Genomic DNA, 72,089 nt, shown 5'->3' with positions numbered 1-72,089 from the left:
AGCAAGTCTATTCCAAGCAAAGGGCATCAGGGCTGGAAAGGAGGACAAAGCCTAGTTCTAGGGGCTGCTCTTATGTGTGATTTTGCATAACAATGAGGGTCTCCTACCATCTTCCGTGGTGCAATTCCCCTTCTCTCTCCCATTCCCATGCACCTCTCCTCCCTATTTAATGGTAATCTTCTTCTCATGCTCTTCCTCCCTGCTCTGTTTTGAGTCACCCCCCTTATATCAGAGAAGACATTCGGCATTTGCTTTTTAGGGACTGGCTAGCTTCACTTAGCCTAATCTGCTCTAATGCCATCCATTTCCCTGCAAATGCCATGATTTCGTTGTTTTTTAGTGCTGAGTAATATTCCATTGTGTATAAATGCCACTTTTTTTTTATCCATTCATCTATTGAAGGGCATCTGGGTTGGTTCCACAGTCTAGCTATTGTGAATTGTGCTGCTAAGAACATTGATGTAGCTGTGTCCCTGTTGTATGCTCTTTTTAGGTCTTTTGGGTATAGTCCTAGAAGGGAAATAGCTGGGTCAAATGGTGGTTCCATTCCCAGCTTTCCAAGGAATCTCCTACTGCTTTCCAAATCGGCTGAACCAATTTGCAGTCCCACCAGCAATGTAGAAGTGTACCCTTTTCCCCACATCCTCACCAGCACTTGTTATTGTTTGACTTCATAATGGCTGTCATTTTTACTGGCGTGAGATGGTATCTCAGAGTGCTTTAATTTGCATTTCTCTGCTTGCTAGAGATGGTGAGCATTTTTTCGTGTATTTGTTGATTGATTGCCATTTTTTTTTAACAGTAATATGAGGAACAGTGCTTGGAAGCCTTAATAGCAAATAAATACTTTAAAAATATCTCTTAAATATGAGCTATGTGCCCTAGCAATGTACTAGGCAGTGAGAGTTGAGATGAAGGAAATGAGGGCAAATAAACAAACATAAGACTATTTGTTATCTTTAGGAAGTTTACTGAAATTGCTTGAAAATGTTAAAATTCTTTCTTCTGATCCTCCTCCTAAGATTCTCAGTGCTAATCTATATGACAATCTCTTTGATTAGAGCAATGCTTTTGTTGGTGTTTCCAGTAGGAATCTGGGACATTGTTCTTCCCATGTGACATGATCCTTCCAGGAGCATGTTTAATGCCATATGAACCCATTCTTCTAGCTTGGACTGATACTAGCTGGAGTGGATACCTTAAATGAGGGCTGACAATTGACAAGTCAGCACTAAGATAAGTCTCTTATATCTGGGCCTTCCTGAAAAGTGAATTCAAACTAATGATATTTTTTACTATAGTGAATATGAACCCGGAAGCTTAACACAATGAGTAAAAATCAAAGCTTAAAAGTCCTGAAAGGATGTCAAGGAGCAGTAGGCATAATGTAATGTGTAATGTGAAGCTGTGAGAAAAAGATGGTGAAACTTATTAGAAAAGACAACAAACTTTCAATGAGATGTCACTAGAGAAAGACCAAATAGATAAGAGGACAAGAGAGAAAAAAGTCCTATTATTTACATTTAGCTCAAATCACAATAACTCCAGGTAGTGTCAATGTGAATTTTTATAGTAATTATTATTCTATCCATCATTTAAGGTACCTTGAAAAAAAATCCCTGTTCCTGTTAACATAAACACAATTAAATTGGTACTGTGAATTTTATAGACCTTTTATCACATATGGAATCTCATCATTATTTCCAGCTTTCATAATGAGAAAACAGGCAAATGGAGTCTAGATGAGTATGTAAAATATGTTGACCAATAGAGCAATGATTAAAACATATGTCTCTTGAATTCTTGCCAATTCTTTTTAGGGATGGGCATGTAATTGAAATATATACCTGTGACAATTTTAATGTATGAATAAAACTCATTCACTTCCCTCTTCTCTCTTTGTAGTTATATAGGTAATGCTAAACAAATTTATAATGGAATAAAAGTATAACTTGTTCTCTAAGATAATGCATGATTTTATTCTAAATGATTAATAACCCTGCATTAGCAATGTGGGTAGATCTTAGGAAAAAAAAAAACAACAGGAATTCAACTGCATTAAGAAACAATCTATATCTGAGCACCATGATTAATTGAAAAACAGGTAGCTCCTTACAAATGGAGATATTTGTTGTTTATTTGATGAAGATTTTCAGAATCTCCATTCTAACTTTAATCTGCCTGTTCAACTAATGGGACACCCTCCACATTTTTTGACTTTGTATTAAATTGTTTACTGAGCATATATATTCTCTAGTCGTCTAGAATGAACACTGAGCCAGATTTGTTGGTACCCATAACCTCACAGTTTGTTACATGATGCCATGCATAAATATAAATTGAGGGACAAAGTAGTTCCATGAATTATAATGTCTGTATTAGAATAATATAGCATGTTGGATATTATCAGAATTAAAGATCTTTGCTGTTATGTATCAATGTAAAACTTCACCTATAACACTTAGATGTATTCTAGACTTTACATTTTTGAGAATATAAGTTCTATGAAGCCAAGGACCTTTGTCTGTTATGCTTATGTTGTATGCCTAGAACTTAGAGAACATCTAAAGCATGGTAGGCACTCAATACAATTGTTGAGACAGCACTGGGTTTATCTAAAAAATACATTGCCTTTATTTACATGTATATATATTACTCATTCATGCTGTGGTATATACAGATGTACAGATGGGTTCTGTTGGGCTGGCACCTCTTGCTATCTAACATATAGACATGGTCTCCTTCATAAATGAAAGCAGGGCCTGGAATTTAGCTCAGTGGTAGAGTGCCTATGTAGTGAGGCTACATAGGGTTCCATCCCAAGAGCAGCAAAAAAACAAAAACAAAAACCAATGAAACTAAGCATAAAGCTTTCTATGTGTGCCAAGATGCTCTTTCCTAGGCAGATTCCTGGTAGAAGAAGTGATAGAATTATTGTCAATATTAGCAAGGTACCTACATTTAAATCCAGTTAGAAATATGTCATAACATTAATTTATAAATAAAAATAGGAGAGGTAAAGGAAGAGAGGGACACTATGATTTTATCTATAATTATACGTCCATAGCTTTCAGATTGTATAATACTTTATGAGATTATACACCTCAAAATTTTTGCCTAAAATATATATATATATATATATATATATATATATATATATATATATATATATTTATTATCAAGTCTGGATGGTTGGAAGGAAAAATAAGATGCAGGGTAATTATAGGTAAAATGCAAAATTAACATAAAATGTAAGAAAGTTGATTCCCTTTCACTTAAATTCATATTTATGATCACATTAACTAATTTTGTGATCTGATCCTTTCAAATAAAATTTGAGAATTATCAAATGTATCCATTGCTAGTATGTTTCCATTAAAACTAGACAATGACAAAGGTCATTAAAATTTCTTCAGCTACCGATAACCAAACTCAACATATTAGAATTTGGTCTTTCCAGAAAAAATGTCCCTTTCCCCAGGCATCTACCATTTTAGCAATTGATGAGTATTGTAGTATAATCATCTTTAAATGAGCACTCAAAAAATGTTAGGCAAATAAGCTATTAAGGGTAGAAGCTTTCTCAGCCAAAAAAAAAATTCTAGCACTTTAGGATAAAGAAAAAGAAAGGATCTTAAAATCAGTCCAATCTGAGACATATACATTCAAGGTTCACCAAGCTCTATGTTATGCTGTCTAGATTTACAGTAAGCTATTTGACTTGGATTTAAAGTTCCCTCAGAACAGAGTATGGGTAGAATTCCCTGATGATAAAGTTATTGCAACTTGAACTTCACCTGGAAGGACTTTCTATATTGTGTTGCCACTGCTTAATATTACCACCACTGCTCCTTCCACAGAGGAGCTGACAAACAACTACAGAAAAGGAAAAGACTGAATAGCTCCATTTATCTTGTGCTACCAGCACATTGTTGCAATGCAATGATAAATGGACACCAATAAATCTGTTATGGACAAAGAGCCCTGGCATATATGTGTATTTTCTGTTCTTCTTTGAATGATGAGAGGGAGAAGCAATAGAATTGACAACAGCGGAACAGACCCATACACATTCACACACACACACAGAACTCTGACCCAAGCCAGGAAATGATAGCCACAAAACTGTTGTTCTTATAAGGCATATCGATCATTTCTGCCAATCAATCTTTTTGTCACATAAATGTCTTTGTTGCTGAAAAAACCAATGTTCAAAGCTAATCTGCAGGAAGGCAGTTTATGCGCCTGAGCTCTAAAATAACTCTCTAATTTGAAGACACTATTAGGCACTAAAACAAAAATGCAGTTTGCTATTAGAATTCTTTTAAATTTCTGTATATAAGCTTACATGCTATTGGATTAAAAGAGATGAAACAATAAAACCATGATCTACACAAGAAGTTTCTGGTGGCATTATGTAATAACATTATAAAAGAAATTCCATGGTATCATAAATATTAATTCTGATTCCAATCATAAAATTTGTGTTCTTCCCATAAAGGAAGGAAACATGTCACTTTCCCCAATTCAGCAACTAGGCTGAAAATATCGTTTATGACAGCAATAGTGAATATAAGTTCCAGAACTCAGGTTTCGGAAGAAGAGAATAGAATCCACACAAAAAAAAAAAAAAAAATGAACTGAAAGCATTACAGTACAGTACTATTGTCTGGATTTCTGTGAAATCAATTTGAGGCAATCAAAGCTTATGGGAGTTAATCTATGACAACTCTGTACTCATAGTGTCTCTGACTGTGCTGGACTGAATGAAGAGCAAAGATTCTAACATCTGCAGAGACAGCTGACTATTGGCAAGAGCAGTAGACACAAGGTCTTCACCTGGAAATGCACAAATGTTATAGCCCCTACAGAATTTTGCTCAGATGAAACCCATTGTATTCATTCTTCTGTTTTAGCCATCTAGAAAAATCCATAATGCCTCATATATTCACTGTGCTTAGTCAGTAAAAGATGTGCAACATACTTCCAGAAAAATCTATCATTGCATGAATACTTATATCAATATTGTTCTGTACACTCCCTCTTCTAACTTTATTCCTAATCTCCTTTCTTTTTTTTTTTTTTGGCAAAGGCTATGCTATTAGGAACTCTCATAATAACATTAGCAGATTTCCTAAAAAAAAAAAAAAAAGGAAAAAATTAAGTATCTGTCTCTTCATTTTCATGGGGGAACTAGTACTCCATATTTTCCTAATAACATAGACTTTCCCAGATCTCCCTCAATTAAAAAAAATGTATCTATTTTCTAACTAATAATTCAGAAATTAAGCTGATTAAGAATCTCCCTTGTTTCTCATTTCATATTTCTCACTGTGTGCTTCAAACACTGCAAAAGAGGTGTCCCCAGATGGATCACCTTGCAAAGACATACATATTAAATAGATAGCAAAACGCACATGTGCCACAAACACACAAAGAAATGCTCATACATCATTTTAATAAAAGTAGATGCTATGGTCTGAGTATCCGTAGCCTCCCAAAATTCATAGGTTGAAATTTAATCGTCAGTGTGAGAGTATTTGGAGATGGCCTTAGGAAACTATGAGGTCATGAAGAATCCACCAGTGTAATTAGTGTCCTTACAAATGACTTTCATACAGTTTCCAGCATATCAGGTTATGAAGAAACAACAGACCATGAACAAGAAAGAGAGCCCTCCCTGCATAAATAATCTAGCAACAACTTGACATTGAACTTCCCAGGTTCCAGAGCTGTGCAAAATAAATTTCTGTTTTTTATAAGGCATCCAGTCTATGTTAGTTTGTTATTAGAGTTAATCCAAACTACAACACTAGGTAACACGTCACAAATTTAGTATTTCAAATTTTTTTGTAATTCAATAATATGCCATTGGGTATATTTAACTAATTTTCTTTATTCATTCATCAGTTGATGGACACATGCCATTTCCACTTATTTGCTGTTGTGGATAGTGTTGCAGTAAACATGGCCATGCCAATGTCTCTTCAATATATTGATTTCATTTTCTTTAGATAAATATATGGTAGTTGGACGACTGGTTATGATGGTAGATCTATTTCAATTTTTAGAATTTTGGTTACCTTTTTCCATAAGGACTATCCTCTTTTATATCCCACCAACACTGCAAAAGTCTACTCTTTTCCATATCCTGGCCAATACTTGTTACTTTTAATCTTTGTGGTAGTAATCACCTGTACTTAAGTGAGATGAAATTTTATTTGGGTTTGCATTGCCCTAATAATTTGTGCTGTTGAGTATTTTAAAAAATATCTGTTGGCTACTGGTGTGTCTTTTTTTTTTTTTTTGAGAAATGTTTCTTTAGGTCTATTGAACATTTTAAAATTAGATTATTTATTTTTGTTTTGCTTTTGATTATTTGGAGTTACTTATTTATTCCAAATATTAACCTTTTGTCAGACATGTGGTTTGCAAACAATTTCTCCCATTCTGTGGGTTATCTCTTCACTTTGATCATTGTTTCTTTTGCTGTTAAGAAGCTTTAGTTTGATATAATCTGACTCTATGTTTGCTTTTGTTTCCTGTGCTTTGGGATCTTGTCCAAAAAATCCTTACCTATTTCAATAATCTGAAGCATTTCTGCTGTTTTCTTCTCATAGTTTCATACTTTCAGTTCTTACATCCAAGTTTTAATTTATTTTGAGTTTGATTTTTATTTTTTTTTGTAATTGGTGAGATATAGGATATAGTTTCATTCTTCTGCATGTGGATGTCCAACTTTCTGGATACCACATGTTAAAATGTTCTTTCACTAATACATATTCTTAGCACCTTTGTTGGGAATCAGCTCTGTAGCATGAGTTTACTTCTCTATTCTTTTTCTCTCTTCTGTATATCTGTTTTATTTCTGTGACACACTGTTTTAATTACTATATTTTCATAGAATGTTTAAAGTCAGGTAATGCAATACCTCCTGTTCAATTTTTTTTGTGAAGGTTGTTTTGGCTACTTGAGATTTCTTTGTGTGTGTGTGTGTGTGTGTGTGTGTGTGTGTGTGTGTGTGTGAGAGAGAGAGAGAGAGAGAGAGAGAGAGAGAGAGAGATTTCCTACAAATTTTACGATTGCTTTCTCTAATTCTGCAATTCATGTCATTGTTATTTTGATGGATATTACACTGAATCTATGCAACCCTTTGGGTAGGAGATATTTTAATGATACTGACTTTTCCAACCCATGAACATAATATGTCTGGAATATGTTATGTGTGTGTCTTAAATGTATTTCAGCAATATTTTATAGATTTCATTGTAGAGATCTTTAATCTCTTTTGTTAAAAAATTTCCCAGCTATACACTTTTATATCTCTTCCAAAAGAGATTGCCTTCTTGATTTCTAATTCAGATGGTTTGCTATTGGTGTATGGCAGTGCTACCTATTTTTATATGTCGATTTGTTAATATCCTTGATTACTTTTTAAGAATCAGCTCTTTGTTTTATTGATGATTTATTTTTTTTGTTTCTATTTTATTTGTTTCTGTCCTGATCTTTATTCTTTCTTTCCTTTTAATTTTGAGTTTGATTTGTTCTTATTTATCTAATTTATTTTTGTGGTGTAGCAATAGATTATTTATTTGCTATCTTTCTGCTTTTTAACATAGGCAGGATATGTCTTCTATACACTTTTCTCTCTGTACTGTAGGTGTGAGTATGTTGTGTTTTCTTCATGTCAAGAAATTATTTTTCCTCTTTATTTCCCCATGATCCATATTGACATTTTTTGCTATAAATAATTGATAACATTTGAGAAGATACAAATGTTTAATCTGATTTAAAATTCTACAAGTGTATAAAACATCTCAGGTAACCCTACTAATATGTACAATTTTTATGTTTTTATGTATTGGTTAAAATAAATTCAATTTAAATAAAGATTTTAAAAAGTAAATTTTAAAATTTCTATATATTTATAAGATGACCAATTTTTTGTTATTGATTCCTAGTTTATTTTATTGTGGTAAGGAAACATATTCAATGTTTTTAATACTTTTACAAGTGTTGAATTTTCTACTGTGGCCTATTACCTATCCTGGAGAATTTTACAGATATTGTTGAGAAGAATGTGTATCTGAGGTTGATGTGCAAAATTTTCTATAGATATCTGTTAGGCCCATTTGTATTAGAGTGAAATTTTACTATGATATTTCTTTGTTATTTTTCTGACTAGATGATCTATCCATTGCTGACAGTGGAGTGTTAAATTGCCCGTTATTATTGTATTGACATCTATCTATACATTTATGTCTATTAATATTTACTTTATATATTTGGGTACTCCTATATTGGGTGCATATATGTTAAGGATTATTATCTCTTTTGCTGAAGGTAATCTCTTTAGTGTTGAATAATGATTTTAAATTCACTTAAAGTCTATTTTATCTGATATAGATATGGGTATTCCATTCAGATAGATGATATTCCATCCCTGTTTTTTAATTGGTGAATTTAATTAATTTAATTTGTAACTCTTTTTCTTATTTCAATGTAGTTCCTTTCTTCCTTCCTCTCTTACAGTCTTCCTTCCTGGTTAATCAATTTACAATAGGAATCTGTTTTGATTCCTACCTTGTTGTTTTTGTTTTTTCTCTTGTAGATTTTTATTTTGAGATTACCATGAGGCTTATGAAAAACATCTTTTGATTAGAACAAGCTATTTCAAAATAATAACAATTATAAAGTTAAGGGAAAAATGCTCTAAAATATAACTGTACTTGCTTTCTCCATGTTGATTTTTGATAGCCCATTTCAAAGTTTTCTAATTTTTTTTTGCCTATGTCCTTGGCAATTGATTTTTTTAAAATTGTTCATTCTAATTTGTTATATATGATAGCAGAATGCATTACAATTCATATTATACATATAGAGCACAATTTTTCATATCTCTGGTTGTATACAAAGTATATTCACATCATCCTTGTCTTCATACATGTACATAGGTAATGATGTCCATCTCATCCCATGCCCCCTTCCTTCCCCTCCCACCCCTTTTCCCTATTTACAGTTTGTCTAATCCTCCCATGCTCCCCCTCCCAACCCCACTATGAATCAGTCTCCTTATATCAGAGAAAACATTTGGCATTTGGTTATTTGGGATTGTCTAACTTCACTTAGCATTATATTCTCCAACTCCATCCATTTACCGGCAAATGCCATGATTTTATTTTCTGTTTTTGCTGAGTAATGTTCGAGTTTGTATATATACCACATTTTTTTTATCCATTCATCTACTGAAGGGCATCTAGGTTGGTCTCACAATTGAGCTATTGTGAATTGTGCTGCAATAAACATTGATGTGGCTGTGTCCCTGTAGTATGTTGATTTTAAGTCCTTTGGGTATACACCAGGGAGAGGGATAGCTGGGTCAAAATGTGGTTCAATTCCCAGTTGTCCAAGGAATCTCCATAGTGCTTTTCATATTGGTATGCACCATTTTTCAGTCTTACCAGCAGTGTATGAGTGTGCCTTTCTCCCCACATCCTCACCAACACTTATTGTTGTTTGTCTTCATAATAGTTGCCATTCTGACTGGAGTGAGATGAAATCTTAGACTAGTTTTTGGGATCAAATTTCTACCACTTGCACATCAGATAGAGCACTAAACTCTAGGGTATATAAAGAAGTCAAAAAGTTAAACACCATAAAAACAAATTACCCAATCAATAAATGGGCCAAGGAACTGAACAGACCCTTCTCAGAATATATGAAAAAATGTTCAACATCTCTAGCAATTGGGGTAATGCAAATTAATTTTTTTTTCTATTTTGTTCAAATTTTAACATTTATTTTTTAACTGTTTACTTTTAGTCTGCATACTAAAGATATGAATTGTTTACACAGACTGTTTACAGTATTGGAACATTTTGGTTTTTCTGAATAGTGACTCTTACCAAGGAGTTTTATTCCTCCCAATGCTTTCTTTTTACTCATTAATAGGTCTGTCCAATTCTTAAGGTGGTTTAGAGGCTCCTTTCTGTGAGCCTCAGCCTGAGCATAGGGGCCTTTGATTTCTGTCTAACTTAAGACCTAATGCTGTGCTCCAAGGAAAAGTGCTGTTTTAACTTTCCTGTCCCGATGCCCTCTATGCTCCCCTAGATTGGGGGAAAGATGTGGAAGCCAGTCTCTTGGGTGCCGGGTTAAATGGTTTCAGAGAGGTTCAATTCTGTACTGTCCTGAAGACGAGGGATTTGTAGAAATGTCTTTGACACTAGGTTTTACCATGGTAGACCTGGAACAAGTTTTTAAGACTTAGGCTGGGGCTTTATTTCCTCTCTGTCTGCTAAGCATGAAGCATGTTTGTCCTGCCACTGCATTTCTTAGAGTTACAGAAAGGGAGGGGTTTTACCAATGTACCATGACTCATATTCACCTTTATAATATCATAAAACATAGTTTCATTATCCTAAAAATCTCTTTGTTCTACCTATTTACACCTTTCTTCTCTCCATGAGGCTTTATCAATGTCCCTAAAAAGTCATATTAAAGCCATCACATTTAGATTATGCATAGTATTTCTAAACACAAATAGCAGTAAAACATATATGCAAAACCTACCCTAAAATAGCCTCCTTTGTATATTTTGTGGAGAGAGAGAGAAATAATATATATTTGACACTAAAAATATTAAAAATGAAAAGCAAGACACATTTTGATTCTATTTTACTTTCCTTTGTCTCACTATCTTTTACATTGGGTTTATATAAGATATCAAAATGTGCCATTCCTTTGGGAAATGGAATGTCCTTTTGGAAATGGAAAAGTTCTTCCTATATGCTTTTACAGGCAAGAATCAGATGACACTGGAGGAAGACCTCTGTAATCATTTATAGCACCATTTTCTTCAGAATCTTTTGGAAATAGACACCAAGCTGGATGAAATGTGAAATTCTTATTATCACATTCAAAAAAAATTGCTTTTTGTGATCTCACCGTTTTTCTAGGGCTCTCTCATTTGTTAATGCTTACCATTTCATGTAGAGCACAGACAGCTTAAAAGCACTCACTCCTCATTATGTTCTATACTGGAAATGAAATGACACGTTTCAGGAAGTTCTTTGTAATTCAGGCAGGAAAGTTTTCAAATTGCGATCATCTTTTTTAATTATTAGTCTTATATCTTAATTGGGTTATATTGCCAATAAATGAGAATTCTTCATCTACTTATTCAAAGCTGACACTGGGAAATAAAATTTCAGCTAGAGAAATTTCAAGTGGCTTTCTTAGTAGAGATAATAACAGGCTTCCCACTCAGTAATTTCTTTTTCTGACTGCTTAATATAAAAGGTTTTTGAACAGCAATTATTTGAGTGTGCCTTTTTACAGTAAGTAGAGTGGGGCAAACACATGCAGAAAGTTCTAGCAGAGCTACCTTTATTTCACCTATCTTAAGCTTTAGTTGACAACTCAAAGACTCTTGAGAAATAAGGAATGTCATTAATGTTATTGACAAGTACCTTTGATAAGTATGTGGGGGTTAGTGATAAAGTATAATAGCAAATATTTAATATTTCATGGAGAATATTGTGTGCCAAATATTTTACATCTGTTAACTCATTCAGTTCATGGTAACTCTGTAAATAAAAGATCTATTTTCTCTCCTTTTTTTAGCAAAATAAACTGAAGTTTATTAAATACACACAGCAAGTAACTTTCAAAGCATGACATAGCAGAGGACAGTTTCAGTATCTAATATACATATGCTCAAAAAACTAAAATAAACTGTGTTTAAAAAAAATTAATGGAGAGAATGACTACATGACTTACCAAACAGAAAATATCCATATATGTAGCTATTTTTAAAAAAGGGTGAAATAGAAATTCTGCATTGAAAAGGACAACTAATGAAGTAAAATACTCTCTAGCCAGTTTGAAAATAGACCCTCTCTTTTCTTTTATCATTATTTTCCACCCAGTGTCTTCCCCATGCTGTTACTTTCTGACTTGCAATCAATACCTTTGAAGCTAAAGTTCACCCTGTCAAAGTTAGCATGTAGTTGGATCTTGCTTATCATCCAATCTGACAATCTCTACATTTTGACTGGAGTGTCTAGTACGGTCTTGCTGAATGCAATTATTTATGTAGTTGTATTTGTATCTGCTATTTTTATATTTCTCTTGACATTTTAAATTATTTTCAAAATCCCTTCCTGTATTGGATTTTCAGACAACTAAAAAATATTCTTTAACTTCTCATAATCTACTTCATGGTAGTATTGAGATAAATCCTGTACAGGATGGAAATTTTGGACCAATATAAGCCAATTTCTTTTCTCGTATTTTATGCTATTATTGTCATATGCATCATATCTATGCTAAAACTAGATGTTATAATGTTATTTTTTCTTAAAATAGTTGATAATTAATGAATGATTTTTAAATAGTGTTATTATTTGTAAACATTAAATACAACTCACTTATGAGTTGTATAATTAATCCATACCAAAGGTATATTTGTTTTTTTTTTACATTTTATTGGTTCATAATAATTATATATAATATTAGGATTTCTTTTGACATAATTATAAATGCATGGAATATAGTTTGCTGCAATTAAGTCTTCTTACTCTTACCCTCCCCCCATGATCCCCTTTCTTCCAATCTACTGATCTTTCCATTTATTTACATTGTTGCTTTTTACAACTTTAATCTTTTTTAAAAAGTAAGAGAAGAAGAGAGAAAATGTCTTGTTACAAATTTTGTTAATATGAAGGACACCCTCAAGCTTTATTCGAGGAAATGCAAATTCATAGTGGTTACTTTTATTTTATGTTTTTCTGGGAATGTTTTAATTTGGTCTTTAATTTTGAGAGAGAGTTTTGATAAATATAGAACACATGTTATAAGGTTTTCTTCCAGGAGTTTGAACATGCCGTTCTAATATCTCTAGCCATCCTTGCTTCTGTCAAGAAGTCAGTTGTTATTGACACTGTTAAAGTCCTATAATGATTTCCTTTTCTATCACTGCTTTTAAGATTTTTTTCTTTTGTCTTTGGTTGTCTATGCATTGGTCATTACATCATGATGTGCCTTTGTAGTTATGCCCAGAATTAAAGGAAAAATGACTACATTTACAACAACATTATGGTAGAAATATCATTCTAGATTTTTTTTGAGGGGGATGATTCTATTCAAAGTACTGTTTGGTGTGGGGTATTTAATAAACACATTTACTAAATTGTTTCAAATACCTGAAAAGTGATTTTTTTGGTGCTGATTTCATCTTTCTGCATTTTTGTGACATCACATATACATTAATGGGGGATTGAAAGCAAATTAATAGGACCTCAAAAGATATATAAGTGTAAATTTTGTGGGGAAAGGGTATTGGGGATTGAACTCAGGGGCACTCAAACCCAGAGCCACATCTCCAGCCTTATTTTGTATTTTATTTAGAGACAGGCTCTCAATGAGTGGTTTAGTGTCTCATCATTGCTGAGCTGACTTTGAACTTGCAATCCTCCTGTCTCAGCCTCCAGAGTCACTGGGATTGTAGTTGTGAGCTACCATACCTGGCTTTTAAATACAAATTTAATGTTAACAGTTTGAAAAATAAATCTCATAGCTAATTAAAATATTTGTGAAAGGACTCAAAAATGGCTTAAATTCCAGGATAATTTATGATTATTGACTTTAATTGAATAGAATATTATAAGTATATGAATGAATGGGTATATGTCTCTACTGTTGGTATAATTATAGATTGTTCAGTCTTTCTACAGTGAATTTGGAATGTCTCAATTAGTGTCTTTGAGCAATAATTTCTTAAATTTATGATATAAAAGCTGTATGCATTGTTTTCATATGGGTATATGTAATATAGATGTATTTGCATGTATAATAATATCAATAATAATTTAACATTCCAAAAGATGGTGGAATTAAGAACAACAAAAATGCCAATTATTATAAATATGAGCAAATAAATGCTGATCCTCAAATTTCAATGCAGCATAGTTTATAAAAAATAAATCATATTGCCAGGCATGAAGGTACACACATGTAATCCCAGAAACTTGGGAGGGTGAGGCAGGAGGATTGCCAAGTTTAAGGCCAACCTCAACAACTTAGCAAAGCCCTAAGCAGCTGTCTCAAAATAAAACTGGCTTGGGATGTGGTTCAGTGTAAAACACCTCTTAGTTCAATCACTAATACCAGAAAGGGAAAAAAAAATCATATTATGCTGGGATAAATTTAAACATTTGATGGTTTTAGAAATATAGATGTCACATGGTAATTAGAACAATATCACAAAGGAAAATACTGTTCTGCAATAAAAGTGGAAAACAAAAGCTTCAGAATGTTAAAATTCCATAATTCTGATACTTTTACTAATGAAAATATTCTTCTTTATTCAGACTAACAAAATAATCATAGATTGAGTGGCTTATAAACAAAGAAATGTATGTATTACAGTGGAGAAATTCAAGTTCAGTGTGCTGACAGGTTTCATTTCTCATTGTGAGCTGTCTTCTGACTCCTTTCTTGTATTCAAAAAGGGGATGTGTCTGCTGAAATTACCAATAAGGGAAGTCATCCCTCATCCCCTCCATTAGGAGTCTAACCTCAGGACCATGTCACCTCCCAGAGGCCCCACCTCCTAATGCCATCATCTTTGCAGTGAAGATTTCAAGAACTGGGTTTTGGAGGAAAACAATCATTTACATCTTAGCAACATTAATGAGAAATAATAATGATTAATAATAGTTAAAATGGGAACAGTACTTAAAATATGTTGAATACTTGTGTTTCCTAAGTATCAAATCATTCAATTCCTCTAGGGATTCTATAAAGTAGATTCTATAAGGTAGGTACTATTTTTATATCATTGTAGATGAGAGAATAAGCATGGGTAAGTTAGATAATGTCCCCAAATCATATAAACTAGGAAGTGGCAGAGTTGGGGATCAAACTCAGCTAGCATGGCTCAAAGGGCCATGCAATAAATCACTGTCCTTGAATTTATGGATATTTACTTACCCTGGATATCTTTAAAGAAATTATGTAATTTCAGCAATGTATATTGCTGAAAAAGACCCAATTTTCTTAAATTTAGTACATCGAGGTTTAATCATTCCATAGTCACTCGACTTGATTCACTCTATTGTGCTACATTGTCACTGAGACAGAGGCAAAGAGTCAGGTAGGATGAGATTTCTGAATGTCTCTATTTCAAAAGTCAGGCTGCTGTGTCTTCCCAGCTGATCCCTGAGGATAGAATTGCTACAGCATGGAACCTATTGACACTGGTTGAAAATAGAAGCTACCTAATTGTGTTTTTTTCTACCTCATCTTCTGCATCTCTGAATTTCAAATAGTGTTTCCTATCTATTCAAAATTCAAGTATAATTTCAGCCAGTAACTATCTCCCCCCCACATTACCAAACAATATTCACAATTCCTTTACAGGTGAACCCTATACTCTCCCCTGATCATTATCCTTGTATTCTACAATACTCAGAATGCTAAGGGTATATTCATCTCTAACATTTCGCAGGGCTCAAATCATCTCTGTAATCCTTGCCATGGTTAAACCTGAATTTTTGAGAAAATTTGTATTTTTCAAACATTTGAGGTAGATGATGCCAGATTTAGATTTTCTTTTTATATTTTACACTTTGTTGGAAAATAATAATAATGCAGATGATCAGATATGAAGTAAACAAACAATAGCAACAAAAATCCAAGGGTAGTCTACACATTAGATGCCACTAAAATTGGTTAAAATGAGTTTTGTATCTGGTGCAGTTTAATAAGATTGCAAAGGTATCTATGCCTTTCTTGGACAACCCATATGTCAGGATGTGAGATATGACTTTTCTAACCTATTTCAAATTATGGTGTCCACATTTATTCACCCATTAACACATTCAAACACATATATAGAAAATTAATATGAGTGAGAATAAGAATAAGGAAATGGATATATTGTTTCAACAGATATATCAGAACTTATACTGATGTAACATTACTAATATGTTTATTTTCTTTATTAATTTCTACTTTTATTACCAAAGAATAACACAACAATGATGGCCTCAACTCCAAACCTTGCTTTATTGTAGTTTAAATAAAATGACCAAAATGATTAAAGAATTTTTTTTTTAAATTTGAATTCAAATTTAGTGGAGCAAGAAATATGATTAGTTAAATTTTCATCAGAGACCAACTGCTTACTGCTCAAATTATTCCTGGCTAGGAGGGAGATAAAATGTAGGATAATTACAGCTGCCAGTATCAACATGAGGTTGTTATCAGAAGGTAAAGCATAGCTTCTAGGCTAGGTAGAGGCAGAAATATTGTCTATTACATTAATAATGCATGCATTATGAGCACTGTTTCTGTGGCACAATCCTGGGAGATGTCGTATTGCAAATACACATATAAGTTCCATTTCTTGTCCTACAACCAAATCTTCCGAGTTTTTGATGCAATACGGCATAAAATGAATGTGGCTAATGGTGCGTATGGTTACATGGATACATTTACCTTTTGTTTTGTTTTGTTTTGTTTTCTCAAAAATATATTCAACTGATCTGATAAACAGGGTTGTTTCAAGTTGTTAATTCTACCCACTTCATGAATGTCCTTTTCCTCTGCCTTCATTGGTCATTTATAAGAGTCAGAAAAATAAGAAATCTGTTCCTTTTGGCTTCAAGGTTGACATCATGGCTGTTATTATTATGTCTATTTCTTTATCAGTTGACATAAACAACCTATCTCCATCAATGGACAGTTGTTAGAATCCTGAGCAATTGGGAGAAGGCATCTGGAAACTATCTCCAAATGGTGCACTTGAGCTTGATTACCAAACCTCAGAGTGAAATGCTGCTCTGGGTCCTGTGTGCTTTGGGAATTAGGCAAAGATGGGTGACAAGGATGAATGAGGTTACTGTGTAGCTTCCATAAAATTTCACTTATTCCAAGAGTTTAGTCCTCTGAAGGTGTTCCACCTGTTTGTTTAAGTGCACATTGTTTGAAAACATGACATGATTTCATGACTTTCCATTATTGGATTCATAGCTGGGGAAAACCAGTGTTGTATTGTGTATCCTGGTCCTTAAAGAGAACAAATGCAGGCACTAGGGGAAAGGGGGACAGCAGAAAACAAGAAATTGCTCAGAGGCTTAATTGAAGTCCCCTGATTCCTAATCCAGGAGGACCTCCTTGGCTGAATTTGTTTGTCATCTAAATTGACTAGAAGGCTTCATAATCTACATTTACATATTGGTTTACCCTCCTTCTTCCCCCAGAGCAATCCTTGCTATGAATGTTAAGATGGAAACAGAAAATTCTTGGGCAATAAGATTCTTTAGAGATTAAAGACCTTTGTGAAAAGCTGTATTTGACAGTCCAAAGGAACATGATTAAAAGAGAAAGGAAGAGTCAACAATTAGGTGGAAACAAACAAAAATATTGACATTTGTATTTGAGGCCAGACTCTCCCAACCCATATTGCTCACTAATCATTCCCTCTTGACTCTGATACATTCCAGCCTCCTTTCTCTTCTCTGTTGTCCACTTGTTGGAAACCACCAGAAGTCAAGCAAAGGTTTCCCTGTAAGGGGTGAAGAGCAAAGACAAGAGTAGAGGTATTTTAAGCTGCAACACACAGCTTGGAAAGCACATTTCACTAGATACACAAATTCCCAATCAAACAGTCATTTTAAAAGAGAGACATACCAGGACATATCTTCCCCTATAGGATTATCAAAATGTATGCAGCCTTTATTTTTTTTAAAGGAAGCTATATTTAAAAAATACAATGCCCTCAGGAAATGGTTTCTTTCAAAGTAAGAGCAAAAACTAACAATGCAATCCAGATACATAGCTAGAAGTAAAAATGCATTCTTTCCAATCTCCAATGGGTTTAGCTAAGCAGTTAAAGATATGGGTTCAAACTGATATATCTGATTTCTTGGGAGACAATTTAAATTCATCATCCTTTAACTTTATATCCATGCAAACTTCTAGTGGCCAGCTATAAAAATGCTAATGAGAGTCTCTTGCATTTTGGTTGAAGGTGTCCTAAATGAAAGTCATTTTTGGAACTTGCTGCCTTTCAAGTGAAAATGAAAAGTTTTGATTCTGAGAAGTGGTCCAACCTCCCCACCACATACCACAGCTCAGGGCTCCCCTTCTATCCGCTTCTCCACCTTACACATCACTTACTTGGGATCAGAGGACATTGTGCAGAAAAGCATGAAAATAAAATCTAAATGTGGTCTTTCTGATATGTCATGCTCTGTAAAACGTTAGAAATACACATAAGTTCATTTTCCTCTTCTCTGTTTGCATCTTATTTTCTGTTTGAATGACTTGTTATTACACAGTTATGTGAGTACATTTAGAAACTCCAGGAGAGTACATATGCTTCTTCCTGTTCTTCTACAAAAAAAAAAAAAAAAAAAAAAAAGAAAAAAAAGAAAAAAAAGGGAGGGGGATCTTATTTCCAATTCTGGGCAACTAGGAGAAGGATATTAATAAAATGTATTTTGTCTATTTAAGATAGAGACATGTTGATATTCATCCCCTTTTTATTAAAGACAAGGCATTCCAAAGTGAATTTACAGGTTATATTTTTATTACTAGTCAAACAGGACAGAAAGTTAATCATGTTCATCAATTTGAAAGGTTATTCACTGTCCCCAAATCTGTAAGGGAAATTTAAAAAATACCAATCTGGGATTTAAAAAAAATACATGTATAAAAAATAGTCTAATAAGTGTAGTCTGAATAACAGTAAAAAATTTGATATAGACTTAATATCTGTGTCCAAGGAATGGGAAATTATTTCCTCAAACTAGGCTTTATTAAGGAGGGATTTGAACCTTGAAGCTAGGGTAGAATGTTTCATTTGAAGAAAAAAACAGGTAATTTCAGAGGTTTGAGAATAATTAGCACTTTTGAGGATTAACAGTAGTGTTTTTTTTTGTGTGTGTGTGTGTGTGTGTGTGAGAGAGAGAGAGAGAAAGAGTGAGGAGAAATTAATACATGAAATTAATACATCATCATCATCATCATAACAACAAAAACAACAACAACATTTTTTGGAGGGAGAGGTGAAATGAGGAGAAATTATGTATGAAGTGGAATATTAAGAGAAATGCCCTAAAGTTTTGTTTTAGTTTTAATTGTAAAGAGATAATAAAAGGCTAAAGAGCCCCAAATACACAGCTATTCAGAGATAGATTTTTCCATTCGATGAATGAAGTTGTAAACCAAGGGCTCCTCAACTGTCCTGGAACCTTCCAAAGCTTGAGAGAGATGACAAAAATGTGTTCACAAATCAGATTTCCCTGTAAGGGGTGAAGAGCAAAGACAAGAGTAGAGGTATTTTAAGGATTTTTGGTGTTGTTGTTAATTTTACACAGTTTTAAGATATTTAATAGCAATTAGTTTTTTTTTTTTAAAAAAAAAAAAAAAAGAAAGAGTACTGAAAAAACAGCCTCTACCTCAGAGCAAAGCCTGTCCAAGGAAGGGGGCGTGACCCTTGTCCTTGGAGAGACCCACAGAGCACTCCTAGGCATATACCCACCCTGCTGAGTTTTTATCTACAAATAACAGGAGAGATCTGTGGAGCCAGGTGTCCCTGACTCAGTCAGGCTAGGTGGGGACCCATAGCAACCCCCTAGCAACCACCAATCAGCATGAGACAGGGAAAATACCTGGGATGCCAGATGACCCCCAAGTAGTTTATGGTGGTTGATAACATGATGGGAAACCACGCAGTTCAGCATGTACACCCCTCATGGCCTGAACCAATCAGTTCAAAGGAATCCTCCTCTTGTACTAACCAATCACCCTTACCCAACTTGTTCCCGCCAGTGAATGTGCTAATCATGTTTTAGAGTTGTTTTATGATTTTCCCACAGTGTGTGATGATTTGCTAAGAGATGCTATGATGTATGTGAAGTCCCTGCCTTCCCCAAAGAGTGTATAAAACTGCTGCAAACCCTGGGCTCGGGGCCTCTCAGCGTCACCAGTTGCTGTGTGCATGTGGAGGACCGAGCTAGCTCACAATAAACACCTCTTTGCTGCTTACATGGATCTTGGTCTCTGGTGGTCTTTTGGGGGTCCTGAATTTGAGCATAACAGTACACTCTTTCTGCTCTAATTTCCTCGTATCATACTCCCCTGCATGTTTGTGATGATGGAGTTGCTGTGAGCATTTATAAGATCCATCTGCACAAAAATAGTGGTGAAGACACATTCATTAAATTGTGTGTGTAAGGGGCAGAAATGTGTTATCTTGTGCATGATTCTATTATTTACTTACTTACACTGTGGTTCATGGTAAGATTCGTTCACTTTATGACTTCTGACTCTTATCAAATTCTCTTGAAAGTCTATTTGGAAGAAAGATTGAAATATCGTCTTATTCCCTCCACAAATAATAAAATAGTTATCAGATGTCAAAGACACAGTATTTGCTCAATTAATATAGGAAAATAAACATTTTATCTTTGCGTAAGTTAATAAGGATATATGTACATATATTATTTGTTTAGATTTTATGATAGTTGTAAAATTTATAGTTTCTTTTGATTTGTGATTTTTAAATTTATTCTAAAATGCATTGATATTAAAACTTGGCTTTATATTTATATTCTTGGTGTTAGTTTTTTAGCAAGAACTCTGGCAAAGGGCGTAAGATTCAGCCTCCAAATACATGCAGATTTACTCTTGAAGTGACTTCAGGTTTTCTGCTAATTGTTCGTATTATTTTTTCTTTTTAAACAGAGCGTGTAATACACTCAGAATTTTTTCAAAGTATAAAATGAGTGGGATTTCCAGAAAAGCTGTTATTTAAAGAACAGCTAAAAAAATATTGACCTTCCATACAATAAATGTTGGTGACATAAGCCACCAACATTAGAATCATGGTAGGGAATAAATGATGTGGATTTTCTCAGTCACATAGACAAGTCTTAGTGAAACTTTAGGGGAAAAATCTCAGAAAAATACCTTAGACAGAAGGAAACCTATATTTTTATGGATCTAGCAGTCACTCCCATATGTCTTTAAATTTGTTGAACAACTAAAAACTAATAAGTATTAAGAGTCCTAAATGATTTGCTTTTTACACTGGGACTATCTTGAAATTATATTCAAAATAGTTCACATTTTTTATATCTCTTTGGAAAATAAGAATATAACTCGAATGGAGAAGTTATCTGTAAGGATGATATTATAATACAACATGACACACTAAAGAGCCCTTATGATAATTGACATTATGTGCCCACATCTCAGCTGATTAAAAAAAAATAGGGGAAGTCAGTAAGTATAAAACGGAATTTCAGATGAGTGTCATTGATGCAGAAATTTGTACTGGACAGTTAAATTTTCTTAAATAAATTTGTGTTTTAAACCAGAACAATCAATATTTAAGCTTAAGGCATGTGAAATACTGTGATATAGTGGTACTCAAAGTTTAGTGTTTTTTTTCCTTCTCTGAACATTTCAAATAAGATATTAAACAGCAGAAAAGGTTAAGCAATTGACTTATATGATATCCTTATTTTACAGATGAAGAAACAGAGACAAATACGTTTGTCCACAGGTCCACTTAATAGTTATTACTCTATCTCTAGTGTTTGTTTCTGTTCTACTAGAGTTGGCAAATAAATAGCTACCATATCTCTCCTTCCCCTCCCACACCAGATGTAGAAGCTCCTATCTGTCTTTCCTATCAAATTCAGGCCTTCAGGTCCAGAGTTTCAGTGTGACCCACACAATGCTCCTAGCAGTCACTCCCAAGAGAATGTGGTCAGAAAATCCAATGAAACCCATGAAGCGTAGCACAAATGGCAGTATCTACACAGCAAGATTTTGCATTATTGTATATTTAGTGATTCAGCAGACTATCACTGGCAATGTGTGTGAGAACTAATCAGTGATTCCAGTGATTTCAAAGGAGATTCTCTCTCTCTCTCTCTCTCTCTCTCTCTCTCTCTCCATATATATTATATCTCCACATATATATATCTCCATATATATGTATATTTTTGCATGAATATGAAAAGATTTATACAGATTCCCTAATATCTGATTCCAATATCAAATCCAATAGATGTGTATGAATTAGTTCATTTTTAGTTTCAAATAATGAAGAAAGTAGTAACGTGGGGACTCACACATTTTTAGTAACTGATAAAACTAACTTGAACTTAAAAGTAAAAGAGCAGCCATTTATATCACATAAATTTTAGTACTGACCAACTTTAACCTAGAATATCACAAAACTTCCCATTGGACCATACTACCTTGCCACTTGGGCACATTTCTTTCTCCAACTCTGCCTGTGGAAGTTCCTTAAGATGCATCACTGATTTTCAGAGTTTTGTAGTACAAGCAAATTTGCCTTCGAAATAATGGTTGTTCCGGCATTCCACAGAGTAATTTTGAAAGATATTCTGCATTGCCCTTCAGGAGAGCAGAAGGAAAATCAGAATATGGCTAGGTCAGGTTTATGGAATAGTCAGCACTGCTGAAATGAAATATTTGTCTGAGAAATCAAGGAGGCAACCAAGAGTCAGGAGGGCATGATTGGCTGTTCACAGGGAAAATGTCTTCCTGTCTGCAGTGTTCTGCTTCAGTTCACCTGAAGAATCAGAACAAGACATTAAGCAGCATTCTCCATGTGAGTCTATGTGTGAACCACTAAACTGAAAGAAATCTGAATCAAGAATGAAACACATCTGAGAGCTTTTATAGGGATCCCAGGGAAAAGTCATTTCCTTCAACTGTTCTGGCTCACAAAAAAAAAAAAAAAAGAAAATAAGTAATAGAAATCCTCCTTCTTAGAATCTATGTTTTATTTTTTTTTAAATAAAGTACAGTTTTTGCAGTGTCTTGTGATAATAGCTCCTTATAAAGATCTTAAATGCAAATAAATGAGGAATATGGAATGTGAGGGCACATAGTTTGAAGATAAAATCAGCCAAAAATAAGGAGCTGGAGTAAAGATACCAGGGAAAGACAAATGTCTCTATTTCTTTGTTACCTCAAGATCCCATTAATCTCAAAGTTTCATTTAAAGAGTTTATGAAACTTTTAACACTAGACTTTCCTTCATAATAAGATTCAATAAGGATGAGCTAATTAACATGGATGTTATCCCAGGAATCATGTATTGTCATTAACCTAGTGGATCCACTAAAATCTGAGCCTCAGTGTATTTTTTGACTATTTCATTTAATATTCAATATAGACATCCCAAGACTTCAAATCTGGTTATTGACCCATAACATAAAATAACCCTCTTCTAGGTGGGGAATTTGATGATAAAACTACCATATCCAAATTTCTTAGTTTTTGCCTCTTTGTAGCTATGGCTTCCCTGATTTTGCAATAAAGCATCTGTTGATTTTGTGCCAGCGTTTTGATGGACAGCTGGACTTTAGTTTGTAAGAAGAGGTGGATATAGAATGACAAGGAGAATGTAGACTGAGGATGAATAAGGGCAAGGATAAACCTCAACCCATAGCACCTCTGCATTTTTCACTCCAAATTCTGATAGTGAAGTGCTCCCAAATAGAATGGCTGCTATTTTACTTTCAAGTTCCAAATATCACATAAATTTTACTATTGACCAACTCTAACCTAGAATATCACACACACAAAAAAGTTAATTCAAGGAAGTGGAAATCTAACTGAAACAAGGTATGACTTAAAAAAACTACTATAGTAGAATCCTGAAAAAGAGATCTGGACAGTTCAGCTCTATTACAACCCGTTTGAACAGTACAAATCGTAACAGTCTACCCCATATCAACTTGCATCTAGGCCCACCTCCATTATCCATATTTAACTTCCAGATAAAGACAATAGCAAATTTACTTTCTATATCTTTGGTGGCTGATTCACACTCCATCTTTTTATTACATATTTTAAATATTGAAAAATGGGATTAACCCATATTATAACAGGTAAGCTAAATCACAGAATAGGAAAGAGGAAAAAAAGGAAGACAATTCTGGTTGCCTATTGTATTTACAAATACAATCACACAAATCTAAGAAAGAAATGCTGATAATCACAAGTGTGCATATTTTTGTCACTGGTCTTGTGGTCATTGCTGTAACACTACCCCATGTATATTTCGTTTACACCAACAAAGTTTGTCACTTGGTTCACTGACTACAGGGATGACCTGAAACTTTTTTTTTCCAAAGATTTTGGGCCATTAGCTGTCCCATCTCAATTAAATTTTTGGATTTTTCCAGTATGGCAGGAAAGGTGTGGTAACATTATGGGGCACCCCAGAGGATTCCTTTATTCTATAACATTCTATACTTACCCCCATTTTCTGGTAGTCACACAGTTCTTCCTGATAAATGCAATCAAATATTCCAAACCATAGAGTCATGATCCTCTTTTGCCTATTGGGTCACTGGTTAAGAGCCCAAAGGACGAACATAGCATACTCAACTGCTAATTTAATGTTGTGTTGTCTGATGGCAATGTTTCTCCATCGAGAACTAAGGATTCTAGAGAATCAGAACCTAAAGTAGGAAATGGGGGGAAGGAATTCAGTACTGGGTCATAAGGATTAACACAAGAGCTACACACCTTTTTCAATACCATGACTCTTGGACTGATAAACTTCAAGTAATGGAAAAAAAAAAGCAGCATTTATTGCTTCCTGTTTCTGAATATTACTGCATCCTGGTGGATAAAAATAGGAAAGAAAGGAAAGTGAGGAGAATTTGAAACCTACAGCTCAGTCTATGTCTGTTGACTCACTGCTGTGGCTACAGAGACCTTCAGAACATAATGTTTCCTATTTCATTTTTGTCTTTTAGTTCTTTCATTTTTTTTCTCCTATCTTGATGTCACACAGTGAAATGGATTCTGGTTTTAGCAAATTTCTACATAAAGACTCTGCCAAAACTATGACCTTTGTTACTACTAAAAAAAGCCACCAATATATTCTGTTTCCATATTTTGCCTTTTTTTTTCTAAGTTTAATTATTGGTACTATAATGAGCTCACGATATTTTACTCATTATATCTCGGATATACAGAGAAATTATCTTTATTCTTCATTAACAACTATATATATTTTTTTAAAGAGAGAGTGAGAGAGGAGAGAGAGAGAGAGAGAGAGAGAGAGAGAGAGAGAGAGAGAGAGAATTTTTAATATTCATTTTTTAGTTCTCGGCGGACACAACATCTTTGTTGGTATGTGGTGCTGAGGATCGAACCCGGGCCGCACACATGCCAGGCGAGCGCGCTACCGCTTGAGCCACCTCCCCAGCCCAACAACTATATTTTTTATCTAACACCATCTACTCTAGAGAGAAAAAAAAATAATTGTGTATTCAATTTGTTTTCAACTTTATCTCAACATGAAGTTGAAACAGCAGTCTGTGGGAAATAGAATTTCATAGTTTCTCTAATGGAACTAACCTAAGTTTTCATTGCTACATGATTAAATAAAGAAAATGTACACATACACAATGGAAAAAAAATAGAAAAAAAAAGAAAGGAAGGAAGGAAGAAAGAAATCTTTTTATGTCCAGTGAAAATGGGTGGACCTCGAGACCATTTTATTACATAAGATGAGCCTGGTATGGGAAGAAAAATAATACAAGTTCCCAGCATTATGTTGCACAAATTTAACATCATAGGATCAGAGTGTAATATGGTGATTCCCAGGAGCTAAAGACACTGAGTAGGATAGAAGAGATATTAGCAAACTGACACAATCTTTCAGTCAGAATAAGTTTAAAAGATCTATCATACCACATGGTGACTATGGTTAATAAGAACGTACAATATACCCGAAAAGTGCTAGGAGTATAGATTTAAGTGTTCTCACAACAAACCCACAACTATGTCAGGTAAGGCATGCATTAATTAGATTGATTTAGCCATTTCTTAATGTATACATGCTTTCAAAAAGCCTCATGTTGTATGCCATAAAACATAAAATGTTTGCCAATTAAAACGTTAGATTTTTTAAAAAATCATGGTTTCTCATATGTTATTTTCCAATTCCTCACTTATCCACTTTTAGATTAGTATAAAGGAGTATGTATGTGTGCATGAGGTAGGAGTACTTGCGAGTTGTTGTGTATGTATAGATGGTGCTGGGAATAAAGAAAAAAATCAAGTCCACGGTAGCTCCCTCCTCTCCAGGACCTTTATAAATATCTGCCTGCCTAAACTTGGTTTCTATGGCTGTATGATCATTGAGAAGTATTGACCAATCCTTTACTTTTCATCTTTTAAGGCTGTATTCCTCTTCATCCAATCCCAGCCCAGCAGTAACTTTATGCTAGAATTTTGTAAACAGAGCTTTTGCAAGATAAAACAAGTGAATGATTTCATTTCTGAAAATGTAGTTGAATTTCAAAACATTTCTTGAATATGGCAATTTTGAATATCAAAACCAAATATCACTTTTATTCTTATCCATAAAAAATCATCTTACATATCTAAAAAGAATTTTCAGAATGGAATAGTTTCTTCTAAATAGGAGCACTAAAGAAACAGATGGATAAAATTATAATTATTAATTCAATTATAAAAAGTTTTAAATTCACCCATTTAATACAGAAGACTGTGCTCATTTGTTCTAATTCATATGTAAGTTTAAGCAAATCAGTAATGTTTTTTGAACATCATTATGAAACAAATTATATTAGAAATCTCTTCTCATGAATGTGCTGAAGAATCAAAACAAATAATTTATTTGACAGTTTTTGTAAACAAATTGCTGCAGGAATTTAACACATTGGAATGGCATAGTTTGTGTATGTTTAATCCCTGGATTATATTTATATTTACTCCTTGAAACCATGTGCATATAATTATTTCAAAGTGAAAACTAACAACTTTAACAAAAATTGTAGAATTACTAGGAGGAAATGGAGATTTTTTTCTGTTGTTTACTGGAGGGAAATAATATCTCTCCGAAAAAGAAAATAGGCTAACCTAGACCATTTATATAATATCCAAGCATGTTAGCAAGCAGGTTACACTGAACATAATACTCAAGTCATTTTCAATATGATTAATGACCTTATTAGATTCCTGTGAACTGGTTGAAACTGTTTATTCCCAGAGAATTGTGCAGAAATTAAAGATGAGTCAAAAAGGAGGCATGGAAATGAGCACAGAGCTAGAAGTAGAACCTACAAAAAAGGCAAAAATAGTTTATATTTCTTCATGTGAATATGAGAGGATCCATTGTATATGAGAAGTTATTTCAAGGTAGAAATTCAAGAGATCACTTCAATTTCAGTGGCATTTCTAACAAAAGAACACTTTTTAAAATATATTATAGTGAGTGACATTTACTTTAGAAGTCAGAAAATAAGTTTCTAGATGACAGGAAAGTTAATGAAATTCTTTAAATCTAAGAGAGACAATAGAGATTCAGGAGGCAATCCTATTTAAAAGTGAAGAATGAAGCAGATGACCTGGGCCAGCCAAAACTCAGAAAAATTAAAAACAAACAAATAATAAAAAACTCCAATTTCTACTCTGGAGCATGAGAGTTTCCATTCCTGTATTCTTGCATGCCTAGAATTGAGGCCACATAATATTTTTAAGATGCTGCTATACCACTTACACTTTTGTTTTGAAGATAGAATCATTAATTCATTCATTCATTCCTGTATATCAGGAAAATTATTCAAACTTTTCCAGGTGCTAATAAAGCTTAGCAGTTTTCTTTCCTGAGCAAACAATATTTTTGATGGACATTGTGCTTAAAGTTATGCCAAAGTGATCCACTTATCAAATTATACTTGTCACTCAAAACTGAGACATTGTCAGGTACAATGGTGCACACCTGTAATCCCAATGGCTCAGGAGGGTAAGGCAGTAGGAGTACAAGTTCAAAGTCAGCCAAGCAACTTAGCGAAGCCCTAAGCAACTCACCAAGACCCTATCTTTAAATAAAATATAAAAAGGGACTGGGGAAGTGGCTCCAGAGTTAAGTGCCCTTGGATTGGATTCAATCCTTGGTACTTCCTGACAAAATAAACAAACAATCAAACAAACAAAAAACCTGAAATATATTGAAAATTCTGATGAAAGAATAAATTAATTTAAAACAAACAATGAAACACAAAACTGCCACACAAGAAGGACTGTGTTTCAATTAGAAAAAAAGTGATGAAAGTGATAAATGAATAAATAGATAAATGAAATTGTGTTATATGCAGCAAAACACAAATTTTACTAATAATAAGTAATGAATTTTAGATCAAAAGATATTGACATTCAAGGAGAATAATAAGTTCGACTTTACAAAATGAAATTGTGATTTGAAAAGATAAAGTGGTTCCTTTGCAATGCTAGTGGGCAGTATATTTGGGGAGAAAAAACTTTTACACAATTACTATTATGTGGTGTTTCAAAAATAGATTTGCTTCTTGCTGGCTTGTCTTTTTATAGTTCAGAAAATATAAAATAATGGCACCTTGTATCTGCCTTGATTCTTGTTAAGCCATAATATCCACTTGTGAACCTTTCAAATTTCAAGTAGTTGCAGCAGAGTCAGGAAGAGTCCTCCATTTTCTGGGCTCCTCTCAACTGCGAATCAGTGGTGGGTTGTCATGTGGTGCCAATCATAATGCTCCCCTAGAAACCTTACTCTCCACTTTACACCACTCCCATGTTTGTATTGGCTCTTGCCTTTTGTGTAGTTTCTTTCAGGTGGAGATGTTGAAAAAATGATATAGAGACAGTATGTTTTATTGAGAAAATGAAGAAAGGGGCTAAATCTGAGATTCATTTATGTGAAAATTGATTAAGAGAGATTGCATTATAGAAGGAATGATGGTATAGCATGAAATATCAAGAAGCTATTGAGAAAAAATTATAGATAAATAATACATACATGGTTAAAACAAATCAAATAAACAAACAAACAAAAAAACAGGTGTAAATTTCTAAGTAACTCAAATAAATCATGGAGCATGAATTGAGAAAGCAGCAAAAATCCCATTCCACTAAGGTGCATTTAGATTTGTTTAGTTGTTAACATTGATATGAAAGCACATTTATAAAGCTATTGATTAAAAATCCGTAATATCTTGATACTTAAAGCTATAGATTTCTAAGCAAACAATGGTTTGCTGAAATAAGCACTCAGACAATTGATGGGAATTTGACGTATGCACTTAATTCCTTTTGCTTGCTTAAGTGTGGTCCTCATGCTATAAGCATCAGCATCACCTGAGTTGTGTCATAAATGTGAACTCTTGGCTTCACCCCAGACATCCCGAATTAGAAATTCTTGTGTTTGAGTCTAGACTCTCTGTTTCAGCAAATCTCCAGTTCATTCTGCTGGATAATAAAGTTTGAGAGCTACTCATCTCTTAGATTACAACAGATTAAAATCATCTTAGTATGAAATCTTGTTCTGGGAGCTGGGGATGTGGCTCAAGTGGTAGTGCGCTTGCCTGGAATGCATGCAGCCCGGGTTCGATCCTCAGCACCACATACAAACAAAGATGTTGTGTCCGTCGAAAACTAAAACAAACAAATAAATATTTAAATTCTCCCTCTCTCTTAAAAAAATCTTGTTCTGCATCCCACAAATTTTCTTTTAGTCCATCAGTATTTATATAAATTATTTGACAATAGGAGAGTCGAAAGAGACTTTCCTTAATGTACTGTCAAATGATCATAAAAAATACACATAATTTAAATTCGTTAGTTGTACACTGTTGGTTCACTTATTTATTTTACAAATGAAAGGGAGTAGACATAATTGAAGATGCAAGATGTTAGAAAATTATCAAAAACTAGGTTAAATTTAGCCTCTGCCTTATCCCAATTATGTGTCTCTCTGCTAGCTAAGAGACCACTTAATTGATTGATTTTATTATTTTGGAAATATTTGTGATGATTGACAACATTTTGACATTGCTTAGCTGATGCAGCATGATGTTTAAAAGTATGTCAGACAGCTCTCTTACTATGCTTTGTGTCTTCTCACCCATTTATTTGCTCTAGGTATTGCTGTGGCCATCAGCTCCATGCTGATGTTACCTGACAGCATGTCACCTAAGCATGTTGATGAAATGTCACAAAGTGCCTTCCCTGAGGCTCCTGTGGCATATTTTGGGGCTGTGCTCAGTCATTGAAGCTTAGGAACAGACCTAGAAGTATGGGGTGGGGGGTGTTCCTTTGCCCTGATAAAGCTTATCAGTAATAGTGGAAACTGCTGGCGCATAAATCATCTCCTCTCCTGTATTTTAGATGAGCAATTCTGAGGATTTCCCCATGTTATTCTTCAAAGAATACCCAGCAGGACTGAGCCTCAGTTTCCACAGAAGTTAGCATCTCAGTCATTCAACCATTAATTGCTTTCCTTGCATTTGTGTTCCAATTCTGTAGATCCCTTCTCAAAATAAACTAGCTGCTTGTGGGGGAGCTGAAGAGGCAAAGACTGCTCTAGTGGAAATAGAGATCAAAATCTAAATACAAAGAGTGCATCTAGATGAGAAATAGAAAGTTAAACAGAGAACACATTTATAATAAAGAACACCATTTTCATAGTAACTGGGTGTTTAAAAATCAGATATGATAGAGCACCACCATCAAAAAGTGGATTTTGGCAGCTTGGAGTGGAGTGTAGGGCTTGCAAGTTTTAACACACAGCAGTAGCATCTGCAGAGCTTATACACACTGTTCCTGGGCCCCCTTGCAGACTTAGCAAATCTGTGGGTCCATCTAGTGGCCTAAGCATCTGCCTTTCTGTCACTGCAGGTAGTTATCATGTTTGTGGTATAATGACCACAAATTGAAAGCCACTGGATTAGAGGGAGACATCACTCAGATCTGAAGCATGAAAGGAATCAGCAATACAAAAAAACACAAAGAAGAGAATCCCAGGCGAAACCATGAGGGACAGTGCAATGCTTTAGAAAGTGGAAAATACATTGGCAGGATCTTAAGTTTAGGGAAGTAAGGTTTTGCACAGGAAGTTGAAAGAGGAAGGTAGAGAGAAGGCAGGGGTGATATGAAATTGGGTTTGATGCTTTAGGTGGAGACCAGATCAGGTAGAACAATATAGGCCACAGTAGACTCTGTTTCAGTTTTATACAAAATGGAATGTTAAGCCATCAGAGAATTTAAGAGTTTTTTTTTTTTAATGAATTATATTTTTAAATAACAGCATGAGATCAATTGTAGAGGGATGAGAGTCAAAAAAGAGTAGTTTCTTACATCTAGAAAACAGAAAACAAAATTACTGTGGAAGGATCAGGAGAAATGTATAAATGTGCTAGGTCAGCATGGATATAATGATCATGTGAATATCATGTCCACAAATGGAAAATACGAACCAATAAAATATATTTAGGAAATATGCGAATGCACTAATCATTTGAATTTTGAAGATGTTTGATAAAGTGGAATCCTGGTGGATTGATTAAGATACAGCCTATGTAATGGTTAAGAGCTCAGATCTGGAACGTGAGCTGACTAGCTGTGTGTGACTTCTGAGTCCTCTACTCCCTAGCTGTGTGACTTTAGATAAGCTAATGAACTTCCCTGTGACTTGATTTTCTCATTTGTGAGACAGGACTAATTAGCATATGAGAGTAACTTATGGAGATGGAGTCACGGAGTTACTTTATATAATTAAGTTACTTCATGATCAGTGTTTAAAAATGGCAAATCTTATTTGTTTGATATTGTTTTGGCTGTTGTTGCTACTGTGATTAGTCAGGGAATACTGCTAACTTTTGTTTGTGTTGAAACAAAATACCCACTTCAGAGATAATCTAATAAAATAATGGAATTGTATGTGCTTGTGGGTGGATAGCAGAAGAGAACAGAGGGTGGTATGGTTACTGAGAGGTTAGAAATCAACACTGGAAATTATAGACAATATATCATTACTCTGAGTTTTAAAATTTGTAGAGGAAAGTAATATATAAAAATTTGTACACCCTTGAAAACTTTGGTTTTAATTTAGAATATGAGACCAGGTGCAGTGGTGCACACCTGTAATCCCAGCAGCATGGGAGGCTGAGGCAGGAAGATTGTGAGATCAAAGCCAACCCCAGCAAAAGCAAGACGCTAAGCAACTCAGTGAGACCCTGTCTCTAAATAAAATTCAAAATAGGGATGGGGATGTGGCTCAGTGATGGAATGCCCCTGAATACAATCCCCAGTACTAAAAAATAAATGAATAAATAAATAAAATTTCAAATATGAACATTCACAAATATTTTTGAGTGTATGTCCTACAAGTCTCAAGAATTCACTGAATTGTTTCTCTGATTCATACAGTCATCTTCTACTTGATACTGTCAATAGATAAATAGAAACCTGTGTGTGTGTGTGTGTGTGTGTGTGTGTGTGTAAATTGTCACAGTTTTATTGTTTCAGGTGCAGAATTTCTTAAAACACTGAGCTCAGTGCTGAGTAGCTGGAAATATTAAAATAACTAAAAAACAAACTTGATGTCAAACACTTCCCAAAATATTAGAAAAAGAATTGATACAACTTGAAATTGCATGTGCTATGTAATAGAAAGAATCAAGTGGTATAATTTTTGCTTTTACTGTTACTGAATATCTGTATAATTTAAATAAAGATTGTGATCAATATGAGATCCTGCTTTCAATAACATTTTCATTTGCATGCCTCATAAAATCTTGACTTCTTTTAAAATTTGAAACTTACTAGAAAACTAGTAAGCATCAAATTCTTCATGTATATTTAATGCTTTCAGCACTGAGAAATAGAGTTGGAAAATCTTTTATAAATATATGAAACAGCCTTTGAAATTTGATTCATCTATTGTGTTTCTAAATAAAGGATTCTGAGAAATGTATTTCTCTACAATAATGGACAACTTTAGTAGGACTCCTTTTCTTCAGCTGTATTCAAGGTTTTAAACATTCAATAAAAATAAGCTTTCCTTAATTTGAAAATCTTCATTCTCTCCTACAACTATTCTTCAGAATTCTTTCAGTTTTCACTATCAATATCAAAACAAAAAGGGTGTTAGAGATAACTAGATCTAGGCACTCAAAGGCCTATGTCTGCCCCCTTCTCAGCCCTCAGTAAACATCCTCCCATGGACATAAAATGCAGGCACAAAATTTCAGTTATGTTTCATCCAAATTCATCTGTGTATTTTCCCCATGTTCATTCATTTCGTAAGCAAAACTCTCCTTGCTAGAGGGGTCATAAAGCTTACATACCTGAAGTTTATTAGCCCAAGGGGAGACAGTCACATCTCACCAAAAATTGTAATATATAAAATTGCAGGTAAAAGCTGAGATTCTGTTTGTATCATTAGTTAGTATCAGGACCATTCCTTGGGCCAGGGTTCTGCAGCAATAGGAATAGCCTACTGCTGTGGCTGAATGTCTGAGAACTGAGGGTCTGTTAATGAATGGTAGGAGGGGCTACATTGATTCACATTAATGAATGTCATTGCACAGAACCTGTAAATTTTGAAAACTCACAGCTCAACTTAGTTTACTAAATGTTTAATGAGCAGTTTTACTTTCGTCAATTTCTTGTTTTCAGATAATTAACAAATATCAAGAAGAGTTCTGTGCTTATATAATAGAAGCCATCACATGTTTAATAAAATGAAATGATTTTTAAAGATATATTGATATTTGACAGATAAGCTTTTATGAGAACATACATATTAGTATCAACCTGATAGATGGGATTTTTGAGCAAGAGTGATGCTAAAAATCTTGTCCTGGGTCACAGAGGTGGTGTCAGAACTAGAATTTATCACTGCTCTCACCCCACAGACATGTCTTTCCACTATGGTCGTTTTTCTGCTCTGGATGTCAAAATGCTGCTGCTATTAGTCTAGATGTTAGGTACATAAAACTTGGAATAAAATTCTTCAAGTGATGGAGGTGTGAGTTTAGTGGTGATGTATCTTATAGAGGGGAGGCTGTCTTTCCAGAGAAGCAAAGATCTTTTTGAGATTAAAGAGGAAGATTTTAAATATGGAACCATAATTTAATACTAGTGAATCTATTATTTGTCAGAAACACAAAAATACTCACAAGGAAAATAAATAAAATAAACATTTAGTATGTAAATTACCCTAGATGACAAAATAATAATAAACTATATATGCAAATATGTAGTCTGGGAAAGAATTATACCTGACTGCATAGAAGAATAATAAAACAGTTCTACTCCCATGCCATTACTGTTACCAAGACTCTTTTTTGTCTAGTTTATATTTCCTACTTTAGAATTCACAAAATGTTCAAGGCCATTATAACATAATGACACACATATTCTACTTTTGGCATTATATTTATTTCCACATTTTACAAGTTCACAAAAGCAAATGAACAAAAGCATATGACAATTTTGAGTTTATATCAGATGGTAAATATAAATCCTGATCTAATTTGAAAACATTTCTTAGTCACTCTTTTTGCTTGTGTGGATAAAAGTTCATTTTATTCCTAGAATTAAACATTTGTTTATTCATTGTAGAAGATAACATAGAAGCAAGAGGCAAAGTTGATTACTAGGCGAGATGCATGTTTTATTAGCTATACATTTATATATTAGCTTTGAAACTGAATTACAAAACTACTTACTTACAAATTAGAAAACTACTTAGTACAAAATTACTATGTTGAATAACGTTTACAAGTTCATATGGAAACATTTTAAATCTTATTCATACTAGGGTGGCTTCTTAATAAGTCCACAATTCTTCAAATAGAAAATATAAAATACCTTTCACCTTAAGAGTGAATGAAGATTAAGCCAAATTTGCAAGGTCAAGATATGCAAAGATTGTACTTTATAGCTCTTTCTGTTCTAAATTTAGTTAATATTCTAGTGAGTTCTCATGGTATTAAAATTTCTTTCCCACTTAGAACTGAAGATGAAGACCATGACCATCATTAACTAAATATGTCACTAGGCTTGTTTCTGTGTTTGTGTGAATCATATGGTCCAATTTGCCTAGCATTTTGGGGTTTGGGTACTATCTGTATCCTGTGGCTTCACAGTCAAAAAGGAAGAGATTTAAACTTTAACTTTTACAAACACCTGAAGTTTGCATTCATCTTTAAATCCAAACATTCCAGGGAGTTAGAATTTTTAAGCTTTTGGTAATTTATTAGATCAGAGTTGAGTAAAACAAAACTGAGGAATGAGGACATTTAGTTGTCTGTAGAAAAGCATAAAAATAAAGAGAAGAGGGAGTGAAGGAAAATTCTTGATGGAGAAAGATGCATAATTATGACTATTTGTCCCTGCATGGACCCCAGCTCATGTTATATACACATTGGTCTTTTAAAGAGGGGGATTTGTTGTTTGATAAACGTATATTTGGTGCTGGATAAAAAGTCCATGTTTTAAAGGGACTACAATGAGAGATTTCAGAATCTATTAAAGGCGAGAAGTGAAATGTACATGTAAATGAATGAAGCAACTGAAAAAGAGAACCCAAGCAACTGTCTTAATTATCAAGGTTTTTCTACATATCCCTTGCCTTATTTTTATTAGCTCATCCACACTTCCACCAATAAATTAGCACAAGGGTGCTATAATGAGTGATTTATGACTTTGATAAGATTCTTCCAGAAACATCTAGAATGTATTTACTATATTAATAAATTGTATTTATATATAAAATTAGGTGAAAGTTTCCTGGAAATGAGACAGTAGCCTCACAATAATAGTATCAGAATACGGAGGTAATTGTATCATAATAGAGTACAAATTTAACAATGAAAAGACAGGACAGTCGGATGTATGAGACAGGACAGCAGTGTATGATAAAAGGGTATCAGAGGGTCAAAGAACAGAAATATCTATGTTCATATCAGATCAATAATATCCAGCTCTTAGCCTCCATGAGTGCATTGGTACTAATTTTCTGTTTGCTCTGGTGATTCTCATATGAACATCCTTGCGCTCATGCTGATAGTCATTTTGACTAGAGTTCAGGGCTCCCTGGAAAATTTATTGAATCCTACTTACCCTAGCTTCCCCATTGGGAAAACCTGCTGGGTCAATGTTTAATTTTTATTGACATAAAGCAAAATTAGAAAGAGAGAAAGCGTTAAAAACTGGGAATCAGCTGTGAGAAACTGAAAAGAACAGTTGTTGAATTTCCATTCATCTTTCAATATCTATTACTTCATGGAATGTAAAATCTTATATGTCATTTTTTATCAATAATTCTATTCAGGAATTCAGATGGAGTGACAAGAATAATATCTAACTGTATGGTGAAAAATTATCCTACCCAGCATGGGCTTTGTCCATATTTCCGAGAGAGTAGGCTCTATACTCTTTGGATTTCCTGACTTACAGGATTATTTTTTACTTAGGGTTGGGACCTTGGACCACAACTGATTGTCTATGCTAACAGAAATTTCTTAAGGGAGGGGGGGATTCTTCATGTCAAGAAGACCAACCATGGAATTAGTAGATTCAGGTTTTGGGCCATGGGAATTCACTTGACCTTTAGGAATGGGACTGGGGATGGATATTGAATTCTACCTTATGGACCATGATTGAGTCAATCATACCTACACAATGAGATATCAATGAAAATCCTAGACTCTGAAGTACTGGCGATCTTCTAAGGGAAAAGTACTCTCTGCACTGCATCTGTTGATGCCAGGATAGAAGTGCATCTCTGAGGACACAGAAACTTCAAATGTGCAGCCCTTTCAGTTCCATATTATGTAACATGTACCTCTTCTTTATACTGGTTTTGATTAGAATTCATTTGATATAATAAAACTGAAATGATAAGCATGCTATTTTCCTGAGTTCTGTGAATCAGTTTAGTGAGTTATAACACCTCTAAGTGGTTATGGGAATCCCCAAATTTGTAGTCAGCTGGTCAGAGTGAGAATTGGTTTGGGGACTCCCAAACATGTGGTTTGTATCTGAAGTTTTATGTAGGCATGGAAGTCTGGAAAACTGTGACCTTAACCTTGGCTTTGCCTAACTCTAGTCACTACCATCAAGTGAGGGGTCACTGTATACCCCAGGCAATATACTTAATAAATTAAAAGCATATATTACTGTGGTAGTAAGCTGCTAACAATATTGGCCTCTAAAATTTTTTACCTTCTGGTATTTACTAACTTTTGTGAGTAAATTAGGATTGGCTTTTATGATCAGTAGAAGATGGCAGAGAGAAATAATGACATGTGGCTTCTGAGGATTCTGCTTCCTCTTGGGTCCCTTAAGTCGTTGGTGGAACTCCAGTTCTCATGGCATGGAAATACTGAAGTAGCCTTTCAGAAAGGCTCATATCGAAAGCAGCTACCACTGTGGACCAATAGCTACCTTCAATTTATTAAACCATCTAAGAATTGGATCTCCCAGCTGTATCAGGCTTTTAGAGGTCTCCAGGCCCTATATATTCTGTCTACAGCCACAGAAGAGACCTCAAGCAAGAATTAAACATTGGAGGCTTTCCTGTATTTCTGACCCACAGTCTCCCTGAGCTTAATAAGTGATTGTTTTATGCTTCTAATTTCAGAGGTCATTTGTTACACAGCATTAGTTAAACAAAGTAATCATTTTCTGTATTTCAGCTCATTTAATTTGAACATGAGTCTCTCAGATTATTCTCATCCTCGATTTATTGATATTACCCCAAATCTTCCTCGATGTGTAGTGGGTTTCCTGCCTTCCTAAGCTCTCAGTAGTATTTGCTCATTCTCTTGTCTCTGCTGGCTAACTGTCTATTCTCTTCTTCATACTTTCAGGCTATTATCTCTTGCTGTTTCTTGAGTATTTCTCCTGTATGCACTCATCCTCTCATCTCTATCTTCATTATTTTACTAGTTATTTGACCCATTTCCATGAAAAGCATGATAATGTTTCCCATTTATGCATCTCATAAATTTGTCTCCTCTCATGGCTCCATGATCATGTATTCATATATCTTCCCATATGTCCATTTGAATAGCGCATGTTTTTTGCAAGGATTATTTCATTTAATCAAAATAATAGTATCGACTAGAATCCTCTATCCTGAAACCCCTTCCATGCCCTCCCGTTCTGGTTAATGATTCCACTAATGCAAGGTTATTGTAGCTAAGAGAGTACTGATTGCTTATTACCTCTCAACTAACATTCAGTTGATGATAAATTCTTGTTTGGCTCTACCCCACAAATACCTCAAACCCTACAATTACCATTTTCCTTCCTGAATTCATAGAACCAGGGCACCTGCATCTCCCATTGAAACTAGTACAATCCATTGCTAAGTTTATTTTTCCTGTTTCAATTTTGTTTTTGAATTGGCAGACAATGCTGCATGTATTGACCATGATGCTTTGAACTGTATATACATTGTGAAATGATTCCATCTAACTATTTACTAGGTGCATTATTGTACCACATGGTTATCATTTTACAAAAATACTCTTTTGTAATAAGAGCCTTTAATGTAAGCATTTTTCTTTCCTTGATTTTTATATTTTCTTGAGAAATCCATTCTTCAGACAGATGTCAAAGGAATGCTAAAATGAATATATTAGATCACATCATCATATTAAATAATTTTGAAGTTTTCTCAGAGTACTGAGAGGAAATCCCAAAGTTCATACCATGGTTTGATTTGGGTTTTACATATCTTTTTTTTTTTTTTTTTTTACTTAATCACACCTTTATTCTACTGGTAACATTGGCTTTTTAAATCTTCCTCATATTTCTAATTATGTCTATTTCAAGACTTTCATGTGCTTCTTGTTCCTTCAATTTTAACTATTTTCTTAAGATTACTACCAGAATGGCTTGTTCTCAAGCAAATAACACAGCTTTTGTAATGCTTTTTGAGATCACACTACTTAAAATGATACTCTTCCTCTCCTACTCACTCTTTGCCTGTTTACATCATATTTAATAGTGATGATAATTTTGTTGTACTTAACAAATTAGAAATTAGAACTTCAGTTTGTTTATCTCCCATACTCCCCCACCCCACTGGAGTAGTAGCTTCATGTAGGCACGCATCATGATTGCCATAATATTTTTTTGTGTGTGTTTGTGTAAATGTGCATGTGGGTGGATAATTACTTGATAAATATTTTCAGAATCAACTGATGAGTTCAAATGATTTAAGTAACTTCTCCAAAGTCATGTTCACAATAAATAGGATTCCAAACATGTTGAGCTGAAACAAGTTCTAACTTTGTGAACACTGTCACCTTAGGTCAGATAGGCATCTTGTTAGGAGCAGTGCTATGCTATTGACAGAGGAGTCATTTGTTTACTGTTGTCTATTGGCAATCCTAAGTTCCACCTCCTTCTGTGCACTCTCCTTCACCTCAGAAGTTAGAAACAGAATTTAAAAGTACAGTAAACTTGGGTTCAAGAGTAGCTTTCCTCTTAATAGCTATGTAACCTTAGGCAAATTCTTTCACTCGAAACCTCTGTTATCTCCATAATAAATGCGGTTTTTAATAATATCTTTCCTTTCTAGAGATAAAGGTTAAAGAATACAAGGTAGAAAATACGTAGGATGAACAAGTTGAAAGAAAAAAAAAATAGTTGCTCTCTTACTAGGTAGAGAGAATAAAATGTAAAAACTGTCATTTACCTTGTGCAAAAGCTAGCCAGAGAACTAACATTTTAATGCCTGCTACCTTCCTCATCATGACTGATATAAATCCCTGTTCTTATTATGTCACTTCTTTGCTCTATTTCTGGTCTTACCTGTGATAGAAAAAAAAATATTAAGCTATAAATCCTGGCAGAAACTAAGATCTAGAAATTCCCTTATCCTTTGGACAAATACCTCTCTAGGGAAGAGCACACAGTGGTGATAGTTGCTATATTCTTTTAGTTACTACAGACTCAGAGGATGCCAGGAGTTGATGCATCTTATCATCAACTAAAACACAGCATTGGGAAAGATTCAAAGCATTCTCTTTCGTGGATTTAGATGTACCAGTAACGTGTTTCAAAAGGTGGATCAGGTAATAATCCATAATTTGACAATATTTAGTAAGAGATATTATTTGGGAATTAGGCATTTTTAGTTGAGTAATTATACCCTGAGTTTCTCCATATGACCCACACAAAATCCTCAAAACACACCTTATATAGCATGCCTCTCAGTGCCACCATATATCTGTCCATTTTTCTTCAAAGCCATTTGACGTTTTTTACTCCAGCCAAATCCTACACATGTTGATGTTAAAGTCAAAGTACGTTTTTCTTACAATTTGTCTGTTTGGCTTTAACAATACATAAATTGTTGCTTGGTCATCAAGGTGACTGACGGTCCATCTTTCCCTGAAGTGTAATATCCAGCACTTTTATTTTTTTTTTCAACTGACAATATATTACTTTTTGGCATCAGCAAGTCCCAATTGATTTTAGCTGCAAATTAAATGCCCTGATGGTTGTAATATGGTGATTTATCACCCAAGTCAGCAGCGATTTTGCTGTGTAATGGATTTAAGCAAAGAGTTGAGAAAAAAGGCAGTGGAGGGTTGAAATTCTCAAGTGTGTACACACTAAGTGTGAACATTTCATAAAGTTTCTAGGCAAGAAAATTCCTACGTTTGACTACCAAGGGAGTTCAGAGAAGTGAGTTATTGAAAACCAAGGATGACAACTTGAGACCACACACTTCATGTTTCCAGTTGCATATGCCTTTGCTACTTGGGATTTCTCTTGAAATTACCAAGAGAAAAAGATGCTGTTTTGTTAATTTTTATAAGACACATCCTGTTTGCATACAGAGATATGAAGCAATATCTCTTATAAGGTGCTAAACAAAGAAAATTTAGACAATCTAGGGGAAATGATTTCAAAGGTATCACGTTTTGAAATAGCATTTCCCAGTCACAACATTTCATTAGGTAATTGACAGAAAATTGTCTGAATGTGGTTAAGTCAACAAAATAATTTAGTGGCTCCCATTCTGTAGAGCATAGCATAGATACAATGTATCAGAAGAAGAGAATGTTAGGTTTGTTAGTTTATGGTTGTTAAAACTATTATATCTCTGTGTTGGTGAGGGAGGCACATTATGACTTTATTAAATACTTGTCTTTATTCTTCAACATAAACATATGGCAAGTGTCATTTGAGAGTAAGTGACACCTGTGGGTGACAGACTTTACTTTTAAGGAGTCCTGGATTAGGTTGCTAGGGTTTGCTGGAGCAAAGTGCTGCAAATTCTGTGGCCTAAGTAACATAATTTATTATCTTATATTTCTGGAGTCTGAAAATTCAAAAATCAACATACAAGGAGGGATTATTTCCTTTTGAAGCTATGCAAGAAGGACCTGTTCTAGGCTTCTCTCCTTGGCTTACAGATGATCATCTTCTCCCTATGAGGTTTTTGGTCTTCCTTTTTATATGCCATGACCACATTTCTTCTGCTTTATGAGGACCCTGGTTATATTATATTGGGGGCCACACTAGTGATCTCATTTTAACTCAAATAATTCTATAAGGATTGTAATACCAAATAAGGTAGTCTCATGGAATGGGAGACGGGGTTAGGACTTTAACATGTAAGTTTTGGGGGACAAAAGTCCATCCATAACACCTTCATTACCTACACAGCTAAGAAACAACACAAAAATACCACCTCAGTGAGACCATGATATCTACAAGGGCTGGGGTTTCTGGCTTCTAACACAGCTTGATTTGGGAGCTAAACTGTGATCTCAGGACATGCAAGCTTTCATTCCTCTGAGTTGGGTCTATTTTCCTCTTCTATGTCTGGCTTGCAGCAACTTTAGACTTTAAGCGAGTCTAAAATATTTTTGATAGTCAAATATAGAAAGGCCTGCTATCCAAAACGGCAGATGAGGGGAGTTTGAATTGACAAATTTATGTAAGCAGCAAAGTTTTCAGAATTGGTTTGGATTGTGCTAAATTACTCGTGCATTCTGGATGCATCACTATGGCAACATGGAACATAGTCACTTTTCTGGATGTATCTCTACAGCATTAAATATGACTAAAATTCTGTTGGATCATATGCTGCCATAAATTTGTGTTCTGGCATTAAAATTGGCTTCCAGAACACATGCAGTATGTGGAGAGGGGATCCGTTTTCTAGAGAAAATCCATAATCTGTGTGTGTGTGTGTGTGTGTGTGTGTGTGTATGTGTGTGTGTGTGTGTATATATATATATATATATATACATATATATATATATGTATATATATATATATATATATATAAAATCAAAAATAGGACTAATGATTTCAGGAGGTAAATAAAATAAAAAAAGAATCAACTAAGAGATGCTACTCACTGGCACCTAACAGAAGGATAGGATCCTATCTATTTTTCTAATTTAAATTTTGGTGCTATTTCAATTCTTTTTTAATTGTTTATATATTGTTTCATTTTTTTTTCAAACAGTGATAAAGCATAGGTGGAGAAGTTAGAAATCTGGATAAATTTTTATACCAAAAGTTCTATGCCAAAATTAATACTCTCTTTGAAGCATCTACTTTTATATATTGTCAAGGACTTTGTTGAATGTGATTATATTTTAGTAGCTTTAAAAGCGCTTTTTTCCCCCTAGCAGAGTTTCAATAGAGTTTAGCTTCATTTTGGAAAAAGTTTTTTATTTTTCTAAAATTTCATATGTTCATGTTTTCCTAACATTTCAGGAGAATAAGTAGATAAAAATACAAGTACTAATAGGAATGCCCACATGCTGGCACAGCATCTTAACACAGAAAATGCATTATTTTCTTAACTGAATTCTTTGATATTATAATTTTAATATTTTGTCTAACTATTGATAATCAAATAGACTTGTAAACATTTATTCTATTAATAATCTATTATATGAGATCTTTTAATCTAGTCACACAGGAATATTTATTTTGCAAGAGAAAGAAAACACAAAAATGAGAGCATTTGGCTTACTTCTATTTTCTATTTTCTCAGAGTACCAATATCTCAAATATACAGTTTAAAGGTAAGATGGATGGGACACAATAGTTACCTATACAAATACATAAAAACAAATGCAAATATATAAGATTCTAAATTACTTTAAAGACATACATTCAGAAAGATCAAGCCTCAGTGTCAATTCTGATGAGTGACATGTCAACAATTCAGATCAGACTTTACTCATCTCAGAATTTAACATATTTGATTTGCCTATGATGATATCTGCAGTTATGATTATTGATGTTCAAGTTATCACATGTGTGACAAGTTCTTGGACTTTGCTCTGTGTCCCTTTGTTTTGACTCTCATTATCTTTACAAGCATCTGATGTGACAAGATATCTCAGGCTAGTCCTGAATGTATCCTGTCCCACAGACAATATGAACCATTTCTTCAAGGATATCTTCAACTCTTAATAGGAAATGATATTTAAGAGAACATAATCTGTGATTGAGGAGTATACTTTCTTTTTATGGGTTACAAGTTTATGATTATAATTACCAGTGCACGTGAAAGATTGTCTCTTACTTAGAAAAGGGCTTGTTTAGTACAGATACAGCCTTTTGCTTGGTAGAAGGAAAAAAATATTATATTTCCAGTGTGAAAATAACTAAAAGTCTAATTAATTAAAATTTGTTAACTAGGAGGATAGATTTTTTAAAACTTATGTAAGTCAATACACAGTTAACAAAATAAATCTATGTATAAACATACCTATATTTATAAAGATAATGAATGTTATAATTTTCTATGAAATATAGAAATATTTTTGATGATTTATTAGCTTATAATCTATATCAATTTCTTTAGTGGAAATTTTTCTTAAATTTTTGGGGAAAAAGAAATATTTTATACAACAAGGAAACCGATAAGCCTTCAGGATTTGTTTAAACTCTTGGAATTCATTCATTACTATTGTGTGGTAAATGGGGGCATGGATGTTGAGATTGATAGATATATCCACCACTTATTAATACGTTGGTTTAATTGCTAAAATATTATTTTCTCATTTAAAAATCTTTACATAGTTTCAAAGATTTAAAAGAAGAAATGTTGGGGCTGGGGATGTGGCTCAAGTGGTAGCGCGCTCGCCTGGCATGCGTGCAACCCGGGTTCGATCCTCAGCACCACATACCAACAAAGATGTTGTGTCCACAGAGAACTAAAAAAAAAATATATTAAAAAAATTCTCTCTCTCTCTCTCTAAAAAAAAAAAAAACAAAAAAAGAAGAAATGTCCTCAAAGTCCTTGGCACAGTATTAGTACATCATAGAATGATAATAAATAGTACCTAGTACTAGTTGTGAAAGCAAGACTCAGAGGCAAATGTATTTAGAAAAGAAGTTTACCAGTACATATATAATTTAAAAGAGCCAACTTTAGGTGGAGATTCTAGTTAAATTAGGCCAGGAGGGAGGGAGGAAGGGAGGGAGAAGGGAGGGAGGGAGGAATGGAGAAAGTAGGAAAGAAGAGGTAGTGGAAAGGGAAGTGAAAGGAAAGAAGGAAGGAGAGGCGAGGAAGGAGAAAAAGAAACAAAGGAAGGAAAGAAGGGCACATTCAGATAACAGCATTTCAAAGTCACAAACTCAAGATCTACATGATAGAGTATGTTTTTTGGGGGAAGAGGGTACCAGCGATTGAACTCAGGGGCACTCAACACTGAGCCACATCCCCAGCCCTATTTTCTATTTTATTTAGAGACAGGATCTCATGGAGTTGCTTAGTGCCTCGCTTTTGCTGATGCTGGCTTTGAACTCTGTATCCTCCTGCCTCAACCTCCCGAGCTGCTGGGATTATAGGTATGTGCCACCATGCCTGGATGTAGGGTATAGTTTGACATATTATACGTACATGGAGTGCAACCTATTACAATTTTGTTCCCATACTTGCTACTGGTCATAATGTGGAGTTACAGTGGTTGTGTATTCATAAATGAGCATAGGAAAGTTCTGTCTGATTCATTCTACTGTCTTTTCTATTCCCATCTCCTGTCCCTTCCCTTCATTCCCCTTTGTCTAATCCAATGAACTTGTATTCTTCCCCTCCCTACTCTTAATTGTTATGGCTTCACATCCATATATCAGAGAGAACATTTGACCTTTTAGTCTTTGGGGGGATTGGCTTATTTCACTTCGCGAGATATTCTCCAGTTTCATCCATTTACCAGCAAATGCCTTAATTTCATTCTTCTTTATAGCTGAGTAATATTCCATTGTGTATATGCGCCACATTTTCTTTACCCATTCATCTGTTGAAGGGCACCTAGGCTGATTCCATATAGGTATGGAGATGATATAGATATGTGCAAATAACTGCATTTCTTTTTGGTTATTGTGAATTGAGCTGCTATAAATATTCATGTGGCTGTGTCACTATAATATGCTGATTTTAAGTCCTTTGGGAATAAGCCAAGAAACAGGATAACTTGGTCAAATAGTGATTATAGTCTAAGTTTTCTATAGGTTGCCATACTTAAAGAAAATTCAGAAGCTATCTAAGAAGTTTGGACTAGAAAGAAGAGGACCTTGTAAACAAATTCATTTCTAACAGACTTTACCTTCCTTCTCTGGCATCCTTATGTTTGCCAATGTTCTGGGCTGCCAGTAAATGACTTTCATTACTGCCTATAATCTGGAATCTCATGACTGTTTTCTTTGCATGGTCATTCCTTGTGGTCAAATATCTTCCCATAAACTGTGGTTTTAACCAAATATATTTGTTAGCGATTTTGTGATATGAAATCATTATTTTAATAAGATTTTTGGAATTAAATGCACTTTCACAAATATGAAGGCATTTTGAATTAAAGAAATGCAGGTATCTGCACATATCTGTATCATTTCCATATCTATATGAAATCAATTTGTTACAGATATTGTGCCATTCTGTGTATGGAGGGATGACTGTGCCCCTGTCTATTCTAATATGTATATATTACTAAAAATATTTCTATACATTATTATCCTGTGGGCATTAAACCTCTCTTTTTTTACATTGTATACCTGATAACAACACACACTAAATGTGCTCTTACAATAACATTAAACTAATTATTCAAATCTTCAATGTGCCCAACATACCCAATTATGTTGAGTGTTCCTGTTTATATAATTATTGAGAAGCAAGGGTTCCGTGTGACCCAGCTGCCCTCTCAGAAAGCCTTAAGACAGTGTAACTACAGGAGATATTTGAGCAGATTCATGATTATGAATCTAGGCTCTGAATACAAATTTTCCATATTAAAATCATATCATACTAGAAACACATGAACATCAGGGAGAACACCTAAGGACAAGAAAGGCGATAAGCACCGTGCAGTATAAACACAAAGATAAGAAGCACTTATTAGGCATTATAGCTCATTTATTTTTTTTTGAACTCAGAAATGCTTATTAGAACATGGCTTCAAAAATATTAAAGTTAGCAAGTGACTTTGTGTCAACTTTACAAAAACTTATGTTTTTGTAAATATATTCTATACCTAAAAAAATATTTCCCTTTGTGTTAAAAAATATCTGAAGTTATTGTCTTACTTTTTTTCTGAATCTGCCATAAGACCTTGGGTAGAGATATTTTATTTGAGAGACATTCCCATTAGTCAAGAGCAAGGGACTGGAAGTAACACAGAGGGAAGCAGGGAAAATAAATGTGTAGGTATCCCCCAAATTCATGTGTTGAAAGCTCAATCTCAAAGGCATTTGCTAATGCTGCCTGAGAGGTGGGACATTTGGCAGAGTCCTCACTAATGGAATAACCCATATGGGTTAATTATTTAATGGGTTAACATTGGTGTAGCTTAGTTACAAAAGTGACTTCTCTGTGGCTCACTTAGTCAGTCTCACCAAGTGAGACTTGCTGTGTCACTTACTGTTATGACACAGTGAGGTTTGATCAGAGGCTTTGCCCATGTTGGTGTCCAGCTTTTGGACTGTCCATCCTCCAGGTCTGTAATAAATAAATGTCTTTTCCTTGCAGATTACCCAGTTTGGGACATTTGTTATAGCAATAGAAAATGGACTAAGATAATCATGAACATCACTGTTACAGATAGTAAGTCTAATGACAGCAGAAACACTTAGAAACAGAGTTCCTCCCAAAATGTTGAGTTCAGAGGATAGGAGGAGAGGTATTAATATCTATAGCATGGATCTTAGGTGGTCCTTAGAAGTACTCTAGGTTTAGTGTTCTGGGTTGTGTTTTTCCCAGGTGTAGTAAGTAGGCTTGCGTACTTTGTGAGTCTCTTAGAATTTGATGTGAAGTTTCAAAAACATCTGCTATAAATATATCTCAAAATGATTTGAAGTAAGGGAATCACCACTTTGTGTATCTTTTATGAATAAACTCATTATTTCACCAGCTTTGTTGGAAATTTTTAATACATTTTACTTGTTATATCTAACTTACCATTTGAACCAGACTTGGTGGTACAAACCTGTAATCCCAAAACCTCAGGAGGCTGAGAAAGGAGGATCTCAAGTTTAAGGCCAGCCTAGGCAACCTAGAGAGAATCTGTTCAAAATTAAAATAAAAAAGAACAATGTCAATGACAGAGCACTCTTAGGCTAAATCCCCAGGACCACATAAGGAAGGAAGGAAGGAGGGAAGGAAGGAAGGAAGGAAGGGAGGGAGGGAGGGAGGGAGGGAGGAAACAAAATCTTATAATTTGTAAATTATAAAAAATTATAAATGATTATGCAAGAAAGAAAAAAAATCACAAGTACATTTCCTGGATATACTAAATTTTGTGTTTCACATTTTTTATTCACATTCTAAGTTACCAAATAACTTATTTTAAATTTTTATTATTTTCCTTAATACACAAGAGCAACATATCATGTAGAGTAACATTAGTTATCAGGTATTATATAGAAAGACTTTATATCACCTTTATATTTCATCAAAAAGAAGATTCATAATAATTAACCTCAAATTTATGTAAATGTAGGTATTTCTTTTTTTAACCTACTAATTAATAACCGCACTATAATATGTAGCTCACCATTTTTCATGTTTCAATGTCTTATAATTTCTTACTTTGAAATTACTACATAGCAACATGACTTCTTAACTATACTTATTTTAATCCAAACTTAAAGGTAACAAAAAAAGGATATTAGAATTAAAAGGGAAGCTGTTATAATATAGAAAAACCAAAGGATATTTAAAAAGTTGTCTGAAAAAATATCCACACAAATTCAAAAACATTTTTTTAAATGATAAAAATTGTATAAGGAGAATAACTAACCCTTGTAAATATTTCATCAGTTTACAATAACAAACTCTTTTAGTAATACTAATGATTGTAATTAATTTTATTAAACATGTAATTTTGTTTATATGTCTAAGTATTTCACAGCAGCAATTATTGTTCATTTTATAAAAAAACAATGTCTAATTTGGAAAGACCAAATACATTTTTAACTTGTAAAAGAGCTTCTTAGCATTCTAGCAAATTAAATGGTATGTCATACAGACTAAGTGACAAAGGATTTCAACGGATGTGTGATTTATTGAGACACAGAATTGTGGCTTGTGCTCTACTAGGTGCTTTAGAGCTTAAAAAGCTTTGGATACCCCTTTCCATTCTTCCTCAGTAGCATAATATCTCTCCACTTTTTTTTTTTTTAAGTTGTACCTTTATTTTATTTGTCTTTATTTTTATGTGGTATCAGGGATCAAACCCAGTGTCTCACACATGCTGGGCAAGTGCTCTACCTCTGAGCCACAACCAGACCCCAACCTCTCTACTTTTGAAAATCCTTTGCTCTGATTTAGGAGCAGCTGATTGTAGATCCCTTACACCACAATAGTGGTCACATGACTGAAGTTAGGCCCAAACCAGATCTCTGTAAGTTTTGTTAGAATTTTGAGGACACACTCGATTTTTAAAAACTGATTAATCAGTAGGATGTGAAACTATATTTGCTTTGAATTACTTAAGGCCCTCTGTTCCAACCAATAAAATAGTTGGTTCTTGATAAGGAGATAGGGAGAAATGAACTCCACCATGGGAGCACCTGGGTGCTGTTTTGCCCTAAGTCAGTCTGTGTTCAAGGACATGTTTTTTTGTGACTCCTCCTGTCTAATCCTCACTACCAAATACTTTCCAAGTCATTCTAGGAATGGAGAAACAGATGTGTTTTTAAAAAATTAATGGATACAATTAATACACATTAAACAAGTCATCCATCTTCATCCTTGCTTAAGAAATGTAAAATTAGAAGAATTTTATGGAATAATTGGCTGGGTGTAAATATCTAGACCCATTAAGAGTTGCATTTATTTATCTTTTTCTTTTTTGTTTTGGGTTTTTGCTCGTTTTGGTGGTGCATACCTATAATCCCTGAAATTTTGGAGGCTGAAACAGGAAGATCAAAAGTTCTAGGTTAGCATCAGTAACAGCAAGATTGTGTCTCTAAAAAATTATAATAGAGCAGTGGTGCATACCTGTAATCCCAGCTGCTCAGTAGGCCGAGGCAGGAGGATTGTGAGTTCAAGGACAGCCTCAGAAACTCAGCAAGACTCTGTGTCTAAATAAAATATGAAAAAGGAATGAAGATGTGGCTCAGGTGGTTAAGTTCCCCAGAATTCAATCCCCATACCCAAAACAAATAAACAAAATCATCTTCATAATAAAAAAGGCTGAGGATGTGGCTCAGTGGTAGAGACCCTGGTAAAACAAACAAAAAATAAAGTTTATATTATTTTACCAATAAATTTCCTTAATGTTGATAATGAATACTTCGGTGGAAAACTCTGGGACATTTTCCTTGATATTTATTACTTATAAAGTAAATGAACATTCCTTATATACTTATATATGTCTAACTACACTGTTAGCCCTGGAATTTTCTCCTTCACACACACACACACATACACACATCTACTCATTGTGCTCATGCCTGTGTGTTTTACTATTTCCTTTCCCTGCCCGTCACAGATTCCTCACTGATTCCGTAACAAAGTCACATGTATTGAAACAGACAGAGCATTTTTACTATGATAGTTTCTTTTCAAAGCTCTAATGAGGGGGCTGGGGTTGTGGCTCCATGGTAGAGTGCTTGTGTAGCACATGCGACGTGCTGGTTTTGATCCTCAGCACCACATTAAAAAAATAAATTAAATAAAGATAATATGTTCAACTACAACTTAAAAAATATTTTTTAAAAAATGCTCTATTGAGATATGATTAACAAATAAAATAGTATATTTTAGGGTGTACTACTAGTTGTTTTGATATGTGTGCACACTGTGAAATTCCTTTTTTAAAGTTAACTAATTTATTTATTCTAATTAATTATACATGGTAGCAGAATGCATTTTGATTTATTAAACACAATTGCAGCACAATTTTTTATTTTTCTGGTTGTGCATGATGTAGCATCACACCATATGTGTAAGTCATACATGTTTCTGGGGTAATGATGTCCATTTCATTCCACCATTTTTCCTGACCCCATGCCTCCTCCCTACCACTTTCTCTCCTGTACCCAGTCAAAGCTCCTCCATTTTCCCATGCACCCCATATGGAACAGAATCCACTTATCAGAGAGAACATTTGGCCTTTGGTTTTTGGGGATTGGCTTACTTTGCTTAGCATGATATTCTCCAATTCTATTTACCTGCAAATTACATGATTTTATTCTCTTTCAATGCTGAGTAATATTTCATTGTGTATGTATACCACAGTTTCTTTATCCATTAATCTATTGAAGGGCATCAAGATTGGTTCCACAGTTTAGCTATTGTTAATTAAGCTGCTATAAACATTGATGTGGCTACATTACTACAGTATGCTGATTTTAAGTCCTTTGGGTATAAACTGAGGAGTGGGATAGTTGAGTCAAATGGTGGTTTCATTCCAAGTTTTCCAAGGAATCTCCATACTGCTTTCCAGATTAGTTGCACCAATTTGAATTCTCCTCAGCAATGTATGAGTGTGCCTTTTCCCCCACGTCCTTGCCAACACTTACTTGTTGTTTGTATTCTTGATAACTGCCATTCTGACTGGCATGAGATGAAATCATAGAATAGTTTTGATTTGCATAGAGATGCAAATCAAATTTTAATTTACTAGAAATGTTAAACATTTTTTCCTATATTTGTTGATCAAATGTATATCTTTTTTTTTTTTTCTGAGAAGTGTCTGTTCAGCTGCTTAGTCTATTTATTGATTGGGTTGTTTGGTTTTTGGTGTTAAGGTTTTTTTTTTTTTTTTTTTTTTGAGAGAGAGAGAAAGAATATCTTTTTTGTAGATGGACACAACATAATGCCTTTATTTTCATGTGGTGCTGAGAATCGAACCCAGGTCCTGCCCGTGCTAAGCGAGCGCTCTACTACTGAGCCACAATCCCAGCCCCAGTGTTAAGTGTTGAGTTCTTTAAATTTCCTGGAGATTAGTGGTCTGACATGCATTGGCAAAAATTTGTTCTCAAAATATAGGCACTCTCTTTACTCATTTTTTCTTTTGCTGAGAAGAAGCATTTTAGTTGGAGTCCATCTAATTTATTAATTCTTGATTTTATTTCTTGTGTTTTTGGAATCTTTTTAAGAAAGTTGAGGTCTCTACAGAACACTAAAGAAGAAAAATGAAGATCTTAGAAGATAGAAAGATCTCCCATGCTCTTGGAGAGGCTAAATTAATATTGTCAAAATGGCCAGACCATCCAAAGCATATACAAATTCAATGCAATTGCAATTAAAGTCCCATCATCATTCCTTATAGAAAGAGAAAAAGCAATCATGAAACTCATTTTGAAAAATAAGAGACCCAGAATAGCCAAAGCAATTCATAGTAAGAAGAGTAAAGCAAGAGGCATCAAAATATCAGACCTTAACCTATACTAAAAAGTATAGTACAAAAAATGGCATGGTATTGGTACTAAAATAGACATGTAAACCAATGATACAGAATGGAAGACACAAAGACAAACCCACATAAGTAGAGTTATCTCATACTAGACAAAGGTACCAAAAACATACACTGGAGAAAAGACAGCCTCTTCAATAAATGGTGCTAGAAGAACTGGAACCTCTTTGCTCCATTTGTTCAGGTAAATTTTAGTTGCTCATCAGAACTTATTCTAATGCCTATAACTTCTTGGACAATTTCCATGTTCTCATGTGTACCTACTTTGGGGGGGGGGGCATTCCTTTTCTTTAAGTTTCCACAAAAGATTAGTACTTGCCTCTATTTTGGGAAAATATTTATCATATACAATTATAATAATTTATTTGAGTGGACAGCAAAAATCTATGTTCATATCTTCTCATGTCTGTAATACATGTACATTTTCAAACTGGCTTGATAAATGAATAAATAATATCCTGGAAAAAAATCACAAAACACTATGTATGAATGATCCCTGCTCATTAGAAAGAATTCCCTTTCCAGAAATTTAACCTGCAGAGGTAAAAACTTGTCTACAATTATCTTGCATATGGAGATTTAGAGGCTATTTATTCATAATTTTTAAAACTTGGAAGTAACCAAGATGCCCTCAGTAGATAAATTGATAAACTGTGGTACATACAAATAATAGTGTATTATTCAGTTTTTTTTAAAGAGAGAGAGAGAGAGAGAGAGAGAGAGAGAGAGAGAGAGAGAGAGAGAGAATTTTTTAATATTTATTTTTAGTTTTCGGCGGACACTACATCTTTGTTTGTATGTGGTGCTGAGGATCGAACCCAGGCCACATGCATGCCAGGCTTGCGCGCTACCACTTGAGCCACATCCCCAGCCCTATTATTCAGTTTTTAAAAGAAATGAGCAAAAAAAAAAAAAAAAAAACATTGGAAAGACAGAGAGGAAGCTTACATGCAGTTGCTAAGTGAAGGAAGCCACACTGAAAAAGTCTGTACTATATGACTCTATCAATCAAACTGTCTGGAAAGGACAAATGTATGGAGATAGTAGAAATATTAAGGGTTAGTAGGAAGAGAGGGATTTAAAAAATAAATAAATTTCATGGTAGTGAAATTATTTTGTATACTACTACAATGGTGGATAGATATTACTACACATGTGCTAAACTCATAGTACACATAAATGACTAAACCTCAATGTACTCTATGGACATTGAGTTATAAAGATACATCAATGTAGGTTAACAGATTGTAACAAATGTACCACTCTGTGCCTAACAATCACAGTTGAGGGTGTTGTGGGATTGGGATGGCACAGGGTATATGGGAAATTCCCTATACTTGTGATTATTTAATCTCTGGCTGTCATACCATTAGGGAGACATGCAGTGGGTGCCGTAGAAATAGAAAGGTGGTCAACTCCCTTTAAACTTCCAGAAACCATTAGTATAACAATATGGTTCATCTTATTGCCAGTGAAAGTCCACATCAGTTCTATCTTTAGGAAAAAAAAAAAAAACACAGTGGTTGAATAAGTTCACAATGAAGATAAATTACATTCAAAAGTGTTTCTCTCAGGAGATTTAAATGCAATAATAGAAAAACAATATAATCACATTTGGGATTTGGTACTGCTTCTCCGGAATTTCATTTTATGATCATTACAAATTATACGATTTTAACCTTCATTGTTCTGGCTGGCCTCCTACCACCCCTTTTGGCCGACTGGATCCTGATGTGAAATGCTGACAATTTTGCTTTTTGTAAAGTAAAACTTATATTGTGGCAATCTTATGCAATGTACCATTTTTCAGTCTTTAAGAAGAGGGTAAATGATGATTCAGGCATATATTTATGTTTACAGACAATTTTAAAATTTAATAATTGAGGAATAAGTAACCTGTCAGTGGGTAACAGAAATAAAAGATTTTTTAAAGACACCTGTATGGTAATAGGAAAATCTGAGGCTATTGCCATAAATCCAGTATCAAACAAGATGTTGGATGGCAATGAAAAATTTTCCTGTCTCTGTCCAAGTGTGTGTGTGTGTGTGTGTGTGTAGTGTATGTGTGCATATACTTTTGTGTATGTATGCATATATATGTATAGTCATGTACATACATATGTATATAGATAGTTCATAAATAACATAGTTTGTCTCTCCACTCATCTTTACTTGTCTTTTTCTAGCTAGCTTCTCATCTGTGCATCTCAGTGACTCTATTAGCAGTCAATAAGTCTTAAAAATAGATAATGAGCATGTCACATGGCAAAATTTTTCATTAATGGGGTGAGGAAAGATATAGTGATATAAACTTTGTTTTAAGAACCTAGGTTTTCATTTGTTCAAATAAAATGTATAAATTTGAACTTCTGAGATGTCTCCCAAAAGCTCACATGTAAGACAATGTAGGAAAACTTACGGGTGAAATAAATGGGTCATGAAAGCCTTAACCAAATCAAGGCATTAATCTACTTGAATGGATTAACTGACTCTAGGTAGGTAGCATGTGGTTGGAGGAGGTGGGTCACTAGGGGGTGGGGTGTGTCTTTGGAGTATAAAGCTTGTCTGTGATGAGGGATGCTTCTTGGCTTCCTACATCTTAGGCTGCTTTCTTTTGTCACATCATTCCACCATGAGGTTCTGCCTCTCCTTGGACCCAGAGCAATGGAATTAGCTATCTGTGGACTAAGACTTCTGAAACTTGGAGCCCTCAATAAACTCTTCCTCCTCTAATTGTTCGTGTCAGGTCTTTTGGTCACAGTGGCAAAATTAAAACATATGCTACATAGTGTTATTGAATAAAGATTAAAATAGTGTTCAGGAGACCTGATATCCAGCCTTATCTATAATATTGATAATTACTGTTACATTATATAAGTAAACTATTTCTAGTCTAGAATTGTTTATCTGAGGTAGGGAGATATGGTCCAACCAGATTAATGGCCACCAAACTTTTCATCCATAAATTCCTCCCTCACTGATATGCTTAAGATTTGAATTTTGTATCTGTCTTATTACATTGATTAAGAGACAGTTGTTTTCTTTCATTTAAAATGTTCTATTTGCTTTTTTTGGTGTGACTCTTTATAGATACCTTACAGAACTTTGAAAAAGAAGGCCATAACTAGTCAAACTATCTTGCTAAGATATTCAAAATTATATTCAGCTTGTTAAACCCTATGATTTTATAATTTATGATTTCTGTGAGATGTAAACTAGCTCTTAGGTCCCAATTATAAACTGGTTTCTGAAAACTCAGGTTAAATATGGATGGTGTCTCTGGTCCCTTCTAACTGTAACATCCCATAACATCCCATATTTTCTTGTCTTTAGGTCTCTCATGTACTATTTGAAAGCTAATATACATAACATAACCTATCCGAGGCACCGCTGAGAGCATTTATAGGAATTAAAATCGATTTGCACTCTGTTTAGACACAGCAATTGGTCACCACTGTACTATGACTCATTCTTCACTCCTTGAACCTTTTTGTGCTTTTCTTCATTCAGTTGAGCCCATGAATGTCACTCAGTTTTCCTCATTTCATTCTTGTCCTGACTAGGGGGTCAGAATTCAACTTTAGCTCTTACAAAGTTATTGTACATTGTCTTTCTTTTTTCCTTAGAATATCAAAGACTAAACCAAGACAGGTCACAGGGAAAATTTTTTCAAAAACACCTTCACGGCAGAAAGAAATTACTCTCCCGCTCCTAGGCACACACCTAGGCATGTATATATACAAACAAACGCCCCAGAAATTTTTGGTCATTTTTATTCTTATGGGGCCAGGTTAGAAAGAAGGTATGCCTGGGCAAAGAGAAAGCATTTTATTTTTTTACTCCATGTCTACTGGACTTTAAATTTCTGTGCCCTTAAGTAACCTCATATAATTCCTGGCATTTTTTTAAGTAGCCTCCATTCCCCCCAACCGAGGTGTGACCAGCTCTGTGGCTCTAAGGAAGTGTGTGTGGAATAATCCATGGTCAGTACAGGACCCAAAGTACATCATCTCAGAGAACTTTAGATGTGATCAATTATTATCATAATTGTTGGGGACCAATGCCGAAGCTCATGTTTAGGTTTATAAGGCTCATTACCTTCTTTTTCAATCTTTAATGTATACAAACATAGGGGAGATAGAGTCAGAGTCAATGAACAAGTATCGTTGCCTTTCACCTGATGTTTACATATTTTCTTTTGTTTGTTTCCCTTATTAATATTACGTCAACAAATGTACTGTGGTGTAGGCTTTTCCCAAATATTTTATACGGATTAGGTTTAAATACAGCAATGAATCTCATCAGTATTCAGCATCTTCATCCTTGTTACTATATTCTCCCACAGTTCCTATGTGCTTCCATTTTTCTTGACAGTTTTGTTTTTTACATTTAAAAGAAAGTGAATTTTTTTTTGTATCTGCTACAGTTAACTCAGACATCAATTGTAATTACGTTGAGAGGTATAAATAGTGCGATTTTCTTCAGAAAGAGCTTATATAATGAGAAAAGCAAAACAATGTTCATTACTCATTCTTCGGTTTCATTATTCAAGTAGTCATTTATTTATAAGAGGAAAATAACATTTTTGAGTATCCAACAACTATATACTTTTGTTGTAATTGAAAACACGGAAAACCCTTACCCGTTCATCATTGTTAAGCATACCAGGGACTGCAGTGATGTTCTATTGATCATAAGTAAAAAAAATTCCTGATATTTGGCTCCTTTAACCCTGATGCCTCCTCAGGCAGGTATTACATATACTGAAGGGCAGTGAACTGACAGTTTCCAACAGCAAATCCCCTCACCCAAGAAACTGACATACAAGAGACTGAATATTGTGTATTCCTCTCTGTCCCACACTTATTCCTCTGAAGTTACAGGAGATGTTTTAAGGTCCAGGGACTCTCCTTCTGTGGTCCTTTGAGATTTTTGATGATGGCAGAACTGCATGGATATGAGTGACTCTTCTCTATTTCTTTCTTGTAGGAGAGCTTCCCTTATACATGATATAAAAGGACACATGAAAAACAAGGGGTGCTAATTTGTATTTTGCAAAGACTTTTGTGCATTCCCTGAGGGCCATGCTGAAAGAAAACTCTCTAGAAATAGACCAACAATATGAAGTTGTAAATGGAAACCCGATTTTATGCAAACATAATTCTATTTAATTGTATATGCTTATTTAGTTGTTGCCCATATTTATACAGTCTTAACAATTGGTGGTGGCAGTAGATAAAATAATCCTATGTATAAGATGAATGAGGAACAGAGGAACAGAATAATATTAGTGTGTATTTCAGAAGTCATGCCTTCTACCATTCACTTTGATATGGACGCTTTTTATTGTTGTAAATAATAATAATTAGTAATCATTTATTTAACCAATATTTATTAAGAACTAAGCACGAGATTCTGTTCTTAGTTCTGGTGACATACATCTATGAATAAGTGATTTCTATCCTTTGACCCTTACTTTCTAGTGACAGGGGATGAATACTAAGCACATGAACCAGTCACTACATGGAATATACTGGAATTATTGTGCTTTCTGCACTCCACAAAACATTTGAAATTCACTCCATGCTTTCAGCATAATATTCTTACTGCACTTTTCTGATTAGATGCAAGCTTGAAACCCAGTGTCAGTTGTCTGCAAGGACTTTTGTCCTTTTGTGATTATCTACTCTCTAGAGCATTGCAAGATTCTATATTTCTGGCGATTCCTTACTTATGGTGGTACTCACAGATATACACATGGCCATGCTTTTTCTTGACTGGCCAAGAAAAATGTGGGGTACATATAATACTAGTCTCCTGTACAATGTGAAGAAGTACAGTAATAGGGACATATGAGTGTAATGAGAAATTGTAACCAAGAGGAGATTCACAGATCAATACATAATCACCTTAAGGAAGCTACACAATTAATCATTTGCTCAATAACAATAAGAACTTAAACTAAGCAGTTTTCATTTTATTGACTAAGAAACTCTAAAAAGTCAGCCTCATGGGATCAAACTAAAATCATAAAATAAAATTATAGTTATCTTTGAGATTTGTATTTTTAAAATGTGTTCATTTAATATTATTGAATTATAAGTTTCTGTTTACTGTATTTTAACTTGACATATATTTAATTTTATAACATTTTTTATTTTTAAGTTCTATTTTAGGTCTGTGTACAAATAAAAATGACAAGCTCTATCTCAACATCCAAACTAGCAGAAACACAAATGGTAGAAACAGTTTGTGGAAATCAATCTATGTCTAGATAAATATTGATAGGATGCAGAAATCTAGGGCAGTGATGTGTCAGTAGAATAATTTCTTGTTGCCTTGTTGAAACAGGTAGAATGGGAGATTAGGTCTACAATATTAGTAGGAATGATCAATTAATTGGATTTTCTATGATAATTATTTTAGTTTCCATTGACTTGTATCAAATTATCACAAACATAAAGACCTAAAATGACACTTTAAAAAAAATCTTATTGTTTCTGTGGGTTAGTACTTTGAGCAAGGCCCATCTATACAATCTGCACAGGGTCTTACTTGCATATCAAGATGTTGGCTGGACGTGTTCTCATCTGAAGACTCAACTGGGAAAGGACCCAGTTCTAAGCTTACATGTTTTTTGTTTGTTTCTTTGTTTCTTTGTTTTGTTTTAGCAGAGTTCATTCCCTGTGGTTGTATACCTGAGAGACCAAATTTTCATTACAGTTCCTGGAAACACCTTTCAGGTCCCAGAGGCCACTGGCAGTTCCTTGCCATGGGGAGTTCTCCATTATGGCTACTTACATCAAGTCTGCTGCTTCTGCCTGCTGAGATAGATATGATGTAACATGATTATAGTACTGACAACTCATCTCTTCTGCCATAATTTATTTATTAGAAGCAAGGTCCTGATCTCCCATAGGTATGGAGATCAGGAAATCAGAAACCACCATAGATTACATGTAGGATCTATTTGCCATAGGAATAACCAACAGGAAAAAAAATGGAATTGCACATTTATTTGCTGTATATTTTATACCTTAGTGGTTGCAGCCACTATTATGATGCTGTTACAAACATCTTATCAACTCAGGACACCAGCTTAAAAGCAGTCTTTTTTGGTAAATATCATTTGTTTGGTAGAAGGCAAAGAGCAAAGGATCTGATAGTTTGATAGAAACTGCTGGTTCCTCTTACAATTATTCAGAAGTGGTCTAAAGCCCAGTAACATGCCATCAGTCAGAAAATATCACAAAACTGTAGAAAGCAATGTGTAATTACTCTTAAAGGAGGAAGTACTATTTGGAAATGCAGGACAAAACCCCCCAAATCTGCAATGAACATGCTGGAGGTGGTTTTACAAGCAGTCACAGAATTTAAAATTCATGGAACATACATAGAAAATTTGAATGATTCCATTCAGAAGAAATCTACATAGTATAAATTTAGAACTGTGTTCATTTTGAATCTTTGTACTTCCTCCATCTTTATGTTATAATTGAACCACCTTTCAAGCAATAAGCATTTTAAAATGCATATGCTTGATGAAGACATTTTCAGTGTTGTGGATACAGTACTGCCTACCTGACCAAAGCAGTTCTTAAGTGATATTGTCATCTTTGTTCAGCAGGATTTTGCTAATGCAAATGTTTTAAATTTTGCTATTTTTAAAGTCTTCTGAAAAACAATGTAAATGTGTAATGTAAATTATTAGCAAATTATTAAATTAGCACAAACAAAAATCGTCATACTTGGAAATGATTAATAAAATTAATATTAGACATAAATAAGATGGGTATTAAATTATGAAAGATACAATAAGTAAATGTATAGAATGTGTTTAAAAGGAAATTATTTCATTTGCATTATGTAGATATTTAGGACCTATACATTTCACAATTTGTATTGTTTTATAAACATTAGATATACAAATAATTATTTTTTCATTTATTCATTCAACAAGTATTTAGAGAATATCTAGCATACAATAGGTATTGCTCTAGATTCTAGAAATGGGACATTTTAAATCATTTGAATATTCTGACATATGGAGCTTTAAGTTTAGTGATGAAGAAAATAAATAATTCATGCAGAATATGTCATATAGTTTTAGAAGATAAACAAAATATGAAGGCAATATGGAAACTTTGAAGCAGTTGGAATTTTACATAAAGGTAAAAGCAATTACTAAAAAAAATACAGTATATGAGTAAATACCTGAATGAGGTGATAGAAGGGATTGTTCTAATTTCTGGGGGAATATAATTAAAGGAAGAGAGCCCAGTACATGGAAAATTCAATGTATTATGATATGACATCCTCATAGAAAATCAGCAGGTGCTCATAGACACAAATGATATGTGATATGTTGAAAGCTCTTGAGATGGAATAAATGAAAATTGTTCATTTGGAAAAATGAGTCACACACAGCGGCATGTGAGATATTATCAATATAGGGAGGGTAGAATCAGAAATCCAGTGCATAACACATGAATAGATAAAGAAAAGGCAGCATATATATTTTCAGAGGAATATCGTTCAGCTATAAAAATGATATCTTTTGTACAGCAACAAAATGGATAGAACTGGAGGCCATCATGTTAAGAGAAATATCAGACACAGAAAGACAATGTATACTCTCTCATATGCAGATGCAAGAAGCATTGATGTGAATGAAGAAGTGATTTACCAGGGGCTGGGAAGATAGGGGGTGGTTAGGTAATGGGAAGCAACACATAGGTGGAAGCAACAAGTTACAGTGTCCTAGTTCAGCACAGTGGAGTGACTATAGTTGACATTGACCTGTTATGTAATTTATGCATATCAACAAGATAGGAGACCAAAAACTCCAGATACAAAGTAATGAAAAGGATATGGAAATGTTAATAACCCTGATTTGATCACTACATAATATATATGTAGAAATATTCCATTATACTTCACAAATATGTATATTTATTACATGTTAATCAAAAATTTTAAAGTATTTAAGGAGATAGAGATGATAACTATCCCAATTTGATAATTATACCATACATATATATCAAGTTATCATACTGTAACTCAAAAATATATACAATTAAAATAATAATTGATAATAAAAAAAACCCAGTTCTAGAACTTCTTGGTATCTAAGACAGAGAGAGACGGTTGTGGCTAATGCTTTCAGGTAAGTCCTGAAGATCTTCTCTCTCCTTTTTACTTTGGGGACCCTGGACCTTTTGGGAGTATTTCCTTTTCTTCGTCCCTTAACTAAAGAAAAGTCAATCCTATCCCTAACTCAAAGGTAAAATTCTGATTGCTTAAGCCAACCATGCAGGTCTTTTCATTCTTCCAATAATTAATTTAGTAATGGAAATAAGACCTAATTTTGGCCTATGTAATTAAGAAAAATTTCCCCAGAGTTTCTATTTAACATTTCTGTATTGATAAAATGTACCAAAAGAAATGCCCTTTCCCCTCATTTATTTCTTTTCTAAACACTCTTGTGTCTTTTAATAACCATTTCATACATCTGTTTAAAATGAAAGCAAATCATATGGACAAAAAGTATAAAACAGACAAGTTTGGGAAAATTAAAAGTATGGACAGAAGAGACCATGACTTTGTCATAGACATTGAGATGTTGAAATTCAACAAACTTGAAATTGTCACACATTTCGGGGTTCATTTGAATGACATTGTACTCCTTCCTTATGGTTAAAATGGCTAAATTTAAGATCTTTCCATGATTACACCTTAAAGTCTGCAAGTAAAAGTAAGAGTGGGAAAAACAGCATGGGCTGTCAGATTGGCTATATTTTTGGTAATTTTCCATTTGCCAGATATCATTCTGGGCACTTGACAGGCATTAATTCATCCAATTCTTACAAATGGAGAAATGGGCAAAATTTTCTCCAAATATTTATTTTCTCTTTTCCTTGGCATCTTGCTGTTAGTGGGAAATAGCCTTAGAGGAGCAACTTTTCCCAGTCTCCCTTGCAGTTAGGGCTTGTGATGCAATTGAGAGTAATCAACACAACATGAATGGAATCCATGTGAAGACCTCATACTTGGTGTGCACCCATGACCTCTGCTACCTCCAGGTCACTAATGTTGGAAACAAATTTTGAGAATGGTAGTTCCATCATTAATCTATAATTCTGAATGGTTGCATAAGGAAGATGATCCCTGCCAACCTCCTAACACATCTCCCTAAGTGCTTTTATGAGAGCAAGAAATAATCTTTTATTGAGAAAGGAGTAACACTGTTCTGTAAATAATAAACATTTTATGCTATATTTACAGTCATTCTCTAAATGCTATGATAACTGAAGTGTGATTGTGTGTGCCTTCATGTGTGTGAGAATATTTTTGAATAAAGGAGAAGGCACAATCCTAGCTAGATTTTGGTAGGGAATTAGTATTAGAATAAATTAATTGGAAAGATTTCTTGTTTTTTTTTTCCTCTCTGGAATTTTATAAATAGCTTTGGGGCTTATTATTTTCTTAATGTTTTATGGAAATCTGTAAAATGTTCTATTGACAATTTGTTTCTATTTTTAATAATTATTCTGTTTGAATTTTGTATGTCTTAGAAGATCCATTTTGTGGCTCTACTTTTTCATGGTGATCAGTCATCAAATTAAGAATTATCTGTCTAGATCAAGACATAACAACCCCTGATATCTTCCTTTCTGTCTAGCATTAATTCACTAAAGATCTTTAAAGTGTATGTTTGCTCTTTCTTTTTAAAGTTATGTTAGCTGCTGATTTGTTTACTTTCCTTTTTACTGAAGAAATTTTATGTTTACTTTCAGTTACTTTTTTCCTCACCATTCATTGATTTTGTTTTCAATTATTTTATTTTTTCAAAATATTTACTTTTAGGTGTAATTGAACACAATACCTTTTATTTATTTATTTGTTTGTTTATTTATTTATTTATTTTAGAAGCTCTACTGCCCACTAAGAATTTATTTATTTTTAAATGGTGCTGAGGATTGAACTCAAGTGCTCACCTCTAGTGCTAGGTGAGCACTCTACTGCTGAGCTACAGCCTCAGCCCCGATCTTATTTTTAGATTTTGCTTCAATAACATCTATTTTTTCTCTAACATCTGGAGTTTGATATTCCTTTTTTAATAATAAAAAATACACAACTTTATACTTTCCTTTAAAAACTAATGCATCTATAATTTATTTTGACATGGAGATTTATTGTAATCCTTATTTTAGTTTGGATTTCTTTTTTGATTGGTGATTTATGATTTCTTTTATGATATTTAAAACAGTATCTTGTTTGTCTCTTCATGAAAGGGTATGGTCATTACCATCAGCACTGGGTTATTAATATTATTTTTTGTAACCTGAAGCTTTGTTATATTGTTAAATTGTTTCCTCACTGTTGAAATCATTGAGCTTTTTAGGCTCAATGTATAAGTTTTAGGATTGTTTTTAGGAACCTCTAATGGAAGTGTATCCTTTTTTTAAAAAATACATAATTTGATGTACATTAATAGTTCTTACCTTAATGTAAAACTTTGTGTTAGTGACTTTTAAAATATGATTTTATAGGATCTGAACAATCGTTCTATGAAATAGGTGTGATTTTCTTTATTTACAGGAAAGTCAAGGTTCAGAATTTTAAAAAGTAGTTAAAATTAGTGGTAAATGTTACATGGTAAACTTTGTACTCTCTGATACGATTTTGCATTATCTGCATTCCAGTTTCCTGTTTCTCTCTCAAAGATATGTATAGTAACAGCTAAGTCTAATAAAGACTTTTGTGTTGGCCTTGAAGTTATTGTGTTCAAATTCCAATTTGATTCAATCAATGTAGATGTTGGCTTATATAAAGTAAGTGAGGAGATGCTTTATTGCTTAAATTATGAGAATTAATATGTTTAACAGCAACTGCTAAATCTTGTGTATGATCATATGTTATTGGAAAGATAACTAGTTAGTTTGAAAATCTACCACATATGTATACAAGATACTCACTTCTCTGAATCTTCGTTTCCTCATTTACAAAACCATGACAATCATATCCCTTTATCAGTTTGAGGTCCATACTCTATACATTAGTATACATACTCAGTAAAATTCAAACATCTCCTGACAAACTAATCCTCCTCTGTCAAACAGCACATTCCAACTGAATACCCCATGTTTTGCGCTAATCCATTTTAGTACAGGTTACAGCCTGAGTAGAAAACGACATATATTCTCTAAGTAAGCTGCAGGGATGAAAGGATATGCTGAGTATGGGAATGGGTGTATTCTCTCTTCACCAAGAGCAAGATTTCATATTTTGTGTCAAACAGGAATGATTAGATGACCCATATCTTGACATGAAAGGGTCTTGAATAAGATTCTAAAATGCTAATGACTTTCTAAATAAGTCATTCAGCACCCAAAGCAATATGCCCATAGTAAGATTCTGAAGGTAGCTGTGACTTGTCTCACTCCAGTCTTCCTGGTAGAGTCAGAAACTATCCCATCATCTGCCAGATCTTTCAAGGGACAATAAAGAACACGCTCAGTAACTGTTGGTGGCCTAAACATGCTAACACCAGCTTGTGCTATTCCACTCCAGTTTGGGGAATCATTGACCTACAGTGTTCAGTTTATTCTCAGCCAAACTCAGTGAGGTCATTTTCATTACCCAGTTTTCAAATGAAGAAAACAAAGGGTAGAGGGCAGAGTGTTATTCAAAATCATATAAAACCTGTGTCTTGAGAAAGATGAGAGCTGCTCTTGTATTTTAGGAATATATTGATAAACCCTGTCCTTGAAGTCTTCGAGAAGTGATATTGCCATCAAAAAACTAAAGCAAGAATAAACCAAACACGAAATTACAAGGCCACCTTTAAATGAAAAATAAAAAGCACTTCAAGTTATAATTGAGGACAACTTGGCTAGAGGTTCTAACATAACCCAAAAACAGTAAGGGCTGGGTATGTAATTCAGTGGTAGAGCCCTCCTTCTAAGTCCATGTTAAGAAATATTCATAGTCATAATATACAGGAACTAGTTTTCAGGTCACTTTGGCCTTTTGAATGCTCTAACATCAAACAATCATAAATTTGTAATTATAATTTTTCTTTGTGTGTACAGTATAATTTATATCTAATGGTAGTTTCTCTTCAATTTGTTGTGTCGTGAAGAGGGTATATAATGCTGGCTTCTCCTGGATTTTGCTGTGTTTATCATCTCTATATAAACTAGCTTTCTGGTTCATGCATCATTTTTTTTTAATTTTTGTTTTTGATTTTTACTTTCTTAATTGAGTTAATTGAGTTTGATATGTCTGTTCTTCTGATTCCTCTGTGGTGACTCTACTAAAGTATTTTAAAACTTTCTCTTACTCCTATATAGTAAAATTAATATTAGTGCAGCATAATGATATAATTTTACCATTTTTGTTGTAAGTGCATTGAATAAGTCTGAAAAGACTGAATAATGATTCAGTTCTCATTATCTCAACATAATTAAAGTATTACTTTTTTCACCTACAAAAATGACAAAGAATTTAATTAGACTGAAGACTCATCTTCCATGAGGATACAGTGAAAGGGGTACCCATATGCTTTTGATGGCAGTGTAAATTGATAGAATCCCTCTAAAAATGAATTTAGCTTCATGTTTTAGAATATCTTGAAGAATTTCTGTTCATTAACACCATAATTCTTCTAAGATAAAGTACTTCATTTTGCCACTCGTCCAGTATAAATGCCACAATTAGAGAGAAGATGAGGTAGCTATAAGGGTAGAGAAGTAGATGATAGAGGTACAGATGATACATTATAGATTAAAGTATAGGTTTAGATGGAATATTAGATAAATCAGAAATCTCCAGGTTTGTCTTGATGCCCAAGGTTCTTCATTTGTATAAAATTGGTCTAGAATCCAAATGACACAATTAAACTACATAATATATCTAATCTGATAAATATGAGAACATTCTGCAATTATTCCATGTAAGCAACATATCATAGAGAGTTTATCAGCAAACAGGATGATGGAGGCCAACCTTACACTAAAGCCTACCTTTCTACTCAAAAGAAATTAAGCAGTGGTAACAGAGAATATGAGTTCTTAAAAAAAGTCAGGAAGAAACTCTAAAATCTATTTCTGAAGAAAAAGAATATCTTACTTCACCCTGGAAATTTACAAATGAAGCAATGGTTCTTGGTGGTACATCCTATTAATTTGCCTACGTGAGGTTCTGTAGTTTATGAATAGAGGAACCAGGTCTAGAATACATATCACCTGGTTCTGCATCTGGTTGGGTTTTTAAAAATTCAAATGTTTGTTTCTCTTACATATGTGTTAGGACACTTTTCTACACTTTTACATTTCAAAAAAAAATTCAATTTTTTGATCTTTAAAAGTTTGTTGGGGATATTTATATATTAATGATTCAGTATTTTAGCATTGTACCTTACCTAGCTCATGTTAGAGTTTTCATGTTTCTAGCAACAGACCTCAAGACAGACAAGGTAATAATTTTGTATAATCATTCTGCCCCAGGGCATAATCTACAGTGACTGATTAATTATCAGGCTACCTAAAGACCAAAACTAAATAAAAACACCAGGGATGAGCCAAACTTTGCAGATGGCAGTGTGAGTGTTTAATACAGAAGCAAATGGGATTTTTGTCAAGGTACCTTTGGGGAAGTTTTGATACTAGAGTTATAAACTGATGATTGATGGCAGAAATGACAGGTAATTTAAAATGTCCTTTCTATAACAGGGGAGCAACTTTCTTAATATAAGGAATATGTGGCTCTGTGATAACAACACACTCAAAAACACTTTCCATCCTTAGTTGTCAATAATGTTCAAGATTTGATTACCAAAACATCCATTTTATATAAAGAGGTTACTTTTTTGTTTGTTTGTTTGTTTATTTAATATAGGAGGTTGCTTCCATCTTTAAATGTTTAAACTTTGATGTGAGAAGAAATGTTGTATGCACACAAAGATAATTCAGGGGAAGTGGAGAAAATGAATATTCCATTTTGTATTTGATGGTTGTTTTTTATTTTCTGACAAAAGTTCATAGTAACATGGAACTTGAAATCTAAATATCTCAGGAACTTGAAATTGTTTGGTATTTTTGTTCCTTTGATGTGGTGTCATTGAAATGATAATAGTTCATGTTATGTGTATCATTTCATTTTGCTGGTTCATTTCTACTTTCCCCACTGAATCAGTCCTTTTCCATTACACTTTGGCTTTGTGTGAGCAAAACCAAATATGTAAGTTGAGTAGAGCTTCCAAGTACTATTCTTATTTTGTATTCTTTCCCAAATTAAAAAAAAAAAATGCTGACTCAACATCTTGAGTTTATTTATTATAAATAATTCCCAATGACACAACAGAATATAATTATATAAATAATTTGTCAAATATATATTGGTGTTTTTTATTATGGTGTAATTAGATTTATGTGCACTACCCAAATTGTGTTTGGATGAAAGATATTCATACTTTTTTTTTTAAATTTCAATCTTCTAATTAAAAAATGAAAGACATTGGCTCATGTCAATAATAATTTGCCACAGAACCATGAATAAGAATTCAAGACCCATTGTCTCCTGGCCTCAGATGCTTCAAATGCATTTTACTTTAGGGGAGCCACAAAAGTGGTCTGCAGAATTTTCAGAGAGAAGAGTGAAAATATGCTGGCCTTTGCAACAACAGATTTGGAGTGTGGGGTCAGGAGGTCTACTGAAAATAAAAGCAACTCCAATTTTTGAAAACTCAAGGGAGACAAAACCTCAGGTACATTGTTAAGTTATCCTTTAGAAGAAGACAGATACAAAAATTGAAAGTAGACCATCAAATACAGTCTACAGTGCTGTTAACAAACTTTTAACATAATTTTATAACTGAGAGCTGTAAAGATGTCTAAACATTTGTCATGTGTACCACAACCACCAAGGTCAAAAAGCAAGAAAATTACAATATTGACCAAATGTTGTTGCCTTTTTACATTACTATAGAAGTAGCCAGGTATATAGGAAAGTTTCATCTAGATAGCAAAATGAGGGTTCCTAAAAGAGAAATGTCAGGAGCAGTTAAAATATGGTAATGAACTGGGAAAATTATCCTGCTAAAGAGTATATTTTCATTTAGCCTTGCTGCCTCTTGCAAGAGCTCTATGATTATATGTTAAGTGATAAGTTAATTTAAAATTACAATGGGTGATTTTAAAAAGATGGATATTCCTGGTACTCTTCAATCATATTCAATCATCACCCTTTTTTATGGGTTCTCAGGTGAGGATGGGACTGACCTATCTGAATTCTCTGAAGGAAGAAACAAAAAAGAAAAAGAAAAGAGAACTGCAGTCTAGTTGGACAGAGAATCCATGCATTAAAATGCATCAAATTTCTTTATAAATGAATGCAAAAGCTCAGAAATTAAGACACTGGAGATAAAATAGGCAGATAGTCATTTAGAATAAACCTAACATGTATAAGAACAGGTCAGTTTATTTGAGATTCAGAACAAGATTAAGGGAAAAGGTAAGTCCCAAATTCATTTATTCCTTTCTCTTGTTTTAGATGAGACTCATTATACAATGAAATAATACTACATTGTTTAAAAGTCTTTGGGCATTTATAACCTAGCAGTAACCCACTTGTCTGTAGTCATTGGTACACCTCGTAATTGTACTCTTAAGTACTAGTCACAACTTCGAAGTTTCATGGCAGGAAGTTGACTTTCAAATTAAAATGGCTTTTATTATGTCATTGCTGCTTTCTGGAATGTGCTCCAGGATTTGAGGCAAGGGAAAATGAAGCCACCTCTAGTTCTAACTCGCTGACAGTCAATCATGGACTTACCTATATGAGCAGTAGCAGGAACAAGCATAAGTTAGTTGGTTCAAGAAGGAAGCAGAGGAAAAGTCAAAAGTCCCCTGGATTAAGTGGACCTCAGCAAGTTAAGAGTTAAGCAACTGAAGTGGTGATTGTACTATTTATAGAGATTATAAACACAGGAAAGATGACACATTTGGAAGTGATAATGCAATGAGTATTGTCCAAACTTTCTGGAAACTTTTATGATCCTAAATTCAAATGGAACTATGCGGTAGGAAGTAGCATATGTAGGAATATAACTTAAATGGAAGCAACTCAAATTGTCAATCTAGACCTGTAGGACTTTTTTGGAAAGATAGAAAGCAGTATCTCTTCAGTGAATTCAATCACTTATTACACTTCCTTATAGTACATAGTTACATTTATACCTTAGTAGTTTAAAGTTGCTCAATAGTAGGAAAAAAAAGTCTTATATTATGATCTGATTTTCTTTTCTTTTTTATGATGCCTAACTCATGGAAATTTCTTAATTTTTATTTTCTGAAAGTTGTGTTTCTGGAATGTATTTAAGATAACTTCAGGTTATATTCAATAACAAGTATGAACTATATTGAAACTGTAGGCTACTAAAGATAATAGAGAACTATCTTTCTTTTATGTATTACTCAGGATCTCTGCAAAGAATAAATTACATGTGTCCCTATGCAATGCATTCATTCATTAATTTTTCACTCATTCATCAGCATATGCATTTTGATTGATTATTTTCTTTTTTAGATATATACTTTTCAGTTGTAGATGGACAGATTTCCTTTAATTATTTGTTTGTTTATTTATTTTTATGTGATGTTGAGGATCAAATCCAATGCCTTACCCATGTGAGGCAAGTACTCTATCACTGAGCTACTACTTCAGCCCTGATTAATTATTTTCAAGACCCCATGCCAGAACAAAAATTTTTAATTCACACTTTCAAAATATATGCAAGATAACAGTATTATATTGCAGATTTTGCAAAAGAGAGCTAAATAACTTAATTTCCAGTAACATTTTCTTGCTTATGCTATGGAGACAATATTTTAATTATTTTTCCTTCACATATTCCAGCTTTTATCCTGTCTGCATAGTTTTTTAAGTTCATTTTGTTGTTGCAGAACTGGAGATTGAACCCAGAACCTCACACATGCTAGACAAGTTCTTTTTCGCTGATCTCCTTCCTCAGTCCTGTCTACATAGTTTTCATTTTATAGGTGATGAAAAATGAATGAATAAATAAATAAACTCTTTAAAAGAGTGGGAGTCTGGAAATTAGTAGATCCTTCTAAATACGCTAAACAATCTTGCATGACTCTTTTGGCTTTTAGGTCCTGAATTTCTTCTCTTTAAAATGTATATGAATTAGCAAATCCCTGTTACTTTCAGATCTATAATACTCGGATTTTTCTTCTTACATAATATGTGAATTTTTATGCAAACCAATTGTTGTAACTTTTGATTTTCTTACTTATATTTTCCTTCTGCCTGTGAACACTTCTAGTTAGGAATGGTAACCCATCAATGTTTGTTTTGAAGCACCTAACATAACATTTCATACATCTCAGTTACAAAATATATGTTTGACAAATGAATGATTTGCACAAATAATAATAATCCACAACCCAGACAATAAACTGTAAGTTAAAATTGATAGGTACTTGTCATGACATTTATGAATCTTTAAAACATATTTATTAAGTTCAAACTGTATAGCAAGAACTGGCTTTTTTTTTTTTAAGGGGAGAGAGGGGGAGAGAAGAGAAAATATGCATTTATTTCCAGGTAACTCAAAAGAAAATTTAATTATCATTTTCCATCAAACAAAATGCACTTGTATTCAACATCAAGCTCATATCTAGTCAGCTCTATGATTACTATATGACTGATAAGAATTTTCAAGTACCGTTTTTAATCGGATGTTAGAACACAGTAATAACCAATGCAAGATAAAATCATTGCTTACATTAATTTTTCATTGTATTGTAAAGAAGAATAATAAAATGAGTCAAAATCAGAGAGTCAAAAATTAATGAAAATAATTTTCATGTAACATAAGAAAATGAAGAAATTTAACACATTGTCAAAATGTCATTTGAACCTACTGGCCCCTTGCCTAATCACATCAAGTCACACATGTTCTGTTCTTTTGATCATTGTCTGCTCAAGAAAACTGGTTAGAAATAATATCTTTTAATATTTGAAGTTGCAAAAAATACAAATGATAAATAACAAAATAATTTTATGTATATAACTAAAATTGTAACAATATAATTTGAGTTTTAGTAATATAAAGTGATGCAACCTTACCCCAAAATACTGTGTAAATGTCAATAAAGAAAACTAGACCCCCAAAATCAATTAGGTAATGAAATGCCATTTTCCAAGTTGAAGACAACAAGGGAAATAGATATTATCTTTATTGTGTTGTCATTATCAATATTGTCACTCCATTTTCATAAATATACCAATTTTCTGGGAGATGGTTCTACCTAAGGTCCTTAGTAATATTTATATTTTCCATATTTATAAGATTAAATCAATATCCTTCATGTTTCTGTTCTCTGCATGATAATCTATTCTGATGCCCCTCAACCCCAAGAGCCCCATTTCAATTGTTTCTGGTTTTATTAGTCAGAAATATAGCAAAGGGTGAGAATTAGGTCTTGCAGGATCCAGCTGTCAGAAAAACCAGCCAGCTGTGATTGATTAATAGAGGAATGCATCTGATTGTGCAGTGCAAAACCTAGTTGCCATTGTTTAATACGGTTCTGTCAGCAAAACCTTCTCAGCTGACAATCTTTATGGAGCAGCCATCTGCTTTTGAGGATTACAAATACTTTATCAAAATATTTATGACATGTTTCCTCTCAAAGATGATATCTTATCCCTTTCAATAGATTAATGCCTTGAGGGTAACTGCAAAGCTAAGTAGAGAGGAAAACTTAACTTCAAAATTTATCTCAGTCAAAAGCAAACCCATGCCCATTTCTTTCCCTCCTGTCATGAGGTTATTAAATTAATATCAACCAGAGTTGGTTACACTTTTATTCACAGATTTAAAGTCAGCTTGAATTAAGAGATAGCTGATATTTAAATTGCTAATTTGAGGTTCATTTACTGCTCTCTTTCATCAATTGTGTATGCCTATTTGAAATATAGAAAATTAATGAGAATTTGAAATTTAGATGATATATTTCTTAATTTGATGGAGAATATATCAGTGGACTTAGAAGCGGAATGATTCCCCCTTTCTAATGAAATGTTATATGAAATTCATTTATCTTAAATGAAAAGTTTGCAACATAGTCTATAGTAAAGAAACTGAGCCTCCATTTAAAATTTTATTTCACTTTGGCTTGTTTTGACCATAAATAGTACCACAATAATTTTTAGATAAAAATGAGATAAAGAAAAATCTTTTGCTAATTATAACAAAACAGAAATATTATACTACAGACCTTC

This window comes from Urocitellus parryii, chromosome 4, assembly GCF_045843805.1.
Source record: "Urocitellus parryii isolate mUroPar1 chromosome 4, mUroPar1.hap1, whole genome shotgun sequence".
Lineage (NCBI taxonomy): Eukaryota > Metazoa > Chordata > Mammalia > Rodentia > Sciuridae > Urocitellus > Urocitellus parryii.
Note: the sequence above shows the minus strand (reverse complement) of the source record.